This window comes from Typha angustifolia, chromosome 1 (genome assembly GCF_048772165.1).
Source record: "Typha angustifolia cultivar Huaian chromosome 1, ASM4877216v1, whole genome shotgun sequence".
NCBI lineage: Eukaryota > Viridiplantae > Streptophyta > Magnoliopsida > Poales > Typhaceae > Typha > Typha angustifolia.
The window spans coordinates 6,954,598-7,026,686 of record NC_133239.1 but is presented as its reverse complement, the minus strand read 5'-3'; the positions used below and the strand labels follow the sequence as shown (position 1 = coordinate 7,026,686).

Below are 72,089 nucleotides of genomic sequence, written 5' to 3'. Positions count from 1 at the left end.
TATACTTTGTGTTACCTGGTTCGCCATTTTCTATTTAATGACGGTATTAGTTTCTGCCTATATAGGTATCTTGCAGAGTATTAAATCGTGGATTATTTTAAACAGTAAATTCACCTGTAATCAATTTGGAAATCAGATATCGGCAGAATGTGGATGAATTTTACTTGGTTCCGTTGACTGATAGTAATTAGATACTTCACTATCCCAACGAAGTTCTCCGACTGATACATCGTTGTATTCTTTTAAAGACATATATTAATCTTCTGGAAATGCCTTTTGTCAAGCTTGTGACTATCCATATCGCAAGGGTTCATCAACCGAGATAGGATCGATGCCCTTTCCCCCAGGAGTTGGTCCCTTTCCCCCAGGAGTTGGTCCACGAGGTGCTGGTGAAACAATTAGTAACACTGAAAGTTATGAGGTGATCACTGCTGATCGTGCCATTGATGAAAACAACGTGGGCAACCGGATTCTTCGCAATATGGGCTGGCAAGAAGGACTGGTACCTCTCTTTCCTGTTTATTTCTTGCTCTAGTATGTCTTGTCATTTAAAGTACCTCTCTTGCGGGTACTGCTGATTGTATGTGGATTTGCCATCTAATCCTATGTAAATGCTCTTAAATTTTGCACTTGTTCTTTTCACATTCTTTTTCAGGTAATTTTTGCATGAATCCTAATTTGAGTCTGATGATTATTGTCTTTAGAATATCTTGAAAACATTATTTTCATTATACTGGAAAAATCAGTCATTTAGATTATTATCTCTATGCAGGAATCCTTTTCCCCCACTGTGTAATAGTTTAGTATTTTTTAGTAGTGGAATACACACACTCAACTACTCTGACTAACCCAAAATTGAATGTGCTGGAAGGATGAAGGCAGATTTATTGGATGATTTTCCTGCAATGTGGACATTCTAAGCTGCTGTAGATACTTCTTGCTGACACTGGTTTGTTTTTTTTTGTACCTTTTTTTTGTGCCTATTCTACTTATGAACATCCAGGGACTTGGAAAGGATGGTAGTGGCATCAAGGAACCTGTGCAAGCAAAAGCCGTGGATGACAGGGCAGGACTTGGGAGTCAACAGAGGAAAGTAGACCCCTTGTTGGAGGCACAAGCTGGAGATAGTTATCGAACCATTATTCAGAAGAAGGCCATCGCAAGATTCCGTGAGATGTCTTAGATAGAAATATAATGAGTTAAGGCATTTTAGAGTTATCTAATTTAAGATCTTTGTTGGCACTGTATGAAATCCCTGTATGTTAAAGCAATGATTTTGTTTATTCCATCAAGTGCTACAAGGTAAACTGGATTTCTTACATGTACAAGCTAGGCAGCATTTCTGAAATGTTCCTTGTGATGATATCTTACTTTTTAGAGAAGTGGGAATTTTGTAGTGTTCCAATTATACTAGTGTTGCTGGAGTTCGAATCTGGGTACTCGTACAATACAGCATGAGTCATTTTAACAATTTGAGCACCATTCCGTTGCTCTTTGGAGCCAATGTTTAGTCTACCAATATTGATATTTTACTCCTTGGTACAAGATAGATTACCAATTGTTCTACTCAATTTTTTAGTATTTACTTGCAAGCTCCATTAAATATGTTTGCCCCCATTTAATTGTGTGTTGTATGCTCAGTAGTTGTAAAGACTTGGCCCAGTTTGTGGGTGGATTTTTGAAGACTTACCTTTGCTGTTACGGCGTGCTTCCCTCAGCTTCTTTCTTATAGGTGACCTCCGCTTGGTTTCATTCATTTCATTTACTTTTAAATGGTGTTGTAGTCTGCTCCATCTGTGTTTGTACAGAATTGGAGGCCAAGTCCTTTTCAATTGGTTGGATAGATCTCCAGAGTAAGATATCGATTGAGGTTTTTGATTATTGGGATCGGTGCTATGTATGCTATAGCTTGCTAATGGTGGGAGGGTGTACATTGTCGAGGCAATATTGAAAATATACAAATAGAGGATTTATGGTTGGATTGTTAAATCGGTATCTATATCTTAGTAAAGTCGGTCAGAAGCAATCTGTGGGCTAGACTGATTTCGGACTTGGTTCTCTAATTAAATATAGAGCCTGAACCTATGATATGTGTGCTATTATTATAGTTTTTTTTATATGTTTTAAATATCCTACAGATTTGAGCGTATTCAATGTCTTTACAGAGGCGAAAAAAAAAACCAATATCCAATATTATGTATTACTAGGTTTCCAATCTATGTACTATCAGTATTACTATAAGTATGCGAAAAAACTAAAGTGGTTCAAATTTTCTATGATTTTTTTCAAAAATAAAAGGGATATGATTTTACTACTATCGAAATCTTGTCTAACTTTTTCTTCCCAATAAGCAGTCTTTAGAATATTAAACCTACATATGCATTTTTGATAGAGAAATTTTGCACAAAAAACATACCTAGTTATCATTTTTATCAATTAAATCCTTTTTTATTTTTCTTTGCAAGTCAGACTTTCTTATTTTTTTTATTCCAAATTTGTCATTTATTATTAGTCTTATTAAATACTGATGGGACACTATAAAAAACGTAATGACTCGTACTCTTTTTTCTTCTTCTTCTTCTTTTATCTTACTTATTCTAATGATGGATGAAAAGAATTGAAGTAGGGAAGCTTCCGTGCACATCTACATTGTAGTTAGTATAGTTAAATCGAATTGGTTTTTTTCCCAGAAAAGAATTTAATTTGTGTTGCAAATATATTGCAGTATCTAGTTATGAACATTTTCATTTATCGAACACAATTTCTTAAGTGTACGTAACAATTTTTTTCCTAACTGGAAGGGCTAAAAGAATCAAATCCTATAATCACTCTCTTAAAAGAGAGAACAGTGGTGCTATTAGTAGCTAAAAGAAATAGACAAAATATTTATTTTATTGTATGATTTCGTGTTAGGTAGATAATTAATTTACAAATTTTATAGTTAATTTACTAATTTTATAGTTAATTTATGAATTTTGCAGTTATATTTACTAGTCTTTTTTATTTTCTTCTTTTTTCGATGGAAATAATTTTATACAGACTTCTCATATAACAAAAATAAGGTGGTAAATGAGTGAGATATAGAAGAAAAAAAATAGAAGAAAAATAGAGTAAAATATTTTTTGCAAACTAACTACGAATTATTACTTAATAAAAAGAGGAGGATGAGAAGTAAGAGAAATACTATCGTATTCAAACTTTTAAAGATATTTCATAATCATTAATATTTTTCTGATGTACATGAGCACTTTATTTATCTGACACAATTTCTTAAACCCCTATTCATTTCAGAAATTACAAAAGTCCTTATTGCATAATACAATTTTAGAATAACAGCTAAACATTAAAATAACCATATTCTAGAATATAAACACTATTTATCAAAAATACATCTTATACTACCCACAAACCTAATTACCAATTTATCCTTAATTTGACTACAACTTTTCTTAAATATCTTATTATAATTTATTACTCATCTTTTATCTCTTTTAAACATCTCCTATAATTTATTACTCATCTCTCTACTCTCTCAAACATCTTATCATAATTTATCATTTCTCTCTCCTCTCTCTCTTCTCTTATCATATTTTTTATTTTTACTAAATAACTAAAATTCAATTTAAACAACATAAATATCAATAATTTAATAATTCATAAAAATAAACACATTTAAAAAGTATTATTATTATTAAATGTTACTTTTATAAATATAAATATTATAAATTCTTCATAATATAGTATTTAATTGATATAATAGTTTTTTTTATAAATTATCTTATTATTAAAATAATTTTTAATGACATAAAAAATATAATATTAATAAACTAGTATTTATGGAAATAAATATTTACGTGTATATAAAATAATATATTTACTATTTAAATTATGTATTAACCTAATTAAATCTTTCTTTCTTTAAATAATAAAATAAGAAATTTGGGGGAAAAATCAATATAATATTATTAATAATCTCATGTTTTAAGCTAAAATAAAACATATGAAAGTGTAAATATTTTAATATTATTAATAATCTCATTTTGTAAAGATATATTAAAAATATAGGTTACATGTAAAATAAATATTTTTTACTATAAAATATAATAATATGATGCGAACCAAGTCAGATCGGATCACATCATGAGGACATTGGACTCGATGGATCGAGTCTATTTATTTTTTAATTGGTTCATGTTTATCTCTTATGTAAACCCTTAATGCTAGTCTAATTAAGTCATATAAGCCACTAAAGCAAATCTTAGTTCGAGTTGTATAAACCTTTATGGCTAAGTTCGAGTAGGACTTATTATACTCAACCTTTATATATAGAGGGGCTGGGCTTTTTTTATTTATTCATTCATGCATCCAATAAAAAATTAAGAATTATATTTTAGCCTTAGACTATCTTAGGTGTAAGAGTAAGATAATCTAGGAGTAGAAGTAAATTAATTATAGTCATTTATTTTTATAGGAGTAGATCTAAGTTAGAAACCCCAATTCTACCTTCAACCATAGCCACTATGGCCTCCACGAGTTACTCTACCTTACGACCATCTAACCACCACCCTTGTCTATCTGCCACCTTTTGACGACTACCACGATGTTAAATATTTACCGTTTTAATCTTGCTTTAGTATTTTATTTATATCTTTTCATCTCGATCTTTGATTTCGGTGAATCTAGAACCATTAGAGTCCTAACTCAAGAGGCTATCATCACCTAAATTTTCATAATTTTCTTAAATTTGGATCGGTCCAAATCTAGTTTGTAACATAATATTTAAAATATAAGAATATTTAAAATGTTTAATAATAAAATATTATTGTTGACTATAAAATATGTAGGATTAAATGTAAAAAAGACAAATATTAATAAGCCAAAATTTTATAAAATTAAATATATTCAAATTATAATAATAAATTTATATAAGCATTGCATATCTACCTCTCAAACATTGCTCACCTACCTTCAAGCATTGCATATCTACAACCCTAGCGTTGCATTGCATATTTACCTCCTAGCATTGCATTGCGTATGTATCTTCCTAAATTGCATATATAATGCCTTAGTCTATCATTGCATATATAATGCCCTAGCTTAGCATTGCATAAGTAACTCCCAAGCATTACATACATAAAATATATTAATTTATTTACCATATATGTGGTTTTGATCTAATTTCTTTTTATTTAGGCAACTTCATCTTCTTTCCTAACTAGGGTTTTGAGTTTGGCAAAAGGCTATGGAAGAGGCTATGGAAGAGGCCATGGGTGGGACAAAAAGTAAGAAAAGAAAATTGGATATTAAAGAGAAATAAAATATTATATAAGAGGGGAAGGATATTTTTGTCCATAAAAAATAGAAAAGGAGGGAAATGAGTTCGCCGTTTTTGAAATTATTTGGGCACGCCATGTTAATTTAGATAGAAAATCTATCATTTTAATCGTAAGTACATAGACTAGTTTCAGACGTTTTGGAGTAAAAGAATAAAATGTATCTAACCCCTAAAAGAAAGAGACAAATGTTTATTTTACTATATGATTTCGTATTACGTACACAATTAATTTATGAATTTTATAATTAATGAATTTCATTGTTAATTTATAAATTTTGCAGTTATATTTACTAATTTTCTGTCTTCTTTTTTACCATTGAAAATAAATTTTTATAAGCCTTTCATGAAAGGAAAATAAGGTGGAGGAGAAGTGAGATATAAAAAATAAGTAGAAGAAAAGTAGAGTAAAGTTTTGGTAATTTAACTGCAAATTTTATAAATAAACTATGAATTACAATTATAAAAAGAACGAGGATGAGGAGAAGTTTAAGAAATTTCCACCATAGAGATATTTCATAATCATTAGTATCCTTCTAATATAGATGAGCACTTTCTTTTTCTATTTTTTGAGAGGTTGGTATACAAATGTGAGATTAAGTTCTATTTGTTTTTATTTTTTTATTTTTGATCATTCATGAGCGTAAAAACTAGTTATGAGCTGGACAAAGGACCAACTGTCATAAATACAAACGCATTTAGATCTCACTAAGCTTTAGCCAATATAGTAAACTGCCTAGTCTAGGCTTCAAGCTATATATGTAGCTAAGCAATTGCTCTGATCTAAATGCCGTCAAGACCTGCTCCAAATTGTCTCACTACTGAGCTACTCCTCCAAGCCAATGTTGCGGTCCTTGATTATGATACGGATTGGACATAACCAACCCGTCTCAAACTAGATCAAAATTTGTTTTTGTTTTGGATAAAAATAAGAAAACTTATGGCTAGTGCATTTGAACACGGTCGAAGGGCGTTTGAATGCCTGCATAGTATTCGCACATACAAAGCCCTATGTTTGGTCGTTCGAATGCGGTTGAAGAGTGTTCAAACGCATGTCGATTAAATTATTTCATATTAGAGTTTATTTATGGTTTTTGGATGATTGTCTAGCCTCCAAATATATGGAATAACAACCACGTTAGGATAATTGATTGTTGGAGCTTTTATTTTGCATTTAGGCTTGAGCTAACATTCTCCCTCCTCCTTTTGCCCTCGGTATGCACTCCGAGATTTCTTCTGTGGTTGAGATTAATCCTCTGTTGCTTCTCTCTCCTCACTCTAGCGACCATCCATACCTGGAATCTTCCTTCTCCCTCCTTGTCTTGTTCAAGGTACTATCCCCATCCTCCATAGCTATTATCCACTTGCATTCCCTAACCCTAACAATACCACTATTTTCCATCAACTACGTCTATCTTGCCATCTCTTGATCTTTCGATATAGAAGTCATTATTTCCTCTATATCTTTTGATCTACCTACCAGATTGATGAGATTCTAGTTGCATTGGATTCCTAACTTTCAAAAGGAAAACATATTCAAATCTTAGATTATTCTAACAATTAGATTGATCCTTACTGACCTTGAAAGTTTTGTGTTCAGTTTTATTCATAATAGCAACTCAGATTGATAATCATCTTCCTCAAGAACGATTGTAACAAGTGGTATTAGAGCTAGCTTTTCTCGGTGTGCATCCACAATGATACCAACCACTAGATCCATGGTGGCATGAAGGAGTGAAGAAAGGGGAGACATCCACGCGGGCAGGTGGAGGTGTAGAGTTCCCAAAAATAGGGCTCTATATGTGCGAACGCTATGCAAACGTTTGAAAGCCCTTCGATTGCATTCAAATGCACTAGCTAGAAGTTTTCTTGCTTTTATCCAAAACAAAAATAGAAATTGATCTAGTTCGAGGTTAGCTTGGTCATATCCAATTCGTATCATAATTAAGAAAAGATGTAGGCGTTCTCTGTTTTTGTGAACTGATACAGGCATTCGTAAAGGTGTTCGAACGCGCCCCCTTCCGCGTTCGAATGCGACCTACAAAAAATTTATTTTAATAAAAATAAATAACTAATGCAATAAGAAAAGACTCTAACAAGGTGTATCATAGTGATTGACCCACCAGCTAATAGAGGACAATAGGGTCGAATATGTCTAGCTTGTCCACAATGATGACAGATCACCTCCTGAGTACCAAGAAAATCCTGAGATAAATATCCCCTTCGACCACATGTATAGCAAGTCCTCTACTCCAATGCAGGCCATTGTGTAGATCCTCTGCTACTAGTGCTACTTGTAATCGCTGCTGGCCTCCCGCTGCTAACAGAAGGTGATGCCTTACTAGGTTCGCCCGAACTCTATGAGCCGGATCTGCTCAGAACTGCACTAGAACTGGCACCACCAGTATAGGGGTGAAACCTCGGTCGATAAGAACCCGAGGGTCCACTCCAACTCGAACCACCTCATCACGAATGCCCATCCAAGAGACCTGGACATTTTGCCACTTGCTTCTATCGCTTAGAATGCTTCTCTAGTAAATCTCTCTTGGCTATCCCTACATTCTCCCCTAGATCCGCATAAGTCAGGTTCCTCGCCATATACACTTGTTTACAGATCTCAATCTATAGTCCCATCTTGAATTGCTCAGCTCTGATAGCATCATCTGGCACAACTCTAGGGCAGAAACGGGATAAGGTATTAAACCTTTTCTCGTACTGAGCTACAGTCATATTCCCCTATTTTAACTAGGTAAACTCCTGTGTCAGCTTAACTCGAAGGGATGCTGGGAAGTACTTCTGATCAAAGGCACCTATGAACGCCTTCCATGTGATGTGTTCTCCTACAGGTTGGTTTGGCATCAAGCGCTTAGTGGCCTTCCACCACCCTTCCGCCCCCCCCCCCCATAGAGAAGAAAAGTGGCAAAAGTCACCTGCTGATCCTCTAGGCACCTGAAAGCAGTTAGGATCCTTTTCACATCTACAATCCACCAGTTCGCCTTCATAGGATCGCTACATAAATCAGTTTAGTGGCCACGAAGATCCTCCTCCAGCTTGCTCAGCTGGGGTAAGATGCTTAGACAATCCACCCAGCATGTTTGTCCTAGCTACTGTCGTGCGCTCACGAACTAGCTCCTCAATGAACCTCTCTTGCTGTCTGATTAAATGCCTGAGGGCCTCAACGCTGATGGCTGAATCATCCACATCCAGCACATCGACTGTAGCAGAAGCTTCCTTAGAAGCAGTCGCATGAATCAATCTAGCGTGTTTAGGCGGCATTCCTATTAAGTTCAAAGTAATTTATTTATAATTCAGAAATTATACCTACATGTTGCTAATATCCCTTATATCCCTTATATCCAATCTATTATGGTATCTAAACTTCCTAAATCAATATATGGACTGTACCCTAGAGAACTTGTTGGATTATGGTGAACCTATGCTTTGATACCAAGTTGAAACACCCACTTCAAAAAATCACGTGTTCCTCACGTGGAGAGATCCACGTGACACTCACATGACTTGTAAGTGTAATAATCTCACGTATCTAAGCTAAGTCTAAAAATATCATAATAATCCAAGCAAATAATCTAAAGTTACAACTATCACAAACCTCAACAAGTCTCTAGGTATACAAGTCCATACACAAATTTAAAGCATAATAACCCTCATAGGGGCTAAAGTCCAACTAGAAATAATAGAATAAACAATGCTAATAGGAAAATAAATATGCTACTCCGTAATTAGTTCTGAAATATTTCCACCAAAATGGCGGTGAGCACAGGGCCCAGCAAGTATAATCCAATAGTAATCTATGAATATTGTATTGCATGATAAATAGAAATACATAGCCATAATTATCAACATATCACGATAAATGTGTACAATGCAATTTTCTATAAACTTTCATCATTATAACTCAATATATCAAAATCCACGCAGCAACCATGTCAATATTGTCATATTTCACAAAGCAACATAGTAATGAGGGAGACTAGCCATCTAGCGGTATTATCGCCCATACATGTCTAGCAACGCTGCATATGACTAGTTATCTATGGCCATCAAACTAAGGACCCCAGTCATAGGTTCATCCTCAACATTGTCACCGCTATAGTAAATCATCACACGAAGTAGAATCATTACTTGTAGTTGAATCATCGCACAGAGCAGAATCATCGCATACAGTGGGAAAGAGCTCACACCTCATTAGACGCCTTGATCCTGTGTCCTCGGGTACCGCTAGAGCTATAATCCCTATCTCTCAAACATCTTACTAATATCATCCTAGGCTAGTCTCCAAACAGGGCAGTGTAATCACCTGAATGCTCTATCAGCTAACAACCTTAGGTGTAAACTGGTAATATAATACTTATATACTACACTCTACCCTTAACCCCGAGTTGAGTGGGCAAGGGGCATTGTCTAGTTGCAACTAGACTAAAAATGATACGTGCATGTGGTGCCCTAATTTCTATTATTTATTATACCATGATCATCAAGGTAACATGTATCATAACTAAGCATGGCATGGAATCTGTCATACATAAGCGATAAATAATAATTAATGCATGTAAGAAATTACTACTAACTATGTAATTATCATCATAACAATATAAGTTTACATAGACTAACATAGGATCTAATTCGCTTGAAATATCCCTGGAATCGGTCCCACTCTTCTAAACAATCGGCTCCTCCTGATTCTCGAAATCCTCCTCGTACAGTAATGAGTCTAATAATTTATAAAATAAAATAAAACATAAGAATGATGAACTTATAGAGCTAACTACCTTGTTGCATAAATTAAGTTTGATTTTCTAGGTCTAGATAGGTAACTTTGTCTTGCATTTATTCTTCCCTTTTTAATATATTATTTTGTATTAAAATATGGTCATTTATGGTAAAATTAGAATTATCCTTATTTGCAAATGTCAAATGAATCAAATAAAGATAATTGAAATGATTATTAAATTCACCTACCTAATTTTAATTATGCATTATCTTAAATTATGTTAATATAATGATTGAGAAATTTTTTAGAAAGGTAACTACATTTATAAAAGAATATAAATACTAATAGTGGCTAGCCTATGGTCCAAAAGCTGGGCTGGGCTCAAGGCCCAGCATTGCATTCTTAGAAAGGAAGTGGGCTACGGGCGGGCCTACCCACAACCCACTAGGCCAAAATAAATGGGCTAGTTATAGGTGTGGGTCGCGGCCCACCCTGTAGTTCACCCAGAGATTGGCTAGGCTGGGCTTAAGAGCCTAGCCCACCACTGGCTATGGGCGTGGGCTGCGGCCTACCCCGTAGCCCACAGAGATCGGGTGGACTGGATTCACAAGCCCAGTCCACCACTAGCTACAAGTGTGGGCTACAGCCCAGCCCATAGCCCACAGAGATTGGGTGGACCACTGGCTACGGGCTTGGGCTGTGGCTCAGCCATTCTTAAGAGAAGGAGACCGATGGAGGGAGATGGAGTTGCTGTCGATGATCACCATCACCGGCAACCGAGATCACCGGCTCCTAAAGTTGATAAGGTTGACTTGGGTTGAGGCCGCAATTGAACCGTCGGCCGAGGTGGACAACGGTGAGGAGTAAGGAACTCCATGGCCGGCGGCTATGGAGGTTCCTACTTCGGTGCAAAAAGGGCTCGTAGCCCTCAACTCAAGTACCCACCTCTTCCATGCGAAGAGATGAGTCGATCGGGGTTGACGAGCGAGGCCACCACCTCTGATGGTGGCCGCCCATGACTAAGGAACCTAACAGTAGGAGGCGACATGGCATCGCCTCCCATGCACCTCGTGGGTATCCAATTTGGGTACCCACGACAAAGGATTGACATAGGGAAACTTCTCGGACTGGTGGTTGATCGACCCAAAGTCGTCGGCCGGTGAATTTCTTTGGCGAAGATAGAAATGAATAAACTATAATTTAACTATGATTTTGAAACACCCAAACCTCCAAATACATGTGTAAATCGCGTGGGTAAATCCCCCTACGCGGTGCATCACATGACCTGTCAGTAATAAGATTTCACAAGGCACACAACAGCACAAGTTCATACCATAAATAAACTCAACCATAAGAGTCCGGATACAAGTTCCACAGGACACAACCCTTCTAGATACACATCCAAAATATAACGCTAAAGTCCAAAATACAACATCAATCATAACTCCCTCGTAGGAGCTCAATACAGCTAATAGACATACTAAAATAGAAAGGCAGCTACTCCTCGCTACCTACACCTGCGTACCCTAGCTATGAAATAATGCCACCAAGAGGTGATGAACTCACAACGCAGCGAGTAGGATCCATACAATATAAAATAATGAAATCACATGTGCATATCTAATGTATGCCTATATTTGCTAGCAATAATAATATGCTTATTGAAATGACTTACCATGAGTTATTAAATCAATGCAATCGATAAAGATTACTAATCAGTATCCTAGAACATGCTAGTTCCTAAACGTATCATGATAAGTCCACACATATATAAAGCTTGATATAATCTCTTATTTATACAAATCTCAATCATAGTATCTACATGTTATGCATAGCAATAAAAGAATAGTTTAGTCATCTTGTGCCTACTAAGGCATTAATCATGTTTATCATAGCTCACCGAGTTATTCTCCACACAGGGTAAATACTCTCAAGAACACATCATCCATTATCTTATACATCGAGGAGGGATATATATACACATATAGCGGTAATGCCACCTACACATATATGGCGACACTATATGTGACCGGTAGTTTGTGGCTATCAGACTAAGGACCCCGGTTGTAAGCCCATATCTCACTCTTTCTAAATCATCATCGCCCTCAGTGGGAGAATTAGGAGCCCTCGACTCATCAATGGATGCCCTAACTTTGCGTCGTCGGATACCGCTAGAGATAATCTCTGCCTCACAATCATATTCTTCTATCATTATAATCTAGTCCTAACTATACAGTATAATTACCTGAACGCCACATAGGCTCCTAACTTCAAGTATAGGCCGCTAATAGTATAGTTATATAAGATATACTTTACCCTTAACCCTGGGCTGAATGAGTAGAGGCACTGCCTATTCAAAACCCGACTACTAATGATAGGTGGAAGTGGTGCAGTGTTTGTGAGTGTATAAGGCATACCATAGTCATCATGATCATTACATTCTATATTCACAACAGATATTTATATAAGGGTATATCATACAAGATACATATAGAGCATCATTACTAATGCATATGCTAGCATTCTCATAATATCATGATGAGTAATCTATCAATAACTGCACATGTCAAGATACATCATAGTATACTAAATGCATGTACTAATACTAACATTCCTATAATGTCATGGAGAGTATAATAACTATAACTGCATTATTCTAGACTTATATCAACTCTACTCGCTTGGGGGGTCTCCACAATACACTAAATCTCGTCAGCTAGCCGGCTCCTCTGGAATCCCGAAATCCTCCTCACGTAGTGTCAATCCTATTAATTCACGCAAATAAGGCTATACGTAAGATTAGCGAATTAATAGAATAAATTTCCTTATTAGAGAATTTATGTTTAGGCATAAACATGAGTCAAGGGTCTCCTAGGGTGAATTCTATTTTATCCTAAAATTCACATGATAATAAATTGTCATTACGGGGGTGGTTAAGCTGATTAATCAAGTAGAAGTAGATAAACAAGGTTATAAGGTCAAACGGCCTCAAATGGGCTAGGCTGGGGGTATTGGGTTGGGCCCAAGCCCAACTTAGCAGGTAAGGAGGAAATAGCTCGTGGGCTGCGGTCTGAACCGCAGCCCAGAGGCCTTGCGGGTTCATGGGCTGCGGTCTAAACTACAGCCCATTTAGCCTTATGGGCTGCGATTCAGACCGCAGCCCAAAGTCTCGTGGGCTGCGGTCTAAGCCATAGCCCAGCAGAGGTGTGGGTGGGGGGTTAAACAACCCCCACCCTTGCATGCCCTTCCCTTCCAAAGGAAGGAGACAGAGGGAGGGGAGGGAAGGCCCATGAGGCCGCAGTGTCAGCGGCGCAGCACGAGGTCGGCGGCACAGCACGAGACCGGCGGCACAGCCATGAGGCCGGTGGCGTAGCATGAGGCCAAGAAGGGTAAGTAGTGGGGAAGAAAAAGAAAGAGGGGAGGAGGGCCCGACGACGGCGGGCCGCGCTCCATGGGGGTCCTTCCTCCCTTCATCAAGGGCCCGAAGCCCGTCTAGGGAAGGTTTCTCTCCTTCCACTAGAGCCCTCAGACCGGCGGCCAGACACGGTGGCCGGACCGGAGCCCTCGGATCCGCGCGCTCGGCTTCATCAGCTTTGGGGCTTCGTCGGCTCCGGCGTCAACAACCCACGAGAAGGAGAGGGAGAGAGGTAGTGAGATGGAGGAGAAAGTGGGGGTTGGGATGGCTGCGGTGAGGGGAAGAAGGAGATAATGGAGGTGGGGAGGATGGTGTGCACGGCAAGGGAAAAGGAAGAAGAAGAAAGGAGAAGAGAGGATGGAGGGGGGGGGGGGGCGGGGGAAGGGTGGCAGGGTCTGATGTACGCGCTCGTCAATCAAATTTTTTTAAATTGGGGTGTTACAGATTTACTGAGTAATATTCAAATTAATCTAAAGGGGAGAAGGAGGCTGACCCGATGATCCACTAACCACGGCGAGATCTTCGACGGCTTAGAAAGAGAAAAGAGAGGAAGAGGTGGAAGAGTGAGAGAGAGAGACTACGAAAGAAGAAAGTATGAGGGGGGTGTGGATTTATATATATAGAGATGAGGGGGAGAGTGAGGGCGGAGTGGAGTCCGGCTCCACTCCGGCACCTCTCCCACCTCTCGCAACTGATTGCGAGAGATGGGGGAGAGGTGGGCTGGGTCAGCTTATGCGCCAAGCGCGTGCGTTGTAGTTAGAGTGCAACGCTTTTTTTTGTTTTTTTAGTCATGGGTGTTACAACTACTCCCAACAAAATAAAATTTTCATCCTCGAAATTACGTACCGGAGTTATCTAATAAATGTGGATAAGTGGACTTGATCTCCTTCTCAAGCTCCCAAGTAGCTTCCTCTACACCATGATTCCACCAAAGAACTTTGACCAGTGGTACATTCCTCCTCCGAAGCATCTTCATGCATCAATCAATGATTCGAACTAGCTGCCCCTCATAGGACAAGCCTTTTAGCTGAATAAGTTCCTCCTTTAACACATGGGAGGGATCATGCAAATATTTTCTCAATACTGACACATGAAAAACATTGTAAATTTGAGACAACTCTAAAGGCATCTCCATGCGAAATGCAACTGACCCTATTCGCTCCAGTATCTCATAAGGTCTAATGTATCGAGGGCTCAATTTGTCCTTCCTCCCAAATCAGACTACTCCTTTTCAGGGCGAGACCTTGAGTAAAACCCTCAACCTAGAATTTTAGGTCTCGACGTCGACGATCAGCATAGCTCTTTTGTCGACTCTGGGGCAAAAGCTCACGAACCTTTCGGACCTTATCGATGGTCTCTTGGATCAACTCTGAGCTTTCTATCTTCCGCTCTTCCACTTCATCCCAACTAATAGGTGTCTGGTATCTCCGACCATATAAAGCCTCATAAAGGGGCATCTCAATGCTAGAGTGATGACTATTATTATAGGCAAATTCAATCAAAGGAAAGCGTCGATCCCAGCTAAGTCCAAAATCAGCAACTGAAGCACGCAGCGATTAGAGTGCACGCGCATGGTGCTTACGCTATTTTTTTTTTAGTCATGGGTGTTACAGTATTCCTGTTTGTTATTACCAAAATGAGGTCTTTATTCTAGGAATAATTATTCTTGTGTTCACTTATATTCTAGAATAAGGGTATAATAATTACCTTTGATCTGATATAAACTGAAGGAAGAGATGGAAAAAAAGTGTTTCGTTATTTATAAAATTACCATAAATACCCTTTGATTTAATGTAAAGTAGGTGATGGAATATATGTCAAGGATAAATTAGTAATTGAGAAGGAAGATGTATTGATAAATATTATTTGTATTTTAGAAGGAAGATATTATGGTGCTTAGCTATTATTCTAGAATAAGGAGTTATATTCAAAAATAAGAAAAAAATTATTCCTGAAATAAATAGGGGCTAAAAGAAAGGGAAAAATATTTATATTATTGTATGATTTAATACTAGGCACATAGTTAAATTATGAATTTCATAGTTAATTTATAACTTTTGTAGTTATATTTACTAACTTTTTCGTCTTCTTATTTTTTTTACACTAGAAATAATTTTCTACAAGCCACTCATGCAAAGAAAAGAAAATAAGGAGGTAGAGGAGTGCGATGTAAAAGAATAAGTAGAAGAATAGTAGAGTAAATTTTTTTTTTTTTTGTAAATTAAGTATAAATTTTGTAAATAAACTATGAATTATAGTTGGAAAAATAAAGAGGATGAAGAGAAGCATAATAAATACTACCTAATTCAAAATTTTGGAGATATTTCATAATCATTAATACCTTTCTAATCTATCCGAGCACTTTAATTTATCTAACATTTATTATTAGATTTGAACACAATATAAGATCAATGTTCTAATTTGATCACTGCCATCCAGATAAGTTCAGTGGTCATACTGCATAAAATCTGCCTAAGGAATACTCCATACCCTCAGAAACAAGTGTTTTCCAGTATTTTACATTCTTTAAGCAACTATATCAAGTGTATTATCGAACACTGGTCAAAGGTATCAGCACTTATCAGAATTACAACCCTGACTAGAGAAGGAATTGCCAACAGCAGGAGTACAATGCCATTTGGATGGCATTCCCTTCAAGAATTTAGAACACTAGTAGCATTGGCTGAAGCAGAAAAAGATCCCCCTTGACCCATCCTCCAAGTTGGCCTTTGGAGTGTCACCAATGTCGTCTCGAATAGCCATCAGTGAACTTGTACCAGGAGATTCAGGTGGCAAGATTGCATTCTCTGAACTAAATACACGAGGAGGGATCATGGGTTCAGGTGGCTGGAGAGTGGAGAGGTAATGCAGAAGCATCTGCACTATTTGGCTAAAGTTCGGTCTGGCATTTGGGTCCTCTTTCCAGCAAGATGTTAAGATCATCGCCAATTCCTCGGGGAGGTCATCTGCACTTGGCCTGATGTTCTGAAGTAAACATGGGTTGATCTTTTGTCAGATAACAGAGTAAAAGGTTAAATTTTACAGAACTTCACTGTTGTAAGCAACAGTTTACTTTGAAAGCAGCAGCATAGGCGGCTTGCAGATTTGACATGCCTTCGAATGGGAGTCGATTGTGCAGCAGCTCCCATAGTACTATTGCAAAGCTGTATACATCAACTTTGTGATTGTAATGCTTCTTTTCTCCATGCCTTAGGGTGACAGTGCTGTATAACTTTATAAATATTCAAGATTGCATTAAAAAACCAAATAAGAAATTATGAAAATAATCCTAGTTACAAAATGCACTAAGAGAGACCTCTGGGGCCATCCAACGATATGTTCCTGTTTCAGCGGTCATCATTTCGGTTAATGTCTCCTCTCTTGCCAAACCAAGGTCTACCAGCTTGACTGTTCTCAGGTCTGCAGTCAATAGCAAGTTCTCTGGAAACAATAAAACAATTTAATCACAAATTACTTAATGCTCTGAAAAGCATGCCTGTAATTAATTATGAAGACAAGAACAAATTTGATGAGTACAAGGAATAAAGGAAATTGAAGCAGACCTACTAGAAATTATTACATTAACCATGATAGAATTCAGATTCCAAGCATTCTTCCTGATACAGTCGTCCAACTGGTATTGAACAAATTATTCTACAAAAAATAACTAAAAATGTCTTTTCGTCCTTGAAGATATCATTCTAACAAACAACAGTGTTATCAGGACTTCAGCTTTGAATTCACTGAAGAAGCTCATGAGAATAAAAGCATCTTTAACACATTTGACAGGTCATCAGGACGAAAGGACTGCAGAAATTTTCGTTTACTAATAAATCTGTACTCTGGAGGTAAATAATCACCTTTACCTCAGAAAGTAATGCATCTTTGATGCTATGGTATGAATTCCTACCATGCAATGGGTTGTTCCACGCACCATAAGAGCATGTGACATGATAAAAATTAGGTGGAAGTAACTAAAGTCTCACATGTTGTTTCATGCATCCTACACCTTGCAAGTTTGCAAGCCATAATGCTTGGCCCACAATGCACAATATTTGATCCTAAATGCATTAGATGAAAGTCATCAATCAAAGTGTAACTCTTTTCTACATAGTTATCAGAATAGGATCAAATATTGATCTAGTTAGAGGTAGGGTTACTGAGTAATTGATTCAACCAGTGTTTCACCCAATCAGACGACTGGTATTTTAGTAAATATTTTAAGAAATTTAAATAATATATAAATAGTTCTAAAATCTAGATAATTCTATAAATGAAAAACATTATCTATAAACGTAGTATAATTGTATTTCTTCTATTACTAACCCATTTTGACTAATCTTTATGCTTAACAACATCAAATCCGAAGCACTGAACTTATTCAACAGCAGATACCTAGACCACAATGGAAAGAACGTATAATAGCATGTCTTTTCTCAAAACTTATGTTGTTGTATAAATATAATCATATGTTTTCCCAAGTCAAAGACTTTGCACCTTTTCGAGTTCTGCTATAATTTGATGTATATATGTATATATATATATATATATATATAATTATATAAAGTTATAGAACAAACTGTTTCTAAGGTAGAAACCCATCATATTGTTTTCAACAGAAAGTCTGTTTGCTAATTTATTTACAAATACGTATTAATGAAATCAAAACAAATATAATCGGAGATTGAGATTTATCTATTGATAAGTAATAAGCAAGAAAATGGAAGATCCAAAAGAAAGCTGCGGAATATTGTGCCAACTGGCTTACAAAGAAAATTTGACACTTTACACTTCATGAGAACAATTATTCTGTACTTTCTTGTTTCCAATACTATCTCCGATAGTGCGAAGCCATGTAAGTGAAGTTCCAACTCTTGCTCGGTATCAATAATTTTGATTAATTGTAGATGTGCTCCTAATATTTTATTTCTTTTTCCTATGCATCAATAGTAGATAAACCTGCAGCTTTGTATTGTCAAGGAGAAAGGTTAAGTTATGAATCTCAAGTAACTGAATTATTCAGTTATCCTATAATGGGAGATCATAGTTGAATTAGTCCCTTCAGAGTTTATAACTTAATATCACTGATTTAAGAAAGTATAGCTCTAGTACAAATGGTGTGTGACAATTAGCCAACCTTGGCACTTGGGTTTCCATTGAGGTCAATGCAATCATAGCCTTAGTCCTTATCCTCGTCTTGATCAACTGTGTAGCAAAAAATAGTAAAGAAGCTATATTTAATGGTTGGCCAAAGGAATATCTACATCTAGGAATCACACTGATAGGGTTGCAGAATGCACCATGCTTCAAATGAAGGAAGAGAACAGCCTTTCGTGGGAAAATAGATGAAGATGGTCCAAATAAATAATAAAACAAATGGATACTCAAACCACTCAACATTAACTAAATTGAGTACTTGACTTAAATATGTCATAATAGACAAATTGATGGCTCCTCTATAATCTAAATTGTGCAAAGATCTATATGCTCTGCATTAAATACCTAGCCTAAGTCAAAATCACATCATATCATGGTATGGAACTTGAACTTTAGTAAATAATGATTCTTCTTCTGGAATTTCCAATTTCTAACTATCAAAACCCTTAACTCCAGCAATTTACATAAAAAACTCAGTAACAAAGTGTTGGGGATATGGCTCTCAGGCACATTGCCAACCTCTAGTTCAATTGAAATTGAACAAGTGCATGATTTTATTCAGTTGCCCAATTCAACAACCAGTCTACTGATATCTCCAATTTCTCTTTATTTTGGTTGAAATGACCCTTCCTTCAAACTACCAAATTTTCTGATCTCAATTAATCCTTGTCTCAAACATGTTAATTCAGGTTTAGAAATGTTAACAGGAGTTGATTATTTTCTCTGGTTTAGGAACTTTCAATCTTTCTGATCATCTGAGTCATCTGATTGATAAGAGACTTTACTAAGTGAGATCCTTCACGATGGGCTCTTCTGGCCTTAATCAGCGAGCATAGAATAAGATTCCTTCTTAAGGCTCTTTTTGCACTTTCGTAATTCATAATTGATGAAATTAATGTAGTCATAGATTTTTTTTTTCTTCTTCTTGTCTGGAACAACTTGTTACGAAACCACCCTTTGAAAGGCTGAAGATGACAATGATATCTTTCAAAGGATTGCCATGGCTGTCAGTATGCTGGTACGTTGCCAAGGCACACCAATGGTACTCCAGCTCCATATCGATATGTGCTGTCACATGCTGACATGTGCCATTGCTTGTATTGCTCGTATCGTCTAATACATGCAGGATATTGACTGGAACGTCCTGAGTGCCATCTTTACCTATTTTGCTTACTCAAAGAGTACCCTTTTTGAGATCTCTTTGCTTGTAGGTTTATTTCCCAAACCAAAAAGAAGAAAATGAGGAGAAAGAAAGGCCTAGGAAAGAAGGTCAATCCAATGATGGGAGGAGCTTCAAATCTCATCAAAAGATATATTTTCTTATTTTCTCTTCCCATTTTCTGTGGTTCAAAAACCAAATCCAAAATTAATCATCTTAGATATAGTAAATTGAAGCTAGATGCTTGGATCTATCATTTGTCAGAATCATTCTATAAAGATTTAGCATTTTGTACTAGACCTTTGTGAAATACTCTTCAAAACATAGAAATCAAAGGGAAAGGAAAATTATTTGATAGTATATATTGAGTCTTTCTATTTGACTATTACTATGTTTAGGTATAAAAGACAATAAAATAAAGCTAACTAACTAACTCAATTTGACTTGACTTGACTCAACTGACTTGACTAACTTAACTCATGTGATCAGATTATAACAATGATCTTGCTAAAATCTACATCAAAATATTGAATTTTAAGAGGAGTGATTCACATAAGGTTCCACACTTCAAATCAGCTAGTATAATGGAACATGATGGCTAACCGGAAGCTCTAGCACAAAACTAGCACTGAAGGGACTGTAATGGCATTGGTTATTGTTCTCATTGTCAGCCATGGTAAAAGAATCCTTAAGAGTCTGGAAGCCAGACAAGAGGGTAGCGAATTAGGGTTTTGATGCAGTGAAAATAGTGTAAGGTGAAAAAGGAAACATGAAAGAAGGGAGATAGAAAAGACATTAGAAGAGACAAAATATCATGGAAAATCCTTAGTAAGGCCTTACAATCTGTAATGCTTCACATGAAGTAAAAAGAGGAAGAAGCCTTCTTGACAGAAATTCTTGCTCAAAGAACATAACCATCGTTAGAAGAGTATCTTACCATTATAGATACCATTAAACTTAATTAACTATTAACTAAATGATCCAAAACACCTTAAATAGAACCCAAATCAGTCCCAAATCCAAAATTGTGAAAAATTACATAAAATAGAGTGCAACAAAAAAATGAAGAAAGGAGAAATGAAGCAGGTAATATCACTGGCAGAGCCAGCGGGGCAAGAGGGGGCAACTGCCCCTCTATCTACTTTAATGTTATTATTTAATTATTATGGTGAGTTAAAATGTTTTATCCTATTGTTTGAATCTTGTGATTAGTTGATTACTAATCTATGTGCGCTCATATACTTGAGTTAGAGATAGATATATAAAAATTAGTTTTGATCTCTCTTTCATTAGTGTCAAAGTTCTCGTTTAATTATTGAATGGTGGGGCGCATATAAATTGGTGATATTAAAATTTAATTTATGATTATGGACTAAGGATTAGCATATGCCTTATATTAAAAAACTATAACTTTTAGTAAATTTTAAGAAAATAGGTATTATTTTATTAATCATTAGATATAATTAGTCTAATCTAAGATCTTACTTAACTTTGATGCTCTTGTATCAATCATGGATCTATGTGATGGCTGAGATGCCCGAGAGTAAGCATGTTATAAAATAAGAATAGCAAAATTCTAAGGAATAAAATTTTCTTGTGCAAATTTAAACAACACCGACCAAACGTTTATTCTCATGTATTTGCAAAGATATAAGCATAAATGCAGAAAAGCCACTCCATAGAACCATATAATCATATCATCTACTAAAATTAACATAGGGATAATCATAAATGGCTGTGCTAGTTAGCACGCCCCGTGCTAGTAATGGCACGGCACTTGGCGCGGGTTGTGCTGGTGGCACACCTCCGCGCTGAGCCATGTTGAACCCACATGCCGATCATTGTGCCATATGGAGCTTTCTTTTTATTTCTTTTTATTTTCATCAATTATTATCAAATCAATTGATCAATTGATTATTACGAAAGTTTAGATAAAATTGATGATGATAAGACTAAAGATGATAATGATGGTGTTGATGATGATGATGATGATGATGATGATGATGATGATGATAATGATGGTGATAATGATAATGATGAAACTCAGTCGGGTAATGGTGATAAAAGAGATGAGACATATATCCCTATTACACAACTTTCTCATAGACATTATTTTTATAGAGGGTTTGAGTCATTAGGCAGCTGGACATTAGGAGAGGTGCACCCACAGGATGATATGAGTTTATCATCATTACCAACATATCAATTACACCCACTAGAACCACAACACCCTTATTATACTCTATATTCACAATCTGCATATGCTTATGGTGTGCCTATGCCTATGCTGGTGCTGGTTATTTCCATGCATATTCAATATTCATATCATATCATAAGAGAATTACAAAATTCATATTTGTATGAAGATTATGTAAGACATTACAACAAACAATACTATAAGTGGATGAGTTTTGAAGAATATAGATAGTATTTAATGCAATATTCTCGCGTTATTCTTATGTCGGCAAATGAAGTCTTTGATCCTCCTTGTCATTCTACATTCAACTAAATATTAGTTTTAATTATTAAACAATTATTATTTAATATTGTGTTCAATTTTATCATGGAGTATTCAATCATATTATGAAGTGTTCAATCATTAATATTAGTTTTAATGAATATATTCAATCATATTATGTATTAAATAATATTAATATTTTACTATTGTTTTATCTTTAATAAAATAGGTTATTTACAAAAATAATCTAAAGATAAAACACTATAATGTAGGTTTTAATATATATATATATATATATTTAAACAAAAAATCAAAGATTGACATACTGAAGATCTAAAATAGGTTATTTACAAAAATAATCTAAAAATAAAGCACTATAATATAGGTTTTAATATATATATATATATATATATATATATATATATATATATATATATATATTAAAACCAAAAATCAAAGATTGACATACCGAAGATCTAAAAACATCTCTAATTATCTTAAAAGGTTTATTAAAAATATTATAAATATGTGCTAGTGGCATGTAAAGGCGTGCCACTAGCATGTCCCATGCCAACGGGCATGTGATATTGGCACGACCATCGTTGGGTATAATTTAAAAGTATCCCTATATGGCACTGTTCACTTTCTTCTCCCTTTTGGAGATGAAAAGGGAGTGATTTCCTGTTAGAACCAGAAAAAATAAATAAATAAATAAATAAAATTAAAAATAAAAATAGGGGTTGAGAGAGGAGGGTGCACGTGCTCTGCACGTGCTCTGCACGTGCAGCCCCTCCCCTCTCCCTCTCCGGCACACGACTAGGTGCAGAGAGAAATTGCGCCTAATTAGGATTGGATTAAGTCTGGATTTCCCTTCTAATCTATAAATTAAACCCTAATTCTTCTAGAGAGCCCTCGTGGCTCTGATTGACGTCGACTTCGGTTTCGGCCGTCAATGGTAAGTTCACCTCCACCTCGTGAGGACGACAGAGAAAGAGTGAGAGAGAGAGGGAGAGGAGAGGTTGAAGGTGGTCGTGAAGGGCTCGCCGATGAGGGGTCACCAGCAAGGGTCGCCGGCAATCACCCTCTCCCTCAGTCCTCTTCTCGCATCGGTCGCGAGAAAGGAGAGAAGGGGTTGGCTGGGCTCGGGTTTAACCCGAGCCAACCCCTTTTTAATTAAGTTTGGGTTCGGGTCGGGTTTGGATTTCGGATCCACAGACCCGACCCAAACTAGTTAATTTTGGGATGGGCTGCGGGTTGACCCGTAGCCCAATCCATTATTTTGGTTGGGCCTTGGCCCAGCCCAATTAGCTCATTTTCTAGAATGGGCCGGGCCAGCATTAGCCCAGCCCAATCCAATGGGTGAATTTAAACCCATTTTAGTAATTTTTGGTTTTTAAATTTTAAAAATAGTGTTATTATTCAAATTAAAATTTTGATTATTATTTATTATTTAAGGTGGTGATTTTTAGTATGTGAGCTAGAGATTTGAGATTTCGGTTGTCTTGCCTAGACTCAGGTGAGTGGGTTCACTCACATGTTTATTTTATTGTATTTCGTATCTTTGTCAGACTATGTAAATTTTCTGTGTACAATTTATTTATTTCACCCTTATGTGTAAAAATTAAATTGTTGCAATTTCTGTGTGCAAATCTATTTATTTCATCCGTACGTACGAAAATTTAATTGTTATATTTTCTGTGTGCATTTAATTATTATATTCAGTGCATCACCATACTTCGTGCAAATATTGAAATTTGTGAAAAAAAAAATGACTAGTATTGGTACGACTTAGAGAACAGTTCCGGTATAAATCGTTTGTGATTTTCCGTGGTGACTCAAGTCTATCTGGGAGTCCAAGGGAAAGTCTTAAATTAGATCACTACGGTGACTTTCTTAGGTGACTCTGGCGGGATTAGGGAACAGTCCTAAGATGAATGAAAAAATTTCCTAGGTGACTCTAACTTCTCTCAACGATTAGAGGAAAAGACAGAGTGTGTTGATCACAGGGTGATACCCTCTGATGACCCTAACCGGATCAGCTATGAAGAAAAGTCCCGAGCGTCATCTCAAGGTGACTTCTAATTGATATGGATCCATAGAGTTTAGACCCATTGAGACATATGACAGTATAAATATTAAAAGATGTTAATATATTGAAAACGTGCAAAGTTACAAGTTGTAACATCTCTCTATTGTTATCATTGTTATTATTTAGAGAGCATGTCTATTATATATTGTTATGGATATTGTTGCTTTTAGTTTAATTTATTCAGCATTAATATGATTTAAAATTTATTTGGTTTTCGAGTGCATTCCACTCACTGAGCTATAGTTGTTGGCTCATGGGTTCTATTTTTTTTTTTTCTGGTTCTGACATTTCCCTTGACAATTTCGTCAAGAGAATTCATTGTAAAATCCGAGTGCTTCCCCATTTAAACCTTGCAAATTTTCTCTTCAAGGAGGATCCTTCCCTTTATCGTTTTTTTCTTCCTTGCCGAGTGTTACCATCGATAAAGTCGATCATTGAGGTGTCACCGAAGTGAGCGAGTAACACCAAAAGAATTGCAAGTGAGTTCTTTTCCACTCCGTATGATTAATTTCAATTTAATGAGTAATTAGTGGTGTACCTAGCCTCATCGTCGTTCCGGCTAGCAACCCATTGTCGCCGTCAATGTCGATCGTCTACCACCTTCTAATCAGGACCTTCTCCGTGAGGATTTCCATAATTGCCTACGATTGCTACTTTAGTACCCTTGTTGGGTGGAGTAAGCTCCACTGCAGCCAACGATTGTCGAGGAAGGGGCTCTTGTCGTCAGTCATCCCAATCGGCCAACCTTCACCTTGTGTGGGATGCATGGAGCCTATGGGTTCCTCCAATGTGAACTTGGTGGACCGTCAGCGACGGAGAACTCCGACAACCTCTTCTTTTTTCAGAGGGTTAGAGAAGATGACATGGTTGGGATCTAAAGGTCCCAACTCATGAGCATTCTAATCCAAACCCAACTTAGGGTTTGGGTGAACTAGGTCTGGGTTTGGGTTAGACCCAACCCCTATTATTATTGGGTTTGGGCCTTGGCCCAACCTATTTTAGATTTAGGTGGGCTACAGGCCTGCTCACGACTAAGTCCTTGGGCTTTAGTTTTTGACCTATACTTTTTTATTTAAATCTAGAATGTTGGTTTATTGATGAATTTAAGTATGTATTTATTAGAGTAAAGGTCAAGAATTTCACTTGTATTCTTGATTCAAGCTATACCAAGTAGACCTTTGGTGACTGAATATACTCTCGCATTTATCTTCTCATATACCAATAGCATGATATTAACATATTAGAATTGTGCAAAGTAATTGTTGACCATAAACAGCTAGTATTTACACAAATTATAAAAAGGTAGGACTTTGAGAACAGGCTAAGGCTAGATATTATTCTTCACGCATTTCTTTATGGTAACTCAAGTTTACCTTGAAGTCCAGGGAATAGATCTATACCTAATCAGCACATGATCCATTTAGATGACTCTAGCGCGGTTAGAGAACAGTTCTAGGCTAGACCAAAAATCTCGTAAGGTAACTCTAATCCTTCTCTATTATTAGTGAAAAAGACAAGTTGAGTTTATCACATAACGACACCTTCTGTTGACCCTAATTGGATTAACTATAAAGAAAAAACTCAAACGTATCTTGAAGTAACTTCTAGTTGATGTGGATTCATGGACACAATTCCAAACTGAGACAGCTGACACTATTGAGATTGAGAATGTTTACAAATAAAATAGAGCATGATATTAGCTTATAAATTGCATCTTTGTGGCTTATACTTATTATTCATCTTATAAACTTGCAGCTATTTTTATTAAATATTGAGCTTTGGTTAATATCTCATATTAGATGCTAGTGAGGGTGGCAAATAAACAAGGGAACCAGGACTCTACCTCTATTAGAATTTTGGCCTTCACACTTTCATATATAATACTGAGTTTTAGTTTCAAATTGAAAACCTAAATGATGCCTTGGTGATATTTAGAAGACATTGATTGTATAATTTAGGTATTTTATGTCTTTGACGGTTTTTGAATTAGAGTTATTAAATAAATTTTAAATTTCATTATATTATAGATAATTAATTACAGTGTTTTTCAAACCTATTGAGATACATGGCCAATGATTCCTATTTTGGATCGTGACATTCATTATTTTGAAGCATCAAACTCATCTATAAGATGTTCAACCAAAACTCCAGTTTGTGATTAAACTATTTCAAACTCCTTAAGAACATGACAATGGAAATTCCTAGGAGTCCTACTAGATCCGTGATCTCCAACATTAATATCACCACACTCTCAAATGTATAAGAGTCCAATACCTCTAGGACACGACTAACTAAGAATCCTATGTATTTCGCATATGGCTCAAATGACAAACAAAAATACCAACTCTAAAATGCCCAAAGAATTTCTAATGCGATAGAGAAGATTCATTTTATTTGATTTAGACTTCAACCAATAGTTTAAGCATTCGTATATCATTGAAAGACGTTTCTACAACTTAAATAAATATCAACAACTAAAAGTTGGCTTGACACTTAGATCACATATCTAATCAATTATTTTGTCATGTACGTGTCTGCACTGGTCAAATATGAACCACCCCTCATTAAAAACAACCAACACGTAACCCAAGCCCCATTTCCCAACACGTTGTCAACTGGAGAACAATGAAGCATAGATACGGACACGACACGATATGGACACGAACACGACACGATACCACATGGCAACATGGCAAATTTTGAAAATATAGGACACGAACACAACATAGGACTTGGCGAAATAAATAAATAAATAAATAAAAATATATATATTATTGATATATTTAAAGTAAAAGTTTGCAATCTAATAGTGTTAAATACACATACATCAAGCTATAAAAACTACGAAGTATCATTCAAAAAACTAAGAAGTATACATCAAACTGTAAGAACTAATTTAAAAATAAGAATAAATTAAAAGACAATCAAAAGTGTACAAAATTCTAAAAAAGTATCAAATTATCATTACAAGCCCCAAAAGTGTAAAACATGTCCAACTGTCCAAGTAACTAAGTTCCACAGAAGTTTAAAAACTAACAATCATTACAAAATAGCAACATAAGGTAGATCATTCATCTTCAACTGCCTCATTGCCTTCATCAACAAACATTATAGTCTCCAAATCCGATTCATCAATTGAGAGATCAGCAAACTCTAACATTCCTGCACCATTAAAGGAATCATAAGAATCTCCTCCGACATCCCACATCTTAGTCTCTTCTCTCAAATAATCTAAAGACCTCCTTGATAGAAGACGACGATTAGTATACACATATACTAAATCTTCAACTCTCTGTGGAGTTATCGTTATCTTGTTCTTTTTCAATGAATGGATGAAAGAATAGGTGCTCCAATTCCTCTCACATCCTGACGAAGAGCAAGGTTGCCTAAGTAACTTAAGTGCTAAATTCTAAAAAATATGAGCAGAAGCACCATGAGCAACCCACCACATGTTTGAATCAAACTCATTTCTATCTGCTATTGAATCATACTCAGCAAAACTTTTGGTTGATGTGGAGAAACCAGTATACTCTTGGTATGCTATTTTTCGTTCTTCTGCATTTGAAAATAACCTTTTTAAGCATTTATTTCTCATATTAGAAATTTTCAAATCCTTATGCGATGGTGCACGATTTGGATCCTCTTGAATCCATGATGAGCTATAATATCTATTAATATAATCATCTAATTAGTAAACAATAGCAATGAAAGAACAATCGAATTTTTAATCATAAGAATGAGGACTATAGAAATTAAATTAACCTTGGATTCAAAGAATGTGCTAAGCAATGTAATGGTGTATTGCTTTTGTCCCATCTATCCATTAGGATCTTGTGCACCACTGAATAAAAAATAGATTCCTCGCCTTCTTTCTTGTTTTCATGCCTAAATATGACTATCTTCACCTTTTCAATCATTCTATCCCACATTTCATATATCAAATATAAGAATGGTTTATCTGTGTCTGCAACCCGTAGCATACTATATATAGGCTCTGTGAAAGCAAGTATATATTCAATTTTATCCCACCAAATGTCATCGAAGACTTTATCTTTAATAAATTGTGTTTTGCCAATATAATCTTCCCTATAAGAACTTCATTTATCACTAATTACCATTGATTAAAGACCCTTCTTGATCTTTTTAAATCTTTTCAACATTATAATCACCGAAGTAAAACGAGTCTCCGCAATAGCAAGCAATTTTAAGTTGACAAATTCATTAAAAATAGCCAACCTCATTGAATGTTGCATGATGAAATTTTTTATGCACATTACATCCCCTGTAATTACTGAAATCTAGCTACACTTATCAAACACAATCTCATTTGCCTTAGTGTTTTTTGCTATATATATGTTCTTCAAAGCTAAGTTGAGAGTATGAACTACACATGAAGTCCAAAAAATGTGAGAAAACCTTGCTTCAAGAACCACCCCTGCTTCCTTACAAATAGATGCATTATCCGTAACCACTTAGACTACATTATGAGGTTCAACCTCTTCAATGATTTTATTGATCAAATTAGAGATAAAAAATTTGTCTTTATATTCTTCTTCACAATTCACAGCCCTCAAGAACATAGGCCCACTCTCAATCACCGCTAAAAATTTTATAAGCAGTCTCCTCTGTGCATCAGTCCAACCATCACATACAATACTCAGCCCTTTCTCCCCTCATGTGCTTCTAATAGGGTTTAGCAACATTTCAATATTTGCTCTCTTGTTGTAGTGTAGTTTTCAACATATTATAGCTAGGGGGCACAAATCCAGAAATATTATTATTTGCTGCAACTTGAAAGGCTCTAACATAGTGAGGGTTCCTTGCCAGATGAAAAGGCAACTCGGCTGAATAAAACATTCTTGCAATCTCACAATATAATTGATTGTGAGCACCAAAATTAAATAACTTCTCAATAGGTGTCATTGCTGTTACTCTTTTTTTCTTGATGTCCCTCCCATATCAAAACTACACCTCCAACTAAGCTACTAGAAGATGCCACTTGTCCAAATTTTGGCAAAAGAATTTGTTTAGGCATCGAATTTTTAATTCTCAACTCGGCCATATCAACAACCATTTTCATTTCCATAACATGTTCACTACTCACTTTTGAACAACCTCTAATTCCATGCCCACTAATTTTCAGCAAATGAGTCTTTACTCTATAATATGATCCCTTGTAGACTTGTTGACAATAATTGCATCTAAAATTATGATTTGCTCCACCTTCTCATAATTTCTCCATCTTGGTAACATATCTCCACAAAAAAGTATTATCATCCATAGAAAATGCAGTATTTTGACTAGAATTAGGACTATTTTCAGTATTCATTTTTCTTCAACCGTAACAAAACTACATTAGTAAAGAGATATGTATTAGCAGATTAACAATTTAACAGATAGAGAAGCTTTAATATAATTTAACAATTTAATAACAGAAATTAAAATAACTAAAATAAATTAAAATAATTTAAGAAAGAGAGAGTGAGATAGCGAGAGAGAGAGAGAGACAAAGAGAGAATGAGAGAATGGGAGGGAGGAAGAGACAAAGAGATAATGAGAGGGAGGAAGGAAGAGACACACAGAGAGACAGCGAGAGAGAGAAAGACAGAGAGAGAATGAGAGAAAGGGAGGGAGGGAGGGAGGAAGAGAGAGACAAAGACAAAGAGAGAGAGACAGAGAGAGATAATGAGAGAGATAATGGGAGGGACAGAGGGACAGAGAAAGAGAGACGGAGAGAGAATGAGAGAAAGGGAGAGAGGGAGGAAGAGACAGAGAGAGAATGAGAGAGAGAGGGAGGAAGGAAGAGATGAAGAGAGAGAGACATGGAGGGAGGGAGGAAGAGACAGAGAAAGGCAGAGACAGGGAGAGAGAACCTATGTCCTTGCCGTGCTAAGCTCGTCGCGCTCGCTCAACAGCTGTCGGCCATCGCGCTCGCTCAGCAGCCCGTCACGCCTTGGATCGTTGCTCGACAGCTGTTCGAGGGTTTTAAGGCTTCGATCGGACGATTCGTCATTCAATAGTGAAGGTGAGAATGACAATTTGGGTTTTAGGTTTTATTACGGGGTTAACATTTGACCAAACCCGACCTGACCCATTAAACATTATCTAAAATACCGCCTGTGTCCCAACAGTGTTCGATATTTTTTTTTTGGAAACTCCGAACACATGTTGGACACAGACACCTCCTCCTGGGAGAGGTGTCTATGCTTCATTGCTGGAGAACAACTCAAAGATAAGATACACAAAAGAATTGGTAGTTTCTATGAGAAGCTATAAACCTGAAATCAACTATCTGAAAGTTGGTGTTAGATTCCAACGAAGCAAACTCATACAAATTTTGACATGAAAACAAATAGATGTAATTGGTGGAAAAGTGATTTACCGCTTCTCTTGCAATTTAGGCTCATTAGATCAAGGTACAATACCACTTAAAAGTTTTCTAGACAATTGCTTAGACAAGGAAGAAAGTTGACTACTTTGATTTAGGAACTTGTCTTCATCTCTAAGGAAAAATAAAGTGGAAGAGCCAAAAGAAGATTAATTTCAAAGTATTGTGAATATTCCTTTATCAAATGTTCATTTTATAATTTACTAGCCATAACTGTATAGCAGCTCAAAGTCCATAGCAACTTCTAGAACTTCCAGAAAGGACATCTTCTACCAACTAGTCACAGAATGTGAAATGGAGTAAGAGAAGACTCCAGAACTAATGAAATTTATCCTGTACCAACTTATTTAATTATACAGCTAGACAAACATCTCTGTGGGCAGGAGGAAGAACAAGGAGAAAGGCCAATAATGTAAAGATAATCCAATCATACTGGGTATAAGTATAACTTCATTCTTGCTGAAATTTATCTCAACAACAAGAGACTTCTCGTTGTTCAGATGTTTTCTTTCAGCAGCCAGTTATTCAGAAGTGCTTGCTAATTAAGCAAAGTATTCACTTTGATGCAAATGTTCATGAAAAAGCTAGAGTAGCCTGGTACCAGAAAGAGACGTACACAACGAGGTGAATCATGTCATGTATAACAATATTGTTCTCATATCAATTTGATGCTCTACCCTTGTAGGACAGGTTTAGGGAAAGTACTGGAGCAGGGAAGACATATGTAGGACCACAAATAGAGGCCAATAATATCAATCAAATAAGATTTTAGGTTCAAACAAACACTGATTTACATGAAGAAAATACAGGTGATTGTTTTGATCTTATGAACTTAAAGCTCGATTTCTGAAACAAGAAATCACCGATACAGGGTAAACTAGGGATTGATTTACTGCAAATGATGACCTGCAGTAGAACAGATATCCACTACTAGAATATGACAATATGCTCAAATCAATATAAAAGGATGAGCAAATCTGACTTTGGTTCAAGCAGGTTTCTTTTTTAATTTTCTGCAGTAAACAGAAGAAAACGAGAAAGGAAATAAAAGAGAGATAAAGAAATCAAAGGATAAGGGAAGGGAATAAAACAAACGAAGAAATAAGGATTTCACACAGGATCCTTGCTCATGACATGAAGACCATATAGATGCCCGCCAATACACCCACATACCATATATGTGCTATGGGGACCTGGGGTGAATTGACTGCTCATATGCTCCAGATGCTTTTCAGAAAATTGAGGAAAAGCATTATGGTACTGCCCAATCAAGTTGTACCTAGTGCTCAATTGGCTATCTAGGCACCCAATTGATCACCTAGGGGGAAACTGCCTTTGGAAACAACCAAAAATAGGATCGAGCACCTTGGTTGCCACTGCACCTAAGGGACCTTTTGCTGACCCTAAAAAGATTAAAGCAATCATTGATCGGCCAGAACCTCGAAAATCCATGATGTGCGCAGTTTTTATGGCCTTGCTATTTTTTATCGATGCTTTATTTGAGGGTTTAGCACTATCATGTTCCCCATCACTACTTGCCTAAAGAAAGGTGATTTGATTGGACTAAGTCGGCAAGTAAGGCTTTTGAAAAAATTAAGAGAAGGATGATTGCAACACTTGTAATACGTCTTCTTGACTTTTTCAAAGTTTTTGAGGTGGAATGTGATACCTCAAGAATTGGGATTAGAGGTGTTCTTAGCTAGGAACGCCATTCTATTGCCTATTTCAACAAGAAATTAAATGAGGCCAAATAAAAATACTCCACATATGATAAAGAATTTTATACGGTTATTCAAGCTTTGCACTATTAGCGCTATTACTTACTTCAGCATGAATTTGTTCTTTATTCAATTCTTGAATTCTCAAAAGAAACTCAATACAAGACATGCTCGCTGATCAAGTTCTTATAGGAGTACATTTTTGTACTCCAAAATACAGCTAGGGTTGAAAATAAGGCAGTTGATGCACTTAGCCGATGGATTAGCTTTTTATCTGTCATTAGCGTCAAAGGCACTGGATTTGACAAAATACAGGAAGACTAGACATTTTGTCCTGACTCTGGAGAGATTGTTCTCATATTGTTGAGTGACCCAAACGTGGCTTTAGATAGTTATTCTCTCCAAAATGGTTACTTGTTTAAGGCTAACAAGTTTTGTATTCCTCGTACATCTGTATGCGACTTTTTAGTTTGGGAGATCCACGTTGGTAGCCTATTGGGTCATTAAAAATGTGATAAAATCATTGAAAAAGTTGAGCATCAATTTTACTGGCCAAGTCCCAAGTGTGACGTAGCAAAATTAGTTGGCCAATGTAGGATCTATCAATTGGCAAAACACTGAAAGCAGAACACTGGACTTTACACCCCGTTATCTATACCTGATCACCTATGGTAGGACGTGAGTATGGATTTTGTCCTTGGTTTACCACGTACCTTCAGAAAACATGATCCAATATTTATGGTCATGGATCGCTTCTCTAAGATAGCTCATTTCGTTCCTTGTGCTAAGACACTTCTCATATATTATACTTTTTCAATATGGACAAGTTATATGGTCTTCAAAAAACTACTGCATCTGACCGCATTGTTTACTTTATGAGCTATTTTTGGAAAACCTTATAACACATGGTTAGCACAAAATTAAAGTTCTCCATAGCCTATCATCTCCAAACCGATGATCAAACTAAGATCGTCAATCATAGTTTTAGAAATCTTCTACGATGTCTCTTGAGTGATCATAACAGAAAATAGGATGTCATTCTTCCTATAGCTCAATTTGCATATAGTAACTTCATCAATAAGTCTATAGGCATAAATCCATTTGAAGTTGTTCATAGTTTTAAAATATGCAAACCTTTAGATTTTTTGCTTATGCCATCTCGTGCTAGAGTCTCTGAGTTTGTCAAAACTTTTACACATCATGTTCATTCATTACATCAGGAAATCACTAAACGAATTGAAACAAGTAATCTTCAGTATAAAATACATGCCAACTTACACAAGCGTGCCAAAGAGTTTGATGTCACAGATCATATCATGATTCGTATCAGACCCAAACGGTTCCTTTCAAGACCTGTTCAAAAGTTGCATACTTGTAGTGCAAGACATTTCTAAGTTCTGAAACTTATACAGACTAATGCTTATGTCGTTGACATTTTCTCTAATTACGGCATTAGTTTTACTTTTAATATTAAGGATTTAGAGTCTTACAAACCACCTACAAATATCCCCACCAAACCATATGCTACACCTACTACTACTATTCCAAATATACTTGATACGCCACCAACCACTTCTCATTTTTCATCCACACTACAAGAAAAGATATAAGCTATTTTAGATGATCAAATAATATCTACTGCATAAAGAGTTCACCATTTTCTAGTTCGCTGGCAAGGTTGATTAAAGTCTATATGTACATAGATCACTCGCGAAAAATTACAACTTGATCCTGACATCTTGACGTACTACCAGAGCCGTCCACACCTCACTCGACTGGGTCACGTTTCTTCCACCTCGGGAGAGTTGGTATGAACACCACAATTTGTCACGTTTACTCTCGTAGGCACAAAAGAGTTGCACCCATGACTCTTTACTTAACGAGGATTTTGATTAGCCTTATAGAGCTATTTTTATCATTTTTATTTATTACGCTATTTTTGTAGTTTGTTTTGCTTTGCCTATATAAAAGCTTGTAGTCCTCCCTTTTTTGGTTAATGAATATTTGAAAGTTTTCACATATAGACTGTTTGTTGGTGAATTCCAACGTCAGTAGATTCCTACACCCTAGTTGATGGATTCCTCAAGTTTGATTACTTTAACTGTTTGTTCTTCTCAAATTTGCAATTAAAAAGTTTGTCTTGCATCAAAAGATCTTGCTGAACATTAGAGAGGCCCTATCTCTCATATGCAATTAGAAAATACAAAGGGAAAATCGTCGTCAAATCAGGATTCGAACTGAGGGCCCATAACGGGCCCGATTGGGTCTACTGTTAAGGAGCTGCTATCCCGATCCATTCAACGGGTCATTTACCACCACCATGTATTGAGCATAAAGATGAACATGGTGGCTATGTGGGTGCTCAGCCGAGAAGTCTATTGTTGCCCACGCCTACAAGGGCTGAATCGACACTGGCGTTCCACCGCAACTGAGTATGATATGTGGGCTGAACTCGATGAACCAGTGCCTCAAAGACTTCATCCAAGAGCTACTAGTGTGAACCATAGAGGACGAAAGACGTTCCAACCAAAGGATGAAGAATAAGTAGGCATTTAGGTGGAACCATTCGTCTCAACTTCTCTCGATTTAACAAGGCAATCCGCTCAATTGGATCTATTGAGCAGAAAAATTATTCGAGTACTAGTAAACACCAGAGGCCCAGAAGGTCTTATTGGCATATTTTTATCTTAAGGAAACCACCATTAGATGGTAACAAGCCTCCAATCGAAATCAACCATTCCGATCTTAGAACGAATTCTTAGAGATGATATGTGTTTGGTTTAGATCCTCCGATTACGAAAACTTCTAAGCCGCCCGCACCAAACTCACTCAAAACACTACAGTGAGGCGTATCAAGAGGAGTTCAAGCACATAAGTAACAGAGTCCAGGGTTTGACGGACTCGCAATTGAATAGCACTTCTATAAGCATCCTTTGATGGGACATCCAAACCAAGATGAACGCGGTCAAACCAGCTAACCTCCTAGAAGCTTTTTCTATTGGCCAAGTCATGGACAAGAAGCTAAGAAAGCTTTGAAATACAATGAGGTAAAGTTGGAATGATCGGAGACCAGAGCCACCACTCGGCAAACCACAACCGCACAAATGGTGCTGACTAGTTTGCCGAGGGCAGCAAAGGTTCACCCCCTTCCACAATTGATTCTAGACATAAGGGGACTTCTTGAAGCCCTTATTCGGTGACTTACACAAGCCTAAGTGAAAAATAGAAGAGCAAAAGGGCTTTGTTTCTATTTGTGACAAAAGGTACACACTGAGACACAAATGTGCTCAACCGGTGGCAACGATGATGGTGCTAGATGACACGAATGAAGTTGTAGAAGATGAACCAATAGAGGGGCAAGCCAGAAGGACCTTCATGAGAATTAAGAACTTTCGGAAATCAATGAAGAGATCCATGTTGAAATCTCCATGCATGCCTACACAAGTGCAAATGCACCAAGGGCACTCCGAATCGACGGGTTCGTGAAAAATCACACCATGTGAATCCTTATTAATACTGAAAGTACCAACAACCTCACAAATTAGCGAGTGGTCAAAAAAATAAGGATGACATTAGAGCTTACTCTAAGCTTTTATGTGGCACTTGGAGATGGTATGACACTCCGGGCTAATAATGTACATCGAGGGGTCATCATGAAGATTCAAGGCAATTCTTTCACCGTATATCTTCATTGCTTGGCCTTAGAGGAGCGCATAATGTGTTAGAAACGCAATGGTTGCAGAGAGCTTGAGTTCGATTACTTTTGATTTTTTAAAGATATGGATGGACTTCAAACGGAGTGGCAAACGAGTGTGGCTTGACGGGATCCAACCGTAGATTAGGGCACAATTGCACCCTATGATAGAGGTGCCCAAGGCCGGGTGCCATGGGCTCTTTATGCATATAGTTTAGAGCCTAGAGGGCCACAAAAAGGAAGAGGAAATGCCCGGTGGCTTGGCCCATCTATTGAAGGAGTTCAGCAAGGTCTTTACTGAGCCAACGGCATGCTGCTGGCTCAGCCACAAGACCACCCTAGGAGTTGAACCAACAAATGTACAACCTTATAGATACCCTACATACAAAAACAAAGATTACAGGATTGATGAAAGAGATGTTGGATGGCGGGATAATCCAACCAAGTCGAAGTTCTTACTCGTCATCAGTATTGCTTGTGAGGGAAAAGGATGGAACGTAATAGTTTTGCATGGACTATCATGCTCTCAAAGTCATAACTATGAAGGATAAGTACTATATTTCAATCATTGAAGAGCTTTTGGATGAACTTACGAGGGCCTCATACATTAGCAAGTTAGACTTGCGAGCCAATAAGTTAGATCTGAAAACATACACAAGAACGTTTTTTGCATAAATGACGAGCATTATGAGTTCAAAGTAAAACTATTTGGACTCACTAATGTCTCAGCCACCTTCCAGAGCTTGATGAATGACGTCTTTAGGATGTCATTGAGGCGGTACGATCTCGTTTTCATTGACGATATTCTTGTGTACATACAGTAGGTCATGATTGAAGCATCTCCTACACCTTCGTAAAGAGCTACAGAGTTTGAAAGAGAACAAGCTGAAAGTCAAGAAATCTAAATGCTTACAAGGCCAACCAAGAGTATAGTACCTTGGCCATATAATTTCAGTTGCTAGAACGGAAGCCGACTGATCGAAGATAAGAAGTATGGTGTAATGGCCGATACTGAAGACAGCTAGGGAGTTGCGGGGATTTCTTGGTTTGACGAGCTACTACCATTGCTTTGTGGCAAATTATGATAAGATTGCAGCACCTTTGACCTCACTATTGAAAAAGGGAGAATTTAAATGGTCTGAACTAGCAATAAGAGCATTTTGAAGAACTCAAAGCAACAATGACGACGATGCCAATTTTAGCGCTATCTGACTTCACCAAACTTTTCATGGTGGAGTGCGATGCATTGGGGGATGCTCGCTAGATGAGAAGACCCAGCTAATGTCGACCTATGAGCGAGAGATGCTCGCTATCATCCATATTGTCACAAAATGAAGGTCATATTTGATTAGGCAGCGATTTGTTGTGCGTACAAACCAGAGGAGTCAACGAATACACACATTATCACAACAAAGATGAGTGACGAAGTTGTTGGGATATGACTATAAGTTGATATATAAGAAAGGAACCAAAAATCGGCTTGCTGTCTTATCGCGGCCACCCAATTTGACTAAATTATCTTTGATTTTGGTCTCGATTTTTTCTTCTCTTTCAGAGGTAAGAGTAGCTTATTTGAAGGACCTAGAGATGGTACAGCTCATAAGCAAGATACAAAAAGAATCAGCAAGCTTCCCTAGACTAGAGGTGAAGAACGAGCTAGTCCTAAATCGGGGTTGGGTCCATACATGGACCAAGTCCGAATTGTGAGTCACCGTGATCCGCCACTTCCACAACACACCTGTGGTGGGCCATGAAGGGACTTGCAGGACCTACAAGAGGCTAACCCAAAATTGCATTTGGGTTAGGGTGAGAAAGGAAGTGCAAGCATACATCCGGCCTTGTGCAGATTTGACTAAACTAGTAGGGTTGTTGCAACCACTACCCTTTCTAGATCATATGTGAGAGGATGTGGCAATAGATTTCTTTGAAAGACTACCTTAGGTCAAAGAACACTCCGTTATCATGGTTGTGGTCGACCAATTGATGAAGAATATACACTTTTCAACTTTGTCACACCCATATATCGCTAAAAAAGTTGCAAAAATTTTTATGAAGGATGTGCCCCAATTGTATGCAATGCCTAAATCTACTGTTTTAGATCGTGACTCGATCTTTATGAGTCACTTTTGGCAACAATTCTTCAAACAGCAAGGAACTAAATTTAAGATGAGCTCGGCTCGGTGTATCATCCTCAAACTGACAAACAATCTGAAGTATTGAATCGCTGTCTTGAGCAATACTTAAGGTGATTTGTCGGGGAACAACCCAAGAGGTGGCTAGCTTATCTTCTATGTGCTGAGTAGTCTTATAACATGGCTTACCATTACCGCTATTGGGATGACACCATTCAAGGCGATCTATGAAAGAGCACCGCCTATAATGCGGTCCTATAACCAACCAAGCCAGCTAGATCGCACCAATGTCAACTTGGTGCTTTCGGAATGTGATAAGATTATCAAGCAGCTCAAGCTTCACCTAGCAGCAGCTTAGAACCAAATGAAACAAGCATCAAGATCGAAGTTCTAAAATGGGAGATTAGGTCTACATTTGGCTTCAATCGTATTAGCAAGTTTCGATGTAGCCTATTCCAAACCAGCAGTTAGGCCACCAGTTTTTGGGTCCATTTTAGGTCCAAGAGAAGGTGGGAGCAGTAGTTTATAGGCTGGACTCGTTTGATACCTCACGAGTTCACCAAATCTTCGATGTGTCTAGCTTGAGAGCCCAAGTTGAACCGGTGGAGCCAGTAGCGACGGATTTGCTTGAGCCGGAGTCGGAGTTGATCAAGCCTATATTGGAGCATTTCTTAGCACGAAGAAGGGTCAAACAGGATAGAAGATTAGTCATAGAGGTGCTGGTAAGCTGGTTTGGGTTAGACTTCGGATCAAACGACATGGGAGCCCAAGATGACGATGATTGACCGTTTTCCCAACTTTTCACTTTGAGAACAAAGTAAGAAAGAGCATTGCAAAGTCATGATTCGGATCAGAATGAACCACCTCGTTGATATTAAGCTCATAGCTTGAATCACTTATCTAGTTAAATATTTATTTCAGCACTTGGTTTAAGTTAATTTCGGCTTGTATTAGTTGATTGGTTTATTAATAGACCTGATACAATTTTGATTAATTATTGTGGTTTGGGTTAACATGCTTAGCCTCCAACATAAATTGTGGAATGCAACTTGGATTGAGCATGCTTGAGTAACCACACCTCCACCACATCCTGAACTCTATTAAAGACTTGCAACAACCACTAATCCAGAAATCTGCCTAGCTACCATTATTAATGGTATCGTCAGAGTCTAAACCCTATCCCTGACCTTATCTCCCCCCAACCCTGCCATGTCCACCTTCCTAGACCTCCTTCCCGTGGCCCATATCTGCCCTTACTCCATTAACCACATCCAAGCTCTTGGGCCCGACTTAATCCTCCAACCGATCTACCAACCTGAACCGCACCGCACCCGATCGCTAGCCGGTTTCTGAGAACGGTCTATAAAGTTGTATAAAGTCTTCATGAAATAGAGAAAACTCTGAAACTACTCAAGCTAACTCTTTATTTCAAAGAAAGTTTATAACAGGTATAAAATTTCAACTACTAGAGCTCCTGACTGTCTGAAAAGTTATTTGACTATCTTCATAGTCCACACACAACCAAGAAGATTGGTAAATATATCTTTCTCTTAGTAAATTTGTTTGCCTTTACCCTGAAAAATTTACTGCAGATATTTGATTAAAAAGCACTAATCACCATCCAAGCCATCTGTTCATCTAATCATTTGATTAGTATAGCTGGGAAATCAATTGATATTGCAGAGCCATTTAAAGAAGTTTCATTTCTATTCATTTGATTTCTTATAGGAACACAGTACTTCGTAAGATATGTACTCTTACAAACTGTAGGCAAAAAAGTTCAAAAGAAATGAAATACATAATAATTATAAACACTTAAAATCTGCTGAAATTTCAAGTGAAAAAGAAGCAGCATATGGTTCCCAACCAAGTCTCAATCAGCAAAGTGCCAGCATCGAAGAGAATTACCTGGCTTCAAGTCACGATGAATGATGCCATGAGAGTGTAAGCATTCCATGGCCCGAGCTATGTCCAGAGCAAAAACAACCGCTGCACGAGGTTCTAAACTGCGTGGCCTCATGTTCACCATGTACTTGCGCAGCGATCCCCCCAACAGAAGCTCAGTGACAACAACCATCACAGGCTCCTTACATGCTCCAATAAACTGCACAAGAATAGAATATCAAATTAAACTAGGGAGGACAAAGATTCATAATTCAGAAACAAATTGAAAAAAAATTGTGGCAAACTGACCTTGACAAGGTTCTTGTGCTGGACCCTAGAGAGCATGGCCACCTCTCTCACAAATCTGGATTCTCTCTTTGCCACTTCTTCAGGGGTGTCTCCCCTGTGCACAATCTTGATAGCAACATTCTGATTCTTATACCTATTCAGCATGCCAATCAACAAATAATGCACAGGAAACCAAAAGAGAAGAAAAGAAACTAGATAAACACAACGAATTCGGCCAAAGAGTGGAGACCAGTGCAAGGAAAAAAAATAACTTACTTGCCCTCATAGACCTTCGCGTGGGCACCTTCTCCAATCCTCGGACCAACAAAGAGCTGCTTCGGATCGATGAGCCACTTGGGATCTATGCGGGGAACTTCGCCGGCGACGAACCCATCTCCAGATTCCATCTCTAGAGCACTGGGGATGATCTAACATCTATGTACCTATCTATCTATCTCTACAGGAAGGAAAGCCCCCCCTACCACAAGGACCAACGGAAGAGAGCATGGATTGGAAGAGAAGAAGAAGTAGAAAAGGGGAAGTTTCCTACTTATTCTTGCTTCTAATTCTGGCCTTTTGGGAATGACAATGCTGAAGCGAAGGACATGGCCTGCTCTACTTCCCCAAGAGACCCACCAACAGATCAGATGAACTCCACCACTAATTTCTCACACAGGAACAGTGGAACTCCCCCTACCATCATGTCCCCATAAGCTGTGACAAAACCAAGTGCCACTTCCAACAGCCAGCAATCCTCTCTTCCCTCCCTACCTGTACTAGGAGAGAGAGAGAGAGAGAGAGAGAGAGAGAGAGAGAGAGAGAGAGAGAGAGAGAGAGAGAGAGAGAGAGAGAGAGAGAGTAGTGAATAGGCTTTGGGAAGAGGGGCAAAAGGCCCAAAAGGGAACTGGAAGATTTGACTTCCTTTTGGCAATGGGAGGAGCTCTGCAGGTTTGCAGCAGCTGAGATGAAAACCCACCTCAACCTCTATCATCCCATCATTATTAATATCACTGATCTGATTGTCTTACTATTTTAATAATCTTTTATTTTTCCTTTTATTTCGTTTTATATCCCCAATCTTCCACCAGCGTATAATTTTTCGCTTGCCTCACACCAATCAAAGATTTAAATTCAAAATTCAGTTTTCCGAGAAAGAAAACCAAATTCAGCACGCATGATCATATCTTCGATCTTATCATGGTAGATTTCAATCTTGTTGCTTCACTATTTTCAGTAATTAGGAAATTTTGTCAAAGCAAACTTTTTCCATTTAGAAATGAACTTTAGTAGGAATATCCAATAGAAAAAGGAAAATTTCTCAAAGCCCTACCAACTCTCTCTCTCTCTCTTTTCGGGCAAAATAACTCGAGGGATTTTAGTGTATTTACTTGGGTTTTGGGCCGATGTTTTAGGGATGGCCCTACGGTGGGGAGAAGAATGGGATCTGTAGATATAGTAAGTATATTTAAGTATATTATGATTTGTTTAAGAAGAGTAAAATAGTATGAACAGGTAGTGTCCAGTGGAAGACAATTTGTGTATTACCTTGGCAAAGAAAAGTTAATTAAAGGAGGCACATGGGTTCTCTGACCCTTAACGCAGGGGACACAACCCACTCCCAGAATAATTTAATCCCAAGCAAGCGTGTGTTTGATGGAGAGAGATGATGAGTTGGAAATGAGAAGGTGAGAGGAAAGAGTGATCATTGGCAATGTAATGTTTCTTAATCCCTTCTTTCAAAGATTTCGCTAAAAGATCTCGTGTTGGGCTCTCTCCGATTTAGCTGAAAGAGTAAGTACGATATGGGAAAATGGGAATATACGGATTTCTTTACAGGGAACGAACGGATCCCCTGCCGACAGCCGTCCGATTGCGAATCAGTGCTGTGCACTTGGCTTGGGCTGAGGGAGGGACATGCGGCTTCAGGTCTGATGGGCCCCTTGTCTGTGCCACAGAGTGGTTTGATTTTGCAATCATTGAGGGCTAGTAGTGATTTGATCTTTACTTCGGTGGCTATGGTCAAGATTGGAAGTGGAAAGAAAAATTGAGTATTATATTTGAAATCCATTTCAAATTCTTTATTCCATTTTATGAACTATTAATATTTTTTACATTGATAATTTTAAATTAAGCTTTAATTACACCTCGATCCTCTAAAGTATTAATGTTCTTATATGTATCATCTTATTTATATTTTTGTTACATTTTGACTATCTTAACTATTTATAGCATCTTGCTTAAGAGAACGAAAGATTTATCGGCATTAATCTCTTGACTAGAGATAGAGCAATAGCAATAAAGTAACAATGCTATGTGGAGACATTTTTATTAGAAGCTCTGTCAAAAATGAGTAAGATTAGGAGTTCGTCAAGCTATTTTCATCCTACTAAAGGGAACTTTGGAGACTGTATCTTTGAATAAGGAGAGGACATTGATACCCAAAATAAATAGATAAGGGAAGAGAGGGCAACCTTATCGCGGTCCGCAAGTGGGATTAAAGTTTAGAGGAAAAGCCATTTCCTTTTTTTTTATTCTTTTGGTGCAAAAAATCTTTAAAATAGATTTATAATCTAATGAAACTCTGAATAATAAAATTTTAGATCATGATGTCACATGTTTTATCCTACTAGTTTTGATTATCTTCTTAATATTTTTTTCAAAACTCGGCTAATTAGAACTTTATAGTCTAAGTACGAAAATTATATGACTCGTACTTTTTTCTTTTTCTTTTCTTATTCTTGTAATGCTGCTGCTGCTTCTTCTTCTTCTTCTTTTTTATTATTGTTCTTCATTTTCTTCTTCTATCTTTTAATTTTTCTTTTCTATACAAGTCTATCTAATCGTTTTTCAATTAACACAGTAAGAGACTAATCAAAGATAGTAATAAAATAATTAGGATAAATTAAATAAATATAAACTCTTTAATCAATGTTTCAAAAAGAGAAACATTGATTAAATTATCGTTATGATTTTTAATGCAGAATCTTTGTTTATCTTTGCATGAGAGGTTTTTTTCCAAATTTTTCTTCCAACTTTGACCTAATTAAAAGGTACCTTTCAATAATAGATTTTTCCCAACGTTTATTTACTAGCGTGTATAATAAATATCAGTATAAATTAGTATTTACTAGCGCTTAGAATATACAAATGTTTGATTTACGATACCCATCACTTTTCCTAGCATATATGGTGATGTTTAAAGAAATGTCAGTAAAATTCGGAGACTATCTAGCCGTGTGCTAAATAACGCAGCAAGAAATAAAGAATATAACATCACTCATATAAAATGTCAGAATTATGGTGGCGTATCTAAATGTTAAAATATAAACATTTTGCAACATATAAATCTGTTGGCTAAAATTATATTTTCGACATTTTGTAAATACTGGTACATCTATTTTGCCTGGCATATATCTAAACGCCTACACATATAATTTTCTTAACATTTATAAATGTCGGTCATCCAACTTAAACTGATTTAGTTAATTAGCAATAAAAATATTAGCCGGCATTTATAATTGTTGGCTAAAAATTTGATCCAATGACTATTTATGCTGGCTAACATATTTATTATGGCACTTCAACTGCCGAAATATTAATTATTGCCGACATGTAAAAGCATTGGCAAAGGGATTTTGCCTAGCATTGCTAATTAAACGCTAGCATAAACCTTTACCAACTAAGACATAAATGACATTTGCATATACGCTATTAAAACGTTTACTCGACGCGACGTTTAAACAGTCTATTGCGACATATAAAACGCCAGCATAAGCCTATTTTGGTGTAGCCAATGAAGAGAGAAAAGCATAATGTACGTTTAATGCAAATATGATATTTTATATTATTTGGTCACTTTTCCCTCGGAAAGATATACAAAATAAATACAAAACTATGAATTTTGTAATAAAACTATGAAATAGAAATATATTATTCAATAACTATAAATTAGGTAATAAAATTATGAAATTTGCAAAAACATACAAGTGTTTAATAACTGTGAATTTTATAACAAAACTAAGAAATAGAAAATACAAGTGTTTGATAACTAAAAATTACATAATAAAACTATGAGATTTGCAAAAATATACAAGTATTCAATAACTGTGAATTTCATAATAGAATTGAGAAATAGAAATACAATTGTTCAGTAAATGTGAATTTTGTAAGAAAATTACAGAATTTGAAAAAGTATAAGTGTTCAGTATTGTGAATTTTGTAATGAAATTGCGGAATAGAAAATATAAGTATTTAAAAGTTGTAAATTCCGTAATAAAACTGTGAAAACTTGCAAAGTATAAATGATTAATAATTATGAATTACGTAAAAAACTATGAAATAGAAAATACAAGTGTGCAATAACTATGAAATTAGTAATAAACCTACGAAATACAACTAATTTTGTATTTAAACTCATTAATTGCAAATGCTTAGTAAGGGTGGCAATCGGGTTAGGTTAAGCAGGTTCGGGTCGGGTCAACTTTACCATAGCAAGAACACGACCCGATTATTAAATGGGTAAATACTACACGACCCGTCTAACCCCTTTAATAAATGGGTCGTGTTAACACGACATGGTAACACAACCCGTCTAACTCGTTTAATAAATAGGTCATGTTAACATAACCGAATAACACGATCCGTCTAACCTAACTACCAACCCAATTACCTTGTATAAAATTTAAAATTTAAAATTTAAAATTTATTAATTTATTCTGTATAAATAATGTGTTAAACAAAAAATTAACCTATTATCATCTCAAAACTCATTCAAACATAACACTGCAGTAATTAAAGCAATCAATGTTCAACAATCGACTTCCTTCTTTCATCCTTAATAACAATTTCTTTAGCAATTAAAGTTGCAGTAGGCTTTGGTGCACTAGAAGTACTAAAGGTTCCAGCTAATATGGAGTTCGATGTATGTTCCAAGAACCGCCTGCGCTTTGAGTTCTTTCTATTGTATCAAAATGCAAGGTTTTTGCTTCCCGCTAGTAATGTATTGATGGCTTCAACAGCAGCTTCAACATGTTTAGCTATTTTAGAGGAAATATTGTCAATCATGATCAAGGATGTCTCCCTTCCAAAAATAAAATTATGAGATTTAGAAAGCAGAACATAAAAATGTTAGAACCAGATGTTATTGTACAAGCTACATAGCGTAATACAATAGCATAGTAATAACAACGAACAAATTGTAGATACATGTTAAAGCAATATGGCAGCCCACACTAATTTCTAACCAAGGAAGTGAGGAACTATTGGGAATACATGAACAAATGTTGCTACCTCGTTGTAATAATCTCAAGCCAAAATGCCAAATTGTTAAGCATAAAAGAGGAGACACATCTGGAAAACACGAAGCAACACATCTCAACTAGACCACCAATGTAGCAAGCACCGCTGATGACGATCAGGTTGGCTGCTAGTTGCGGTCGAAGGAGAAGACCACGACGAAAGGCTTGCATCGGGAGAAGGAGAGAGGAGGGGAGAGGTTGTTGTTGTCCATGGAAGGGAGCAGAGGATAGAGGCGTAGGCGAAGCGGGAGGATGAGACAGGCAGAGGCGAAGGCAGCAAATGGAGGTGACAGACGAAGGCGAATGCGGAGGCAAAGGTGGAGGCGGCAAATAGAGGAGAAGGAGAAGGCAATAGATGGAGGCAGGTGAATTTTTTTCCCCCTTTCGTTGAGGCGGCTGGAGAGGAGTGGAGAGTGGAGAGGCAATGTGTTAAGGTAGACATAATTAGATTTAGGGTTTTAGTATATATATATATATATATATATATATATATATATATATATATATATATATTTATTTATTTATTTATTATAAACGGGTCAAAACGGGTCAGTAGTATAAAACCGAACACGACCCGATTATTAAACGGGTTAGGCAAGTTGACTCGTTTACGGCCCAAACCCGATTAGATTAAACTCAAACCCGATTAAGAGTCAGGTTATCGTGTTGGGTTATCAGGTCGGGTCAAATTTTGCCACCCCTAATGCTTAGACTGTCTCACCCATCCCATCATAGTAGAAGGCCAAACTTGGAAGAGAAATAAGAAAGAGCTCCACTTGTGAGGAAAAATTAAAATTGATCTAAATGACAAAACAAAAACCAAGTGTATTTTTAGTGCAATTTATCCTCATACTTTGAGTTATTTGCACTGAAAACCCACTTGGTTTTTTATTTAGTGAGGTATTGTCATTTTCGATTTCCTTTGTACTTGATGCTTTTTTCTTATTTTTCTTTCAACTTTGCCCTTTTTGTATTTAAGTATCTCACTAAATGCTGCAGATAGTGAAAGCAATATTTTTTACGTAAAGGTAATATGATTAGACGTTGTAGTAACGAATTGAGCTGCTTTATCTTCTTCTTTCTTCTTCTTCTTCTTCGTCTTCTAATTTGTGCATTTGGGAATTTATCTTCATCATCTTGTCTCACCCTTATTCATTCATTATATTCATAAGAATGGAAATTTATCTAACCATAATGTGAGGATTTTATTTTACTATAATGGTGCTATTATTTTTGACCATAAGAAGAGATTTTTGTACTATGAGGATGGTTGTATTGTTTATAGAAGTATAATCAAACAATACAGTTTGTTAGATTTAAAATAATATGAATCCCTCTATGTCAGTTTGAAATCGATTTGAAGTACATATTTCCTTCAGACAACTACGATATATTTGTCGATATCTTTGAAGATACTCATTCAATTCTTTCGAAGTAATTGGATCATTTTCTTCGTTTGCGAATCTCTTCCCTTCTTCCACTCTGTCCCAAAGAGTAACTAAGACCGGTTCAATCACGTTTTCATGTTCCAATTGATTACTTTCGATTAATAATCAAAGGAGAAGATTATTCTTTTTACCAAACATATGCGAATCAAATCACAATCTTATAATAAGAAATATTTCTCAATATCAATCCCTTTGCCCCTCATTCTTTGAGAATCAGAAGGATTCTTTTCGAGTTTCAATTTGTTCATTTAGAATTTGGGCTCTTCTATCTTCTACTTATTTTTTATGTTGTAAAAATGTATGATCTGTCACAGATATTCTAGCGAGCTATATAAATTTTTAAAACTAGGAAAGAGAAGGATTTAGAAGGTGAGTTAATTCAGCGACTCACAACTAGTGGTTAAGACGGCTAACGATGGCAAAAACAGTTTATCTAGTACGCATTGGACGATCTTTCGGGTCATCCAAGAATGCATGAGTTGGGTATCTAGTTTACCCCATGTTAAAGTCTACTACACTAGTAGGAGAAACAATAAGCTTGCTCACCTGTTAGCCAGTTTGATGCACCCTAGTACACCTTGTAAAATCTAGGCTGAACCGCCCATGGATGTAAGCAGCAACTTGGGTTTGAATGAAATTATCTAGTCTACGGACTGTTCTTCAAAAAGAAAAAAAAACTACTACAGGATCCGGTAAAGCTCACACTAGCCATAATAAACCACCAAGAGCTATACTCTCATACATATCTACAAAAGATTTATGTACATATATTTCTAGAATAACATTGCCAGTGTATTTACACGAGTATCTCTATGTCCTACAAGTGACATAAAAATACTATATACTAATGTCAATTCTAATACAATTGAACAAAATATATACAATATCACCTCCCACTCATCTAGAGTACTATTTGATTGCTAGTAGCTCTACATCTGAAATTCTATAAAGAAAAAAGGAGTCATGAAATAGATATTACCTAAAGTCAAGAATGCAAGTAGATAGTAAATCATGTATTTATTAATACATAAGAAAAAAATATTATGTCATGAATAATATATAAATATGACCTAAATAATATATTATACAACCATGTTATAACAGTACTAAATATAATAGTATATAATATATGATAATCTCGATAATCATGTGTAATAAGAAAAATAAAATCAATACACTTTTTTAATATCTCGACCATTAATCTCAACTCTAAATGTCGATAATCATGCTAGACCATTATACACGGCCCACACCCAGTACTGGTCTCACTATCCTACCTATGACTCAACGATGCCCAAAGCCTAAATGCTCAAATCATACTCTACTATATACATAATCATCATTTAGCTCGAGTACCATTGTAGTTAAACAAAATTATATGGAGATAACTCACCATATATACACTAGTAAATGATGTTTGTCTAAATATATTTTGTGCATTAGACTACTAACCTCGGAGTAGGCCATGGGATTACATATCAACAATCATAACTACCCCTAAGCACCCCCTACCCTAGCATCACTTTCTATCAACAGTTTTACTGATATGATTTCATAATTTTTTTCAAAATAAACAAATCATACAATTATCGAGTACTTTAATAGATTATGCATTTCCTGAATTTATATAAAAGAATAAGAACAGAGAATACGATATCATGCACTCATAAAATATCTCCATATTATATACATACTCGTACAAGAGATCAATTAAAGAAAGAAAGTATGAATAAATTCAATAGAAAATCTCTTACTTTACATTCCCTTGAGCAAATCCCACTTCCGGAGAGTCTCAGTCACCCCCACCCCCCACTCCCCCCCCGGGACCAAACTCGAAGACATTGGACTAGCAAGAAGAGATTTTAGAGAGCAAATTTCCAAATCTCTTTATTTTCTACACCAACAAGAGATAACAAGAAAAAAAAAACCTTTCTTGCCTACAAGTACCAACCCACTCACATATTTGAGTCACATAAGCCCTCTTATACATGTTTCATACTAAACCCAAACCAATATAACTCAAAAACTTAACATTAATGAGTTTATGGTTTGAAAGGTTTGTTTGATATCATAAACCCTGATGGAAATTTTTGAGGACCCAAATAACATAATATGCAACATGAAGCAAACCACCTGATTTGAGTGAAACCAAACCACCATAACTCAAAACTTAGCACTAATGAGTTTATGGCTTGAAAGGTTTGAAAAGTTTGTTTGACATCACAAACCCTGATGGAAATTATGAAGGACCCAAATATCATAATATGCAACATGAGCACGATATAACCCCCAAGGATTTCTTCAACTCAGAATTTCCCTGCCAAGTTGGGAATGTTTTTATCCTCTAAAGCAAACATTTTCTCTTTCTTCATTTTCCACTCCAGTAGCTAATAATTTCTTACAATTCAATAAATTTATCAAGGAACCACAACACTCTAATAAAGATGATATCTCTGATACATATTGATTCTGTATAAACTTGTACATTAATAGCCAACATCCCTAACAAATTTATCTATCCTACAGATACAGAAAAGGACTATGAAAAACTACAAAAGGAGATATGCTGCAATCAACATCTATGAGAAGTAGGAACAGGTTTCAGCGACGTTTATACATGCAAGGTTTCAACCCTGGCCACTCAATGTTTGTCCCTACTGAAGCTTTTTCCTGCAAACGTAAATTATCTGAAGATCAGCATAAGCCTCAGGTCTTAGTAAAGTCATCCCACAATTGACCTATGGCCTCCTCACCAGATTGATGTCGTTATTCCAAAATGGAAAAATCATCCCAAAAAAAGAAAAAGAAAGAGAGGACAGATTGTCAATATACCTTTTTCTTGAAGTAAAATAGAACAAACATTTTATTTGTAATGTCCTGCAAAAGGAGAAAGTTGCAATCAGGCACCAAATTAGAGAACATAGATTTAAAAGGTTACTTAATGACAAGAACTTACAGTGTAGTAAAAGCAATGTAATCAGATATGGCAACCTATATGGCTAGGTGCATTGCCTAGGCATGTGAAAATAAGGATGGCCCCATGCTAGTGGTGGCGCGGGATGTGCCAGCAGCACACCGCCGTGCCAAACCGTTACTCTATGTCGATCCTATTTTCATCAATTTTCAATTCAACTTTAATTATTTTTTGAACAAACATGATATGACACGTGGAACTATTTTTTTTTCAATTTTCCTATTTCCATTAATCATCATTAAATCAACTTTAATCATTTTCTGAATAAATATAATATGATATGTGAAGCCTATTTTTTAACTTATTATTTTTATCAATAATCATCTATCAACTTTAATTATTTAGAAATGACAATTCATACCTAATATTTAATCAAATCAAATATTAACTCATGTTTTGTTATCCAATCTTATTTATTTGTTTCTTTTTTCTTATTTCCATCCATTCACAATACTCTTATTATACTATATATCTATAATCTACATATGTTTATGATGTGTCTATGTTGATGTCGGTAGTTTCTTTGTATATTTAATATTTATATTGTATCATAGAAGAATTTAAAAATTCATATTTATATGAAGACCATGTGAGACGTAACAAATTGGACTATCAATGGATGAGTTTTAAAGATTATCAACAGTATTTAACGCGTTGCGATATTTTTTACTAGCAAATGAAATCTTTGGTTCTCTCCATCATTCTACGTTCAACTAGATATTAATTTTAATTATTAAACTATTATCAATTAATATTTTGTATTGAATATTATCATGTGGTCAATTATATTATGACGTGTTTAATCATTAATTTTTTTTTATTTAAATATATTCAATCATATTATGTGTTAAATAATATTTATATTTAACTATTGTTTTATCTTTAATAAAATAAATCATTTACAAAAATAATCTATAAAAAAAATATTTTAAATTTTAATACATATTTAAACCAAAAATTAAAAATTGACATACCGAAGATCCAAAAATATCTCTAAATAACCTAAAAATTTTATTAAAAATATATTAAATGCATGCTAGTGGCATGTAGGAGCAATGGTGATAAGATTAGAGGCTCTCTTGTAATATTATCTCACTTGTTATGGAAATTGAAATTTATATTTTTCTTTTATTCAAACTTTTTTAACCTTATATAATCTACATATCACAACAGTAGTATAGTGTGCCGGAAAAGTACAAACCATCTAAATTTTCCTAGGTGCACTTACTGTGTGTCTATTACCTTCCATAGGATGAGATCATAAATTTTAATGATTTTCTGCCTCATTTTCTTCTTTGCTATACTACCATACATTGATTTAAGATATACTTTTGTGATTTAAGATGTTCAAATTAAAGATTCCATGACATAATTAGTGAAAATAGTCCAAGATCTATGTATGTTTTGCTGGTGTGCAGTACATTTTGGCAAGCTATCTACAGTTTCATGTCAAAATAGGTCGTTGGCTTGTGAGGATTGTGAGCTTGGCTAAAGTTCTAAATAAGCCAAGCGAAGCTAGACTTAGCTTGCTCGAGCTAAACTTGAAGTTGCTCAATAATATATATTAGTTTGTTGTGGAATAGTTGGTTATGTTCTTCAACCTCAAATGAAATCACCTAGGTTTGGTTCTTAGGTTTTACAATGTAAAAAAAAAATTAATTGTTTAAGTTAGTTAGATCAAATTTAATCCCACATTTGGAAACTAAGAAATGAGAATAGTCTTTATATATACCCAATTCGTAAAAGGTATAAATATTGTAGTTATGAAGTAACTATTATAAAAGAAAATTTTGAAAAATTGAGCCAGCTCGATACTTGGGCGAGCTGAGTTCGAGCCCACATTAGCCGACTCATCTCAAGCTCGAGCCAAGTAACATTTGCCATTTCAAGCCAAGCCGAGCTAACCTCAGCTTACTCAAGCTCAGCTCGTTGACATCCCCTACTCATGATCCCTCTGCGGAAAATATAAGTTTCTGGTAGGTTTGCAAAGCATAAGACCTGAATAACTGGCAACTCTAGACACCCTCGGATCATTTCTGCACTATATGTAGGTCTATTAAGTGTTCACTGGCTACGGTTGACTAGGTTTTTCTGTAATCCATAGCAAAAAGAATGTCAAATGGGCAAAACAAACCTTTGAAGCTAAAGTAAAACCAAGCTTTCGGACAGATTCAGAAAATTTATCTGGGTCAGCACCTCCATTATTGGGATCAAACCTGCTCCGAACTTCAGCAATCAAAAGCCAACCACTGCATGGACATTATTGGTCATTAAAAATCATACTACAAAAATCATCATTTTCATCAATTGAGCATTAGAAAAAAACCATGGCTTGAGCACTCTGTTGGCTTCTTGTAAGTAACTTGGGTAGTTGATTCCCATTAGTGAAAGACAAAAGACAGCAACATCTACAGATGATGACTCCAATGGGGTCTGCAAAGAGAATATCCAAAAGTTTATCAATATACCAAAAGTTAATCAATATCTATCAATTTGTAAGTGGGATCTTAACTTTGAAGTTCTAACTAGGGGCAAGTAAAAGTAGGACATTTATATGATAGAAAAGCTTAGTTTCTCCATTCCTTAATACAACAACAAGAGGGTGTCAAACTGTCAATCCCAACTATTTGTGGTTGGCTACACAGATACATTTCCTCCTCCAGCTCTATTTAATGTAAGGTTCTCTGTCAAATTGAGTACTATCATCGCCTTTCTTACTACTTCCTTGACATTATTTTTGTCACTGTATCCCTCTTAAGGCGCCCTCCCTCTATCCCAATAAGCAGGCAACTCCTTACCCATGCATTTGATGGTTTCCTATGAACATGCCCAACCATCTGAATCAATTCTCGCATTCCTAATCAGCTATAGCTGCTACCCCTAATTTCTTTCAGATACACTCATTTCTTATCCTATCTTTTATTGAACCACACTCATCCACTCAACATCATCATGTCAGCTACACTTTTCCTGGTTGCACAACATTCTATCCAAAAAGCAAGGCTAGTTTCAACTTCAGGGTTACATGACAGATTGCAGCAACAAACTAGAGGTGTTTCTCCATTTTAACCATCATACAAATAATTAGTATCCCCTCTTCTTTAACCATACATCCTATATAAAGTAAAACTTCTCTCTTAGGTACTTGTCCATTGTGTATCATTTTTTCACCATCTTGTCCTTGCAAACTAACAAAAATTGCATTCCATATACTCAATCTTAGATCTACTTATTCCAAAACCTTTAGATTCTAGGAATCTTCTCCACACTTCTAGCTTAGTCTTAACCTAGATTTACCAATTAGAACAATATCATCTGCAAATAATATACACCATGGAACTTCATCTGAGTATCTTCATTCTTTAATATAGGAATATTATATCCTTAAAAATATTAGCTTCATTATTCTTTTAATTAGTGCATCAACACTCAGAGTACCTACAAAATGTAATGCAGTCCTCATATAGGAGAGATACTCATGCCAACATGCAGGAGAGAAATGTTGTATCCTGAACCATGTCTGGACTATTTCTTTCTATCTTTTCTAAAACTAGAACTCTTCCCGCACAGATGTTTCTTTCAAGAATTTAAGTATGGTCGAAGTTTCGTCTGAAGCCTTCTACATTTCAGTCTGATCCAATCTAGAACTACCCAGTTTCAGATTTCAAGGTTGTATCTAGCCCAGTGTCAACCATATTCCTTAAATGCCTATAGATCTTGTGCCATGCATTGAAAAATAAGATAAACAGGTAGATTTACAAAACCTTAGGTTGGAGTCGACATGGATGCGATCCGTTCTACTATGGCCCAATTTTTTATAAGTTTCATAATATTATGTGGGCCTTCAAAAAAATTTCCTATTGTTCTTAATTTTTTTCTCATGTTCTCCCAGATTGTTGCTATTGTTTAGATTTTAGAATTTTCAAATTTTTGAACTTTCATTAATAAAGAGGTCAGAAACTGTCATACCAAAACTAGAACTTCAATTGCGGAAACTAACTAAAATGGCCAAAATCAACCAAAACAATTTAATAGTGAAACCAAAATCAAAACTGGAACTTTATACTGTGATATATCTGACCACTTAAAAATGAAGATGATAGACAAATATAGTAGTTCAATATATTGATATCCATGATATAAATGATTAAAATTTTCTTTTCCTAATGACAAACTATATTGACATTGTCTCTTTTAATAATAATAAAATAAGGAAACCTCAGTAATGTGTCAGTTTTTTAAGGTATTAACAGTATGCCAGGTACAATCATTTTATCACCTCAGATGAAAGAAATTATGATAAGAGACAATGTATACAAATGATTAATAGTCATATAAATGCATAGGATATTTGAAAATTTATTATTTGCAGTAGTCAAAAGAAAAGTATGTCATGAAAGCTGATATAGTATTGCTACTTGGCACACCTATGCGAGCCACTATCCGCCAATACGGCCACTTCAGTCGACGATGCCTTTCTAGGCGGCTATGGCTAAAGCATAGTAGTTAGATGGCAAATCCTCCATAGAGACTGCCACGGCGACTACCACAACCTCTTTCGGAAATCTGGTTAGTTTCTCTTGTATTACGTGCCAACAATTGTGGGAACAATAGAATACCTAAAATTTTTTACTTATTGTATTTTTATAGCCTCTAAAAACAAGTCAATAAGTAGATGAACTTTCTTGTGGGCATATGCAGTCAACATATGGTTGCTTATGCATATGCGACTCCGCACATGAAGCCCATATGCAGTCCGACTGCATATTGCATATGCAGGACGGTTGACGCACTTCCACCGCCTATGCAGCTGGATATGCAGTCTGTGCGGCTGTTTTCAAAAGTGTAAGTAGATATAGGCAGATAATGTTATAATGGCAAATCTATGTGAGAAGTGTCGGCCATTGGCTTATGCCAAGGTTAGAATTTACAGATGAGCAAGACACATTCAGAAAGTAAGAAAGAGTAGCACAGATGAAACTGAACCATTACTACTTCCTCAGAAGCTAACATTGCCAAAGAAGAACAAGGATTTATACCAGAGAAAATATTTCATCATTGAATTATGAAATGACCTAAGAATTTATAAATGGTAATACATACATTAGACATGTCACAAGAAATTACTGATGGGATAGTTGAAACAAGATCAATGGAGAAGACTTTATTCTTCACATTTCTCGCTAGTTTTGCATTTCCTGCAATTATGGCATAATTAGCAAGCAATTCCTTAAGAAGAGCTTAATAGCATATAAATCTAGTTTTACAATTCAATGTTTTAAATAAACAAATTATGGTCCAAGCATACGGCAGAAACTTAGAATCCCTTGTCATCCTCACCACAGCCAAAATCAGCAACTGTCAAGGAAGAACTGTGACTCTTCAACCAATCAACAATTATATTAACAGGTTGCTCTGGCCAATGTGACATCTGTTCTTGGTATCCTGTATGATACTAATGGGTAAAGAATAAGATGTGAGACAAAACTTATGATGAACAACAGGTAACCAAACTAGAACACTTAAGTTTAACAGATGGACTAACATATCAATAGACTTAATCACTACCAGGAAACCAAGAATCGACAAGAAAATTAGCATTAGATTCATCGCAACCAGAGAAATCAAAAGACATGAATCTGAAAAGATAGCAATTCTTGGGCATTTTATAGGAGAGAATGATTCACCAAGGTAATAATTGCAGGTTGCCTAGTTGGTAAACTTTCTTGCTAAGAGTGACACCAAAGACATGTTAAAAGTAATTAACCAACTATGATGTGTGAGTGCGTCTGGAGACTAATTACGTAACATGAGAATGAGTCATTATGCTGAAGATCTTAGATACCCTGACAGGAAAATCTGTAGGCAGTTTTGACAATGACCTAAATTTGGAATCTATCCTCTAAGCAGTTCAGAGGTCTACAAATTCTTCTAGAGGATGGTCTCACAATGGTTCAGAATTCAATATTCAGGGGCAAAAGGAAGCAATTGTTTTTCCGTCATGACATGTTTCAAGGGCTATGAGATCATAACTTCCACCTTATACATTCAATACTCTTAGAATCATTGCTTTGGTGCTTTGATTTCAGTTCCTGGCAAAACTAAACATTCCAATCAAAATGGATCAGTTTCAGTCTAGATTATGGTTTGAATTTTCAGTCCCTAAAAGTAATAAGCATTTTGGAGTTTCGATCAATATTGGCAGTTCGGATGAGTGTCACTTTTGTTGGTTTGTATTTTTTTATTAATTTTTTTTTTTAAAATGACAAAAGAATCTAGCAATTAGAAGAAAATTTCATGAAAACATCATAAAATTCTGGAAATTCATAGATTAGATTAGGTGACTAGGTTTATTTCTAGAATATCTTATTTCGTGGAAACTCCTAATATATAAGAGATTTGGTTGTTAATTTGTTTTACAAATAGTCTTTATCAAGATTTGGATGATTTTTCAAGTCAAAAGGTCCTAGTTTGATTAAAGATTAGACTTGGGGTGTCAATCTAGCTTGCAGGCTCGCAAGTCACTCAAGCTCAGATTGAGATTGGATTGAGCTTTAAACAACCTGAGCTTGAGCTCAAAAAAATACTCGCTCGAGCTCAGCCCGAATCAGCTCGTATATGATGATTTTGTGTGTGTGTTATGTATTACTATTATAAAACCTTTGCATTCAAAATTTCTTGTTCCCAGTGGTAGGCCTTCTTGTAGCCTCACGTGTGATATGGGATCAGATCCCCACCACTGCCACTATCACTTCTTTCATCGCAATAGTTCTACATTTAGTTCCCACACCGACTATGGAGCTAATTTAATTTTGTACATATTTACCACTACTCATAATGGCATATTTGATAAAAGTTTAGATTATGAGTTAGCGTTATCTCTTTACCTCTTTATATATGACAGGCAAATTCTGAAAATAAAGGCTCTATTTGGTTCAAGTCTAGTAGTAGAATGCAACTAGCTAAACTCATTTCTTAGTCTTATTATAGGTAGGTCAAACTAGTCTAAGAAAATGAGGTGTTTAATTGCGAACTAGGCTAAGAATATAATTATTACCTTTGACATGATACGAAAAAGTGAAAAAGATGGTGTTTCTGGAAGATAATTGATGATATGTGTAATTAACGGACCAAAATGCCATTTAACATTGAGGATATCAATATAAAAATATTATTTATTAAATGAAATAAGTAGTCAGAAAAATGAGAATTTCGGGAAGGCAAATTTTCCAGAAGAAAAAATAGAATCTCAGGGAAAGAAGTGTACCACATTAAATAGTTCTGGATCATCCTTGAAGTAGTCAAAAGCCTCCTCTCCACTGATAAAAATAGCATCAGGAGATGAAATAGCAAAATAATTGGAACTAAGAAACTTCTTTTCTGCTGCATATATACTATAGAGGGCTATAATAATGGCCAAAAGTCAGAAACAGGGTTACTTTCAAACAACTATTACAGCCTTGCCCATTTAATAATTTATCAGGCAACAACAAGAACCCAAATTTATCATGAGATCTTATAACGACAAGAACCCAAATTTCCATGCAAATAGGATACTATATAACACCTACGTTGTCAATAAAATAGAACCACTAACTCTATTTTGCTGTTTTAGGTTCAACATATGCCTAAATATATATATATATATATCTGTGCAGTTGTTCTTAAGTTGAAAATAACTTTGCAAGGCTCCAAACTGCTTTGAAATAAGCAGAGTTATTCAGTAAATTGTTGTCAGACCTGGCTTCACAAATATCTGGCGTTCTCTATATCTTTTGCAAGGGGAAAATTTTGTGACACATCTTACAACAGAAAAGCAGCAAGAGATAAGTGGATGAGGAAAACTATACCTGCATGTGTACAATTTCTCGTTTATCATTCGAAAATGGCCTCCAGATAACCTTGCTCGCATCTACACATTATTGAATAGCATTAAGACAAAAAATAAAATAATACAATAATCAAGAGATAGTGAGAAACCAAGAACATTAATGTCAAAAGGAAATATCTAAGACTTAGACTCTTAGGCCTTTTTGGTTTGAGGCTTAAGCCCCGAACTTAATTTATTAGTCTCATTTCTTCATTAGATATCATTAGATATAAAAAAAATTAAAAAATATTTGGTTACTGTACCAGGTTTAGGATTCAAGGGGGGCTGAACTCAAAGCAAACAAGGCCTTAGAGTATATGGCAAAACAATATAATTTGTCAAACTACTAAAATTAAAGGAGTTACAAGGGAAAATGCATTCTACTAGAATGACCACACTCAAATTAGGGGTGTAATAGAGTCGAGCTCTGATCAAGCTTGAATTGAAATTAATTTTGAGCCTAATTATAGAATCAAGTTTGAATTGAAATAAATTCCAATTCGAGCTAATTTTAAACTCGAGCCAAAATGAGCCAGTCAATAAGCAATTTTAAGCCTAAATTGAGCTTGACCGAGCTTGAATTGAATCAAGCTTGATTCAGAATTTAATCAAGCTTGAAATAAGGCATGATTCAATGTGAAGGTATAAGAACTAATATAGTAATATTCTGAGTCTTTATATCTTGATCTAAAGATTCATTATAGTCATATGTATAATATACTATATTATTAATTTTGAGCCTTATCAAGTTGAGCCTGACCAAGTCGACTCATGATCAAGCTCCGATTGAGATTAATTTCGCGTCTGTTCTACAAATCAAGTTTGATCAACTCACTTCTGAGCTGAGCTTGATCGAGCTTAAATGAGCTAAACTCAAGCTGAGCTCGAGCCATCTCGATAAATTTTCCTAACTCAAATATGTAGAGAAGGACACTAGTAGGCAATAGTAAGTTGGAAAAGAAATATTAGAACACCATCATCCCCTCTAGATAGCAATTACTGATAATCTCACCTTTTTCCTCCTCGTATAAACGTTTTCCAAGACTATAGCAGTCACAAAAGATTTCTCTTTGTTTCATGTTAATTTGCAAAAGATTTCTCCTTAGTTTCAAATCATTGTTCCTCAATTTAGAGACGTTTTGTTCATGTAAGTTCCAAAATACTAAGGTTGTCTTTTTCTTTCTCCAAGTCACATCTATAACATAAAAACTCCATTCGAACATCTTGAAATTACTACCACTTCAATCATACTAGGAAACAAAACAACCTGCATTTCCTGCAACCTCTACCCTTACTAGAGTCTTGCAAGACAATGTTAATTGGTTATGTACTATAGATTGTTCTATTTATACAATCAATATTCATGTCATTCCCCTAATAAGCAACAAGCTATATTAATGCTTGGAGATGACATTGTCACCCCTTATTAAGCATGCAATGGAAACTTCCATTTTTACAAACCAGATCTGGATGTAAGAAAATTATGAAAATTTAGATGGTGGTAGCCTTGAGTTCTAATGGCTCTAGTTTCACATAAATCGAAGGTCGAAATGAAAAGTTAAAAATAAAACAGTGGAGATAGATCAGAATAGAGCAGAACAGTAAATATCCGATGTTACGACGGTCGTCGGAGGGTGACGGACGGCCAAGAGTGGTGGTGGATGGTCGTAAAATAGGATGGCTATTGGAGGTAAAAGGTGGCTAGGGTTTGAAAGCGTTGGAGGTCTACGGCTATGATCTATTCCTAGAAAAATAAAGACGATCTAACGACTACGATAAAACAGTAAATATGGTAAGAAGAAAATAAGTAAACTCAATTAATTCTCAATGCTTAGATGCTTCGATTCTTGGATGAATAACGGAGAATCCCAACCCCTCTATATATAGAGGTCGGTTACAACGAGTCCCACTAGGACTAGCTCTAAAAGCTAACACGACTCAAATTAGAACTTGTCTTAAATGTTTGTATGACTTAATTAAACTTGTCTTAAAGACTTACTTAACTTAACTAGACTTCCCTTAAAGGCTGTCATGACTTATTTGGACTTGCTTTAATTATACTTGCCTTAAGAGCAATCATAACTTATTTCAACTTGCCTAAAAGGCTTACATCACAAAATAATTAAAAGATAAATATACTCGACTCAACTTGACTTAACCCACATAGTCAGATCATAACATTTTAGTTTTCTTCATCACTCTTTATGCATACAACCACAACATATCCAAATTAACATGTGTTGCAGGAAATATATGGAAGGGAGAGGATTAATGAAAAGAAAGGTTTATCACAAAAAATAGACCAAAGAAGCAAACAAAGAAAAAAGATTTCACTGCTAATAAGAGTCGCTTATGTGTGGGCTGAAGTGTAGGGACCTTTTATAGATGTAGAGATCAAAATAAAAGAGAATAAATGGTTCCTATTAGCACATCACCTAAAGGAAGAAAAATTGGTTCCGAGACACAATCTCGGGGGCCTCACACCCATTATTTGTAACAATTAAGAGATTCTTTGGTAGAAATATGAACAATAATTTGAAGTTGTAGGTTTGAAGAAAGTAAGCCTTAACTTTGTTATCAGGCATTTGGAGAACTTTTATTTCTTCCAAAGCTAGGCCAAGCATAAGTATAATCGTAAAATTTAGCTGTTCTTTATAGTTTATACCTCCAAGAAGAGCACAAGCTATCTATTGTGGTGATCATTATATCCATTGTCAAATATGTTGACTATAACTTTGTGTATTCCTAATGTTATGAGTGTGCTAGCTTGATCAAAATAACATGCGGACAGTGATAAGATTATCCATAATCTGAGCCATTACCATGCGATGGTTGTATACTTGTTAGACACTAGTAGCATCTGATTTTCTTGGCACTTGGAGGTACAAATAACTCCACTAGTGAAGGTAGTGATACTTCATTGGCAGGGCACACGCCATCATATGTCTACAAGAATAGGGCAAAATGGAAACCCTTGGTAAAGACAATGATTAAACAACTGAAGAGATTACAAATGTGATCTGTTTTGCTTGTAATGACTAGTTGTTTGATTTTTACATGATGTTATGCTTATATCCTCTTATTATATATATGATAGACTTTGGGTTTTTGAAATTTGCATAAATTTGGTCCATAAATCAGAAAGTCTACAAGCTACATATTCACACCGGAGCAATGAAACCAACAAATTTGTATATTATTCTCTTGGTTAGTCTGGTATGATGTCCTAATTGAATCAATGTAGTTAGGGTTTAAGTTTTCTCGCATTTAGTCAACTTTAGGTCTTGACTAAGGCTTGATTGAAGGTGTTTTTGGGTTAATTGCTTAGTGGCTTGTTATGTTTTATGGTATTTATTGGATAAGGTCTTTTTCAACCTAATCAAGTTAAATATTAGAGTTCATAATGGAGTTCCTTCCAATCTCTAATTAGATAATAGGATGGAGGTCTCTCCTAACAATTGGATGACTTATAATCAATAAAGTATAAACTTTCAGCTAAGTTCTTCTTACGCCACTTCTGCTTCATCTTCTCCTTTGCTTGAGGATTCTTTAACCCAAAAAAAAAAGTTCAGTTCAGATGTAGGATACTTATCAAGGAGTTTTGGCGACTCAATAATGTATAATGAATCATCAAAGATTTGATGGCTTCTAATTTTGTATGTAACTTGCTAGTGGCTTTCGAAACGAAGAGAAGATGTACACGAACGAGATATCCAGTATTCCAGCAACAAGAAAAAGGAAAACAATTGAATACAGAAACTCCTGACTATCCAGTAAACATGACCAATTAATGCAAAAGTGTAAGGCGAGATGGAATAAAGAACAATCCAATTACAAACGAACCACATCTCACACGACAAAAAATTCAATGTTCACGGATCCATACTCAAGTCCTATAACCCTACAAAAGACAATGATTTAGTATTTCCGAAGTAATCTATCATCCTAAAGCTATACCCCTCAGCATGAAGAATTGCTCCTCACTCATGAAAACTATACAGATGCCATATAAGAAGAGAAGTGAGTAATTAGTTGGATGTCCGGTTTCACATCGTACCTTTTCGAGGAAGCTCGACGGCTTGCTCTGCGATTCACATTTTCTCCGCTTCAGGTTGGATGACAGCTGTGATTGCCTCTCCTTTTTTGAGAGAGTTTCGGAGGAACAGTTTCGGGACCTCTTCTTTCCCTTCGTCCTCCTCGACTTGTGTTTACTGTCCGTCGCCAGCGGAGGATCCATGCGAGGGAACTCACTGGAAGAAGATAGTAAGCTTATTAGGCTCAGTGTTTTGAAAGGCGCATATTTACGCAGACTGCAGAAAGAGAGGAGGACGTAGTCGGTGGGCTGGTAGCAGAGGAGAGGGAGAGAAAGGTGGAAGTGCGTGAGGCCGTCAGTGGAGCTAGGTGAGGACGCTGTGTGCAGAGGAGAGGGAAAGAGAGAAAGAAGGGAACGGGAGAGGGAAAGAGAGAATGGCAATGGTGGCCGGTGGGTGAGAGTGGATGAATGAGAATGAGGAGGAGAGAGATAGTACCAGGCTACCAGCGTCGGCACCGTCCGAGCCTGTCGTCAGCCGCCGCCGCCGCCGCCGCCCGTGCACCGGTCGAGAGAAGAAGGATTAGGGCAGCGATTTTGAAAAGAATTTGTCTGGGGGAAATTTGTATGTAAACGCTTCTTTTTGTCACTGATTTGTGGTTTACACCCTTTTCTTTTAGTATTTGTAAATTAAGTCTTCATTAATACAAAATATGTAAAGTCACCCTAAAAAATTACCAAAATACTTAACCCACCTCAAAAATTTTAGGCTTCTTTTACTTTGCTGCGTTCACCCGAAGAAAAGAAATAGTCTTATTAAGTAATAAACCTTGACGAAACCGCCTGCTATGGAGACGCGGACGCCGGGAATGATTAAGCTCACGGGGAACCGACGATGATGATAGTTCAGACCCTTCTTTATTGGGTTGGCGTATAATTCTCATTCTCGGTATAGTAACTAAATAATAATTTAGTTTTTTCTAGAATATTAATTTATTATTCTCCCTCCTCTTATTCAATAGAACTTTTAATAATTTACTATTTTATTCATAGGCCAGACAACATCTAATTACTATTACTACTTTACATCCTTATATTTTAGTTATTTGGTTTAAAATGCCACAAATTTTCAATACAAATTTATTATTTTTTTATTACTTTAATATTAATTTTATGTCACATTAAATATAATTATTAGTCATTATAATAGTATTCAACTAAATTATAAGATAGCTTATACTAATATTAACTTTCTTCTTTCAGTATTAAAAATTAGAATACTTTTAAAATTGGTATTTATTCTAGCCTCAATTGCTTTAAGAATAAGGTCAATTCTAAAATATGTGTTAGTAATTGTTATTCCTCAAATGAGATCTTTATTCTAAGAATAGTTATTGTTATGTTTAGTTATATTCTGCAATAAGGATGTAATAATTATTTTTGATGTGACACAAAGTAAAAATAAATAAAAAATATATATTTTTGATGGGGAAATATATTTTACTTTTTATAAAATCATTATAAATATTATTTGATTTGATATAAAATAAGTTGATGAATAGATATTATGATGTGTACCGATCCCAAGAGATACTCAAGCTCTGATACTAATTGTTGTGTACCAAGCTAAGGTAGGTTTTGGTGGAGATGGTGATAGGTAATTAGGTGGTGAAATCGATTGAAATGGTGGCGGGCGATTAGGTGGTGAAATCGGTGAAGATGGTGAGATCTAGAGGATCAAAACAAAAGAAATAATGGAGATAATAATAGCACGAGTTAGATTTGTAATTTAGAAAGGAAGAAGGTGAAGAATATGGTCGCCCTAAAGAAGAAAGGTATCACAGATGAGGAGAGACGAGCTAGTCGACAGCTAGTGTTTGAGGGAAGGGGAGAAGATAGTCAGCCTACTGAACTAGGGGGATCAATAGTCGAGAAGGAAGGGGTTGGCGTCAGCTTGATGACGTCAACCTTGGATCGAAGAAACGAGATGGAAGGAGATCAAGAGGGTAGAAGAGGAGGTTAGAAGAGGAAAAAGGTTGGCAAATTATAATAATCTTCACTAATTTTGAAAATAGCTGCCTTCCATAATTTTATAGGATAATTAAATTTTAAAATAATTCAAATTAACTCTTACACGACGACTTCAGCATTAAGTATTCGAATGTCATACGATGGCTGCACTCTCAGTTTGGAGCATTCAAATTATGCTTTAACGAAATCATCGAGTTAGGACATTCGAACATATCATTGACCAAGCATTCAATCACATGAGAGATTGGTGCTAGAAGTTTATTAAAATGAGTAAACAACTAATACTACGATAAACATGTTCAACCCTAGAAATCCAATCTCTCCCCATGAGGTGACCCGATTAGGCTTGGATTACATCATATCAAGGATAAATTAGTAATTGAGTTAATGCGTGATATAAGATGTAATTTTAATAAATAGTGTTTGTATTTTAGAATATAGTTATTATGATATTTGGTTGTTATTTTAGAAGAAGAAGTTGCGTTTCAAAATAAGAAAAAGATAATTCCTAGAGTGAATGAAGCCAAAGAAATAAGGTCAATTCTAGAATAAGTATTCCTCTTTATTACTCCCAAAATAGGAATTTTATTCTAAAAATAACTATTATTATATTCATTTGTATTCTAGACTAAAGGTGTTATAATTATATTTGATTTAATATAAAGTAAAGAAAAAGATGGAAACAAATATGTTTTATTTTTTATGAAATTACCATGAATATTTTTTGATTTGATATAATAGAGCTTGATGGAATAGATATTAAGGATAAATTATTAATTAAGTGTGTCGTATAAGATGTCATTTTGATTGACGGTGTTTATATTCTAGAATAAAGTTATTATGATGTTTAACTATTATTTTGGAATAAGAATATACATTTCATAAATAGAAAAAAGTTATTCATAAAATGAAAAAGGGCTTAACAAACCGATAATACTAAGCATCACCTGAAATATCTTTACTAAAACATTGTATCTAAAAAACTATATCTAAGTTAAGAGACTAAAGAATAAATGATATTGGAGGAAAAGAACCCACTTTAATTTATTTCCGTATCTAATGTATTCTCTCTTGCTTTGAGATTTGAAATTAGAGGAGAATATGAAACCTATTGTGATTTAGAAAAAAAGAAGATTGAGACAATTTTTTTGTAGTTCAGAAAATAATAGTATGTAGTAAACGGAATATTCTCATATGCCTCAATTGTGTTAGTGTTAACTTAGCCTAGAATGTTTTCTATATATATTTAGTAAAACGATAGCTCAATTTGCAAATATTAAAAATATAGAGTGTAAACTAAAAATAGGTGAAAAAAATAAGTTTTAAAATACAAATTTTTTATTTTTTAACTAATCTAAAGATCGGGTTGCACCCAAGCAACCAAAAATGCAAAATAGGCTATGAACTATCCATGTGAATGGGCCAATATTGCTAGATTGTATTCTATATTAGTTTCTTGATGAAGCGGCTAGCTACATACATGGCTGCATAAAAAAATTTCAAAAATATTAATTAGGATTTTCAATAATACTAGAGGGTATGAATCTGACATTTTTTTAATATCTAGGAAGATGAATCAAGAAAAGCTCATTAGGATTTCAGGCTCTGGCCTGTGGGTAACTCCGCAACATAACACATAGGTGACATGCAAGCGCATAAACGAGTATATTAAAATACCTAAATACATAATATAATATAATATACTAGACCTGGAATTTCATAAATAATAAGCTAATATAGGTATAAAAGTAGTAAACAAACACGAAATGATATTTACAAAGCAAATTTTACAATATAGAACAAATCAAGTTTAAATTGTTAAATTGACTATTTAGCCCTCATGGTGATATGTGATCACATTTTTATTCTTTGTTATAATTCCAATAATATTCTTATAATGTAAAACCATATAAATGCATCTTCTAACGATTAATACCAAAGCGCCCTCTCGGTCATCGCATTTCTTTTGTTCTATATTTTTTTTTATCTCTTCCCTTCTAACAGAAAACCAACTACAGATAAAGAAGACATTCGCTTCCCTTATCTTTCTCTCTCGCACGCTTCTTCTATTCTAGGAAACCATAGTTATCTTTTGAAGTCAAGGGTTAGAGTTTTTGATCAATCGTTCAACATGGTTTTGTGAATTTTTTCTTGCTTTCGATTTTTATATCCCTTGTTGCTTGATCCTAGTTCGATTTATTAATTAATATTTGGTAGATATGGATTTCTTGTAGATTATTATGTTATCTGTGATTTATTTCAATTATATGTTAATCTTGATAGTTTTTCATTGTGTAGTTGGTTTTCTTGTACATTAAAAGAGATAATTCTTTTGTTTGATAATTCCTTTTAATTTACTATAAAAAATGCAGACTGTATCAGTAGTAAAAAAGTCGCACTAAAAATAGCCAAAATGCCATTATAAATCAACACCAGCATTTTTCAAAATGCCACTTAAAGTCGTGTAAGTGTTGTGTAATACAGGTATTTTTATAATATTTAGCGGCATATAATATATGCCATTAAAAACTCTAAACAGTGACATCTATGATAATTTTTAGCAGCATTTTTGAATGCCGGTGAAAGTTTTTACCAATAGTCAGTAAAAATGTCAGTATATATTGTAACATTTAGTGGCATTTCGTCAGTTGTCACTAAATATATAATGACATTTTCTAAATGCCAGTGTAAATATAATTTGTGGCATTTTATCAAACATTAATAAAAGCAACCAATAATTAGTGACATTTTTTAAAATGCTGTTAAATAATTAGCAGTAATTACATAAATGTCTGGTTGGTTATACAAGTTTTAGTGGCATTTACAATAATACCGATAAAACTTATTTATTTTATTTTATTATTTATTTAAATTTTTTAGCCTAAATTTAAATATCTTGTGATAATGTAATCAAACATAGTATTACTGCATATCAACAAAATTTTATACATAATAAAGATAACTTTATAAATAAAAGTTCACAAATGATATCTATAGTGATTTTTCAAAAGAAAATATAAATGTGTCTATGGAATATAGACATCAACAACCATCCAAAAAAATTAATATTATGCCATATTTATAATTATTCATTTAGATATACAATCATCCAAATGTGATTATATCAAAATAAAATAGTTCACATTTTGAAATCCTTAATATAAAAAATAAAACACTAAATACATCCAAAATTTAAGGTATCACTATTGTATTTTTCACCTTCATTGTGATGTGACCTGAAAAAGTAAAATAAAATTTATAAATTAAATAAAAAATTATACAATAAACCTACACTTAATATATAAAATTTTATCAAGTAAGAAAGTTAAACAATTGTCTTTGTTAGTGGCATCTTCAATTGACATCATATTGCTGTAACATCTTACTAAGAGCTCATTTATAAGCTTTCCAAAATTCTTGTTCAAGTCTTTCCCCTCCAACTAATGTTGAGGAATCTTTACCATAAACTATTTTATATACCACCAATCGGTGATGTCTTCTAATTGATATTAAAACAACTTTTTCACCATCTTGTATACATAATTTATATTATTATTACACATAAATGGCACAAATAAAGTCAAGAGAATTTAAATACGAATATTTATATATTTACCTTGTTTGATGCTTCATGATCTTTTCTTATCTTCTTAGTTGAAGAATATTTGTCAAAATTAAAAATTTACATAATTTAATTGAACATAAAATATTACTCTACTTGATCAAATGCCAGCATGAAAGATTCATTAGACAATTGTTATCCAGTATTCAACAAATGTTTAAAATTCACAAGTGTGAAGTTATATTCGTCTTATTTAATTTCTCTACATGTGGATTTCTTTCGTTTGGACCATACATCTACTCAATCATATTTAAACAACACAACTTTATCTTTATCAGAATAGTTTAATTCAAAAATTTCTCCCAAAACCCTAATATTGTCCTCAATTGGGTTTTGATCTTTAGCACTTGAAAAGCTAGATATCTTTGTAATACACAAACTCCACTATTTTGTGATTTTCTTTTATTCTCTCAATCTTTAGAGTGGAACTTGAATCCATTTGTGATATATCCTTAAACTTTCTTACAATATTATTGGGATCTAAAGCCAATCATTTAATATCTTCATATTCTTTGTGTCCTTCTTACTAATATATATAGAAAAATGTTAGCATGTACCAAACTTTTATTCCAACACTTTTATTTTTTTGTTAAATGAGAGTTATTACATACTAATAATTTAAGTCATTTGTGAAAGTTGTCGTTGTGGATATGTTCTATTTCTATTTTTTTTTTGCTCAGGGATATTGTGATTTGATTGTATCAAGATGATTTCTGCGTATAACTTAGATGATAAAGATGTGAAAGAATTTTAACAAATAAACATTTGCAAGTAGACTTACATAACATATGTATTGATGACATTGTGATTAAATAATACATATCTATGTGCTTAAGTCCATGTAATGTAGTCCAAGCAAATGTCCTCCATATGTCTAAGAGGACAACATATTTGTGAAAAGTAACTTTCTTCTCCTAATTTAATCTTTTAATTTTCATAATTTTGCACCTAATGATTGAACCTTGTCTCAACACTGTGCAAGTATCGTGAGCAAAATGTTAAGCAATCCTCAACAAGATAACTTTCTGTAATAGAACCTTTAGGAATGATTCATATTTCGTACATATGACTTCAGCCTAAGTAAATATTTGTCAAAAATTTTCTGCAAATAAATAAGATTAAAAAAAATTAATGATTCAACAAGAAGAGTTGCACGTATAAAGCTACAAACATTTTAATAGGGTACATCTAATGATAGTGCACCAATCCACCCAATTTAACTTCCCTTGCAAAATATATAATTAAATGAACCATAATATCAAAAATAAAGGCGAAAATATTCTTTCTAATTAGCATAGTAAAATTACAACTCAAGATTCGAGTCCTTCGATGTCATTCACATATATAGTCTTTGAGCATAACTCTCTAAAGAAGCTACTAAGCTCAGTAAAAGTTGAGCTCACAATTTTTTGGCATGACTCTCCTTAAAGCCAAAGGAAGCCATTGTTTCATCAGAATATGACTATTATGACTTTTAAGACCAAAAATATTACAGTATTTGAGGTGCACACTATTACGAACCGACCTAATCCGATCCGCAACGATTCTGGACTCGATGAAACTCGTAACTTCTGAAGAGATTTGCGAATAATCTAACAGACGGATCCTCCTAAATTTTGGATATGTTGTCGCTCTTGGAGAAAACTTTTCGACGAATCTAAGATCACAGGATTTAGACTGTTAGATCTCAAGATATCGACTAAACAGTGGCCGAAAGTTAATTAGATCTTAGCTTGATAGCCCTTTAATGGTTAGATAGATGTTAGGTTTACTCCTTGGTGTGAAGGGGGAGAAGTTGTTGTAGAAGAGGGTGATTAGAAGCTGGAAAAGACAGCTAAAGACTTAGGCGGCGGAAGAAGGGAGGAGGGAGAGGGCGCCAATAGCTAAAGACAAGTTGAGAGAGATAAAGACCAAAACCAATTCAATTATCCAAGATAAACTCAAATTAGAGTTTCTTCTAAATATTTATAGAGACTCACTCGAGGGACTCATCAACTAAGTTAAACAATTCTAACAAACCCACAACTTTCGCCATGGTGCGTTCAAACGCGAAATTTTCGTTCTCTATTGATGCGAACGTATGTAGGCATTTGAACGACCGTGTTCAAACAACCTAATTTCGTTCGAACGCACAATTTGCATTCTCTGTTTTTGCAAATGTGTACAGGCGTTCGCACTCTTATTCGAACACGATTCCTGCGTTCGAATGCACCCTAGCAAAAATACTTTTATTGCTTCTAACAAGTTGGTATGCATTATGCGTGACTTTTAGTAGGGCTTCATTATAGACAACCACCACCTCTACATCAAAAGATAGGCCTCCTCTTACTAGTATATACTCTCCAGTGGCTTGGTCCTCTAGGCGCTCACCATGGTCAATTAATCACTTATTGTGAAAATAGCATGGAGACTCCTTAAATATCCTATCTCTGAATAGACATGTACTTGTACTCAAAGCAAGTATTTTCCTCACCGTTGATTTTGGTTGACCAAAAATCACCACCTATCCTTGTGAGCTTGGCCCTCACTTCTTCATATGAGATATGGTCTCAAGAAAGTATATAGAAAGGTTGCGGGTGATGGTTATTTAATCTCAATACTTACAACCCTTGGTTGTCCATAGTCTCGATCTATCTAACTTTAGCCTTCAACCAAATATAGAGAGAAAGTCAAAAAATATGATTATAGTTTCCTCAGCCTCTTGGAATAAGATACTCATACACTCGATTTTCTCTCATGACCATAGATGCTTGCATGGCTCATTGTGTCTCCATCATATCCGCAAACATCTTGATTAGATCCGAGTTGACTGTAGAGGTCGTTGGAGATGTTTCGATTGGAGAGTTAAGGTTGGCATCCGATCTGATAATCTCCGTGGCCTCTCCCTTCGTGGATGTGCCTTCATTAGGACTCATTGCCATGGATCTGGTGGTTGGCATGGTGGCCAAGGAACGGTGGTTTTGATACCACTTGTTATGGACCGAACATCCGCTTTTGAATCTAAATTGATTGTAGGAAAGCAGCCCGCACAGTCGAAGAAAAATATTCACCAGATATTCTACCGTAGTCAGAATATTATGAAAGTAGGGGTGGTCATTTGTAATTCCTGATCTATATTTTTGGTATTTATACCATTCGCAGATTCTAACCACAACTGGGATGAAAATATGTAAAAGTGGGGGGTGATGGTGGAAGTGACGGGTGGTGGTGATGATGAGGGTAGGGATGATAATTGCGACAGGGGTGGACGGTTTGTGGTGTTTAGGGGATAAGGATGAAGGGGGAGAAGGGGTTGAGATCCCAATGAGTAGGGAGGACTCGACAGACGAGTGAGATTAGAAGATCACCGACGTCGAGATGGCGCACGGCTAGGGCTTGAATGAAAGGGAAGGAAGATTAGGGTAGAGAGGCAAGAGAGGGGATAGAACTCAATATTCATTCATCATAATATTTTTGGTTGCCATTCACACCTTAAGAGGCTAACCAAGCAAGCCAAAAATGATAAATAATAACCCTAGAAATAATGAATTCTCGTCGATCGCGTTTAAATGAGAGCACGTTCGAATGGGAATTCACGTTCTCTACTGATGCGAATGTATGTAGGCATTCGAACGTGGCAGTCAAATGCAACCCCCTATGTTCGAACGCGACGTACAAAATCCTTATTTTTCTGAAGGAAACAACTAGAACAAAATAAAAATAGATACCCGTAGGTTGTATCTATGCTCGAGATGACTCAGTATGGTCCAATCACATCATTGGTCTATTCACTAAGCGTTTAGCTAATGACTCTCTTTATTTTCTTTCTAACGTTATCAGATTTGTGGTACGTGATAGTGACTTAAGATATCTTAAGAAGATATTTAGAGTAATGATGAAGTGAGCTATAGATACGAGACAGTATATATGATAAATTGAGTTATATGGTTATTAGTTATATTTATACACTATTGTATTAGACGATAATTTGTATAATACAAGTTGAATTATAGTGTACTCATATATTAGTTGTTTTATTTCTATCTTGATGGTTTATCGTGGCTTGTGTTGGCCCTACCAGATTATGACCTGCTAGATTATATAGCTGCTTAGTGCCTATGATACGATTCGGACTTTACCGATGTCGTCCCGAGTATGGATACACTTTAGGAGTGTCTTTGTTTCTTGTTTTAATGTTTAATTTCCAAGAAAATAAGTTTTCTGTAAGTCGCGTTCGAACGTGGGTGGAGTGCATTTGAACGCGGTTATGAACATGGTTGTGAGAGTGTGCATTGTGCGTTCGAACGGTGCGTTCGAACGCACTATGAACACCTGCATCGCATTCGCAAATCTAGAGAAGTGGGAAACATGCACGTTCGAATACCTACATCG

General features: G+C 35.5%; 3 protein-coding genes across 5 annotated transcripts in view; 1 reads left to right on the top strand and 2 right to left on the bottom strand.

Moving 5' to 3' along the window:
• The window catches only part of LOC140765232 (SUPPRESSOR OF ABI3-5), a 12,972-nt gene extending 11,564 nt beyond the window's left edge, over positions 1 to 1,408 (top strand). For all 3 annotated transcript variants that reach the window (XM_073104218.1, XM_073104226.1, XM_073104211.1), the window contains exons 15-16: positions 285 to 502; positions 1,004 to 1,408. In XM_073104218.1, the coding sequence (XP_072960319.1) occupies positions 285 to 502; positions 1,004 to 1,183 (398 nt within the window). In that variant the 3' untranslated portion in view covers positions 1,184 to 1,408. The remainder of the gene's footprint in view (positions 1 to 284; positions 503 to 1,003) is intronic.
• Positions 1,409 to 15,913: 14,505 nt separating this feature from the next.
• LOC140764848 (serine/threonine-protein kinase STY13-like) lies at positions 15,914 to 41,429 on the bottom strand. Its single transcript, XM_073103662.1, has 6 exons — positions 40,723 to 41,429; positions 40,468 to 40,600; positions 40,183 to 40,378; positions 16,796 to 16,920; positions 16,553 to 16,711; positions 15,914 to 16,464 (listed from the first exon to the last, which is right to left on the bottom strand). Exons 1-6 carry the CDS (start codon positions 40,851 to 40,853, stop codon positions 16,150 to 16,152), a joined length of 1,059 nt encoding a protein of 352 aa, XP_072959763.1. The 5' UTR covers positions 40,854 to 41,429; the 3' UTR covers positions 15,914 to 16,149.
• An 8,087-nt stretch (positions 41,430 to 49,516) lies between these two features.
• On the bottom strand, positions 49,517 to 62,724 carry LOC140766496 (ribosomal RNA-processing protein 8). The gene is made up of 10 exons (XM_073105876.1): positions 62,565 to 62,724; positions 62,093 to 62,285; positions 58,016 to 58,077; positions 57,433 to 57,484; positions 55,506 to 55,620; positions 55,269 to 55,363; positions 52,492 to 52,598; positions 52,300 to 52,414; positions 50,024 to 50,068; positions 49,517 to 49,861 (listed from the first exon to the last, which is right to left on the bottom strand). The coding sequence occupies exons 2-10, from the start codon at positions 62,270 to 62,272 to the stop codon at positions 49,793 to 49,795; spliced, it is 840 nt and encodes a 279-aa protein (XP_072961977.1). The 5' UTR covers positions 62,273 to 62,285; positions 62,565 to 62,724; the 3' UTR covers positions 49,517 to 49,792.
• Between the last annotated feature and the right edge of the window lie 9,365 nt (positions 62,725 to 72,089).

What these genes read in the sequence shown, in the direction of transcription:
- LOC140764848 (XM_073103662.1), bottom strand. Translation starts at nt 40,853, where the DNA reads ATGGAATCTGGAGATGGGTTCGTCGCCGGCGAAGTTCCCCGCATAGAT. An exon ending in AGCACAAGAACCTTGTCAAG is followed by an intron (nt 40,379 to 40,467) that starts GTCAGTTTGCCA and finishes ATTCTTGTGCAG; the next exon opens with TTTATTGGAGCATGTAAGGA. An exon ending in TCATCGTGACTTGAAGCCAG is followed by an intron (nt 16,921 to 40,182) that starts GTAATTCTCTTC and finishes TATTGTTTCCAG; the next exon opens with AGAACTTGCTATTGACTGCA.
- LOC140766496 (XM_073105876.1), bottom strand. Translation starts at nt 62,272, where the DNA reads ATGGATCCTCCGCTGGCGACGGACAGTAAACACAAGTCGAGGAGGACG. An exon ending in AACAGAGTGCTCAAGCCATG is followed by an intron (nt 52,415 to 52,491) that starts GTTTTTTTCTAA and finishes ATGTCCATGCAG; the next exon opens with TGGTTGGCTTTTGATTGCTG. An exon ending in GTTTTACTTTAGCTTCAAAG is followed by an intron (nt 50,069 to 52,299) that starts GTTTGTTTTGCC and finishes CTCCTTTTGCAG; the next exon opens with GACATTACAAATAAAATGTT.